Genomic DNA, 72089 nt, shown 5'->3' on the forward strand with positions numbered 1-72089 from the left:
ATTTTCTGCCAAAACTCTTAGGTGTTTTAATCTCTTAGCCTCTAGAAGAAACTCAGCCTATGCAAAACCCCAATAGCAACTTAATGATATGCTAAGGCAGACGATCTGATGACTTCAGAGGCAGACTTCTGACATCAAACAGTCATTTTTAAGTATGTGTCATTTTAAGCCTGTGAGCTCAGAGGTCCTTAATACTTTTTTTAAGATCATGCATGTCTGAAGCACATTCCATATGTTCCTCAAAGGATTTATTAGTTACTTTCCTCATTGCTATGACCCAATACTTGAGAAAAAGCAATTCAAGGGAGTCAAGATTTACTTTGGCTTATAGTTCACCAGAGTAACAGCAGGGTCTACTGTGTGATGTTCTCACTTAGGCAAATGAGACAGACAAAAGGAAATTCCAGAACTCAATTGGCTTTCTCCTTTCCTTTTTATATTTAGTCCAAGACACCAGCTCTAGAGAACAAAATTTATTTAGAAATAATTTATTAAAGATTGCTACAATAAAACAGGTAATAAAGGTAATGATTTTGAAGTGTGATAACTTAAAGCTAGACCTCAGAAACAATCATTTATAGATTAGAGATGGGGCATGAGAGAAAGAGACGTCACAAGGATGTTCACGGTGGGCCTTGGACTAAGCGAGAGTTTGGAAAGAATGAAGAGATAAAGTCAGGGAAATATAGTGGTGTTAATTAAAGTATCAAGGACACTAAAATTTGGGAAGTCTATCATATAGTGCAAGTAAAGTTGTACTACTTAAAACTTTGAGAGCAAAAAGGAATGTCTAAGGAATGAGTAAAGATAGAACCCACCTCCCAGAGACAGGAAAGAAAGAGGCAGTGTCTTGTTCTAGACTAAGACCAAGGTGGAACAGCCTGTGAATATATGTCCCATAAGCCAGGGAGGATGGATGTGAAGCAGAAGGATCTAACTAACTATAAGAATAGCATTGAAGAAGTCAAGTAAGATTAGGCATAAAAATCAGTTGTTGGATTGGACATAAACCACTGGTGACAAGAAAATCAGATTGGTCTGGTAATGGTGAAAATGTAACAGCAGTGTATCAAAGACCGACCCAAAGAGGCAATAAGGAGATAGAGAAAGAGCTGATTTTTCTCAGGTTGCTGCTTCCCATTGGTTCTCCTGGCAGATGAAGCAGAAACATAGATGTGAATGAAACTAGCCTGACTAGAGGAAAAGCCTGAGGCAGAGGCAGAGAAAGAGAAAATGTAGATGTTCACAAAGGGTGTGTGCGTTTCTGAGGTGATCAGTGCAGTAGGATTAACCTTCACAGTTACGGTTACTCCTCAACGGTTAATTTTGATGGCCAACTTCATTGGGAGAAAGAACATCTAATGAGGGGTAATTGATGAAGCATGCCATTGGGTGTGTCTATAAAGGCGTCTCTAGAAAGGATTAGTTGAAGGAAGAGGCACCTTCTGAAGGTGTTGGCCTCTATGGCTGGAGATGGAGGAGGCTCCAGGGAGTCTACAAATGTGACTCCAGCCGAGACTCCTAGCAATGGTGGATATGGAGCCAGAAGTGGCCACCTTCTGTAGCCAGGCAGGACTCCCAGTGGAGGCATAAGGACACCAATCCTCTCACAAAACCTTCTACCTAAATTTCTCCTGACTACAAGAAATGCAGGGACAAAGATGTCGCAGGGCCTGAGGGAATGGTCCACCAATGACTCGACCAATTTAAGAGCCATCTCATGGGCAAGCACCAATCCCAGACACTATTAATGATACACTGTTATGCTTGCAAACAGGAGCCTAGCATAACTGTCCTCTGAGAGGCTCCACCCAGCAGCTGTCTGAAACACAGGTAGAGACTCACAACCAAACATTAGACAGAGATCAGGAAGTCTTGGGGAAGAGTTAGGGGAAGAATTGAAGGACCTGGAGGGGATGGGGACTCTACAAGAAGACCAACAGAGCCAACTAACCTGGACCCTTGGGGGTTTCCAGAGAGTGAACCACTAACTAAAGAGTACACAAGGGCTGGACATAGATCCCCTGCACATATGTAGCAGATGTACAGCTTGGTCTTCATGTGGATCTCCAACAACCAGAGCAGGGTCTTACCCTGACTCTGTTGCCTGCCTGTGATCCTGCTCCCCTAACTGGGCTGTGGAGTGGGAGAGGTTGTACCTAGTTGTACAGTGAATTGAGGGTGGGTTTGTACCCAGGGGAACCTCTCCCTTCTTCCGTACGTTTTGTGGGTGGAGTTAAAGCCTACTCCCTTTGAGATGTTCTGTGAGACTATTGGTAAATCAACCTTCCTTTCTTTAAGTCCTCCAAGTCTTTTACCTCTTGCTACCATTACATACCCATTCCTCTCTGGGCTCTAAGCAAATCAAGCTTGTCCTGATTCAGGACTTCAACATCCACAGCTCTCCCAAGCTGAAATGGCTTTCTTCCCAATCACTGGCCACTTCTGGAATCTGAGTGTTGAGTTAAAGTTCACATTTCAGTCCTTCATGGGGGACCTCTGCGAAATACCACCCTTCTCTTCTACTTAAACTAGTCCTAAAGGACACAGCAGAAAAGCTGTGGTTTCCAAAGCTGTGCTGCAATTATTGTCAGACGTCTGTCACCTAGAGCTCTTACCATTTCAGCTCAGAGTTGGAGGGCGAGATGAAAGGTAGGAAGAAGAAAGAAATGGAGAGATCACAACAAAACTCATTCTCTCCAGGTGTAGATCAAAGAGCTATTTCAAAGAGAAGCAGAATTTACTTTTAGAACTGTCCTAAGCCCTTGATTAGTAAAGTACTATACTTCAGTAGTTAGTGTGAGACAGTGGAACCATATGTCTTTGTCCTGTATTTACTTATCTCTAGATGCTGAAAGCATTATTGAGGCTTTAGCTAGCCAAGAAGTAATATAATGCTGATATAATGTGGGAACTTTTTCAACAGCTTCAGACATCAAAGAGAACTGCAATCATCATGTGTATTGTTAGTAGAGGGATTAGTAAAAGAAATCATACAAAACAGTGAGCCCTGAGAGTTAGACCAGATATTTCCCCTGGGGATAGGAAATAGAACCCTTGGTGGGTATTTCTCCAAGGATGTGAAACATCTGGATTTGAATGACAATGACAGAGAAATCCATTCTTAGTACAGCTATATATTGGAGTTTCCCTAAATCAAATAAGACACTTTGAAAGACAGAGAGTACAGGTAAAGAAGGGCAGAAATGATGGCATGCTCAGTTTCACCCACCAGGAAAGGATCTGGTGCTTCACAAAAGATATTTAGACAAAAACACATATTAGATGGATAGTAAAGGTTCTGTAAAGAGGGCTAAGGCTTGAGGAATGGAGGCACTAATTTAAATTCAAAATAAAACCAATTTTACAAAGGAACTGTTGAAGAACCAACTCATACAATTCCATATAGTTCATGGGGAAATGAAGTTAGTAAACCCTCCCAGTCATGTCCAATCCCTTTCCAAGTTCAGCTTCCCAGTCATAATGTTTCTAGGTAAGCAAGGGGTTCTCAGATTCCTATGAATATTGCTGAGTAAGGAGTCATAGGTCGAGGACTGTGTTTCTAAAACAAGAATCATATCCTCCACCTGCACAGGAGAACATTCTTGGGAATCTGACAAATAGCACAAGCAATGCAAAATTCAATCCTTTCCCCAAGATGTTCATGTATTTGAACTGAGGAAGGCTTTCAGTTGGGGCTGGGTTCTGCTGTTTATTACGGTCCCCCATGAGATATGTAAACATAGGCAGTACTTAGAAGTATTTTTCTTGGTGATGGTTCCCTAAACTTAAAGCTTCAATTGTGAGAGAAACAGACTTTTGCCTTGGCTCAGCTACAGCCCAAATTCCTACATATTCTAGTCATGTTCAGACCCGAGTGCCTTTTGTGATGATACATTTCATTTAGGTGGATAGAGTTTTACATTTTTTATTTTCAAGGCTGGATGGATGGCTTAGCAGTTAAGAGCACTGACTGCTCTTCCAGAGGTTCTGAGTTCAGTTCTCAACAACCACATGGTGGCTCACAACCATCTGTAATGGGATTTGATACCCTCTTCTGGTGCGTCTGAAGACATCTATAGTGTACTCAGAATAAATAAATAAATAAATAAATAAATAAATAAATAAATAAATCTTAAACATTTTTAATTGCATTTTTGCTGAGTTATTTTGAGGCCTAAGTGTTTTGATCACCCCCGGATCATCTCCTTTTTCTGTCCAGCCTCCTCTGCTGGTGCAGGAGTCATTAGCCTCCTTGAGACTATCTCAGTATGACATTAGTAACTAACATATGCACTAATCTCCCCATGATCTCCATGAGTCCTATGATATGTCTTGCATTTTTTGGTTCACATCATTCAATGGCCAGAGAGTGTCCGCAGAACCTTTAAGTTCATTATGAATCTCTGCATCTTCAAGAAGACATGACAAGAACTTAGCACCTCTTTTTTTGGCCTATCAACTCTGGTCTTCACGTTTTCACAGCAAGCCAACTGGGATATATCCCCAGCTTCCATCTAGAAAGAAATGTTAAGATGGTCCTTTACTCGCAAGGTGTTTTTGTGACTATCTTCCTACCATAAACTCAACTATAGAACAACAACAACAACAACAATAACAACAACAACCACAAAAGCAGTTCCTATGGAAAGAAAGAGTTGGGTTAGGTTTACAACAAATAAGAAAAGAACTCTAGTTGTAAATGTACAAAATTTTTAATTAAATATTATATTTTTGATGTTATTATTACATGTTGTACATAATTACATGCCAGGTAATATTTGCCAGATATTAACACCGTAAAATATTAACATACTGAAAAGGAAGCCTATGGAACTTACAACTGATAAACAAGTACCTGAAACATTGCTCAACACTGTTAGTCATTACAGCAACCCAAATACAAGCACAAAAAAAAAAAAAAGATTTCATCAGGGGAATGCAATTTAAATCACAAGATGCTCGTGGCTGGAACTCTCAGTCCAGGAGAACAATGCTGAGAGGGACAGAGAAGAATTAGACTCCCTGATGGTGGTGCGGACTGGCTTATTTCTAATGAAGTCAAATGGAGCATCTGCCCTGTGGTTGGGTGGTTCTGATGATGGAGACATAAAAATAAAAGACAGAAATAGGACTTATGCACACAGAAGGAAATGTGTATAATGTTCATGGCTCAATACAACATGAAAAGAAAATGTTTAGCATCTTTTAACAAATTCATAAAATTTAATTCTGTGTACATGGAGAAGAATGAGCTGCTGACACACTTGGGTCTCAAACATATTATCTGACAAGAGCAGACATGATCACGCATGCCCATGGCAGGTGGTGAGCCTCTACGATGGTGTTCAGTAGTTTCTGCTGGTATTCACAGCCTTGTGTAACTGTCGTTTCCTGGATATGCTTTCCTGGATGAAGAATTGCCTAATGACTTCTAGTTAATAAAATTCATAGAAATGACAATCACTTCTGATACTGAGGTCAAAGTCAGTCGCTTCTGTTTCAGGTATCTTCCTTGCTTTTCTGAAGGAAGCATGGTAGATATACTGTTTGCTGCCTCAGAAAGGCTCCTCATGAGCTGTTCATTGTGATGATGCCTCTATTACTAGCACTCAGGAGGCGGAAGCAGGGAAATGAGTTTGAGACCAGCTTCAACTACTTGAGGAGACCCTGTCTCAAACAAACGAACGAACAAACAAACACACACATACACAGTCCACTGGGTCTCCGTCTGATGGGCATTAGGAGCCTGAGGCCAGCTGACACACTATTAAGCTTCAAGCCAGGATTACACTGAACCTTGAAATAATAGAAACTCTAGCTAAACACTGAATGAATCTTTGGTGGTGGTCCCCAGGGAGAGACAGATTATTAGGCCATGCACTGGTTCCTTAGGACCTATGGGATGGGAAGCCCTTGTTTAAGGCACTAAAGAATATAGAAGTGATTTCCGACAGATGAAAACAGAAGCATTAATAGATCACAGCTCCAGTGCAGGGCTCCCTTTATGAGGAACTCTAGGAAACTCAGTGACTGCGGGTGAAGGAAGAAGATGGTCACCCCAGGCTAGAGTTCGTGTTGGTGAGAAGGAAGAAACTGTCCCATTTATCATTGTGAGTGGTGACCCAAGTGCATACATTTGTCAGAATGGACTGAAGCCTACATTTAGGGCCTGAATTTTATTATATTCATTACAACTCATAAAGGGAAATGAATGGCTAGGAGTGTCATTCTTTGATCAACTGACAGAGATAACTTTGAATCTAATTTCGGTGTATTGATGACAATAATTGCATCAAATGGCAAAGAAAAAAAATCTTTCCCAGAGTTCTTTGCTCTTGTAATATGAAGCAGCCAGGGTTTTGACAAACATAGAGCCTAGCTTAAGGCAACTGTGACAAATGAATCAATGGGTGGATTAAAACTTCATTAAAGTAGCCAAATCCGGAAACCTGAGATTCGTAGCATTGGAGAAACATCTTCATTTTTTAGTATTCTGTGATTGCCAAAAAATCACCTTTAATCTTGTTCCAACAATAATCAAATACACAAAGGTATTGAGAACTTAAGAATGTTGTCCCCCTTTGCTCAAAACTAGAAGTCACCTAGGGGAGGAATAGGTCAGAGACACCTGGTACCCTTCTGGTTAACTGTCTTAACACAATTCTTCCTCTTGTGAATAGAAGTGTTTGAGAAGTTGCTAGTGGGTCGGTCAGAGGGCTGCTCTCATAGGATGACATTCTAGGAAGTTATTTACATTATAAGAAGGGAATGTGGAGGGGGAAAAGTACATTTAACTTGTCTGTGTAGTGAGACCACAGTGTCTTATCCCTTTCAAAAATCCTCCAGGAAGAGAGAGAGAGAGCCCAAGTAAGAAAAGATAAGAGGAGGAACTGAGACTGGTAGGCACTGGTGTCTGTTACCTTCAGAATGGTTCAGAAAGGTGGGTCACCATAAAGGACAAAAGAGGATGTGGTCATAGCTGAACACTTAGTCACCTAGTCCATTTGAAGGCAGCTAGGACAGGTGACAGTAGCCATGTGAATAAGAAAGCACTCTAACCCTGAACCTCAGTCCCAGCACTGTAACCATTCTAGCACTGAAGACTGGGGCAGATGCAGGCAGAGCACAGCATAGAAGTGAGATGCCCATCCCCAGAGGATTGAGAATCTGTCCAGATACTGTCCGACAAAAGCATAGGTCTGTCCAGAGCTGAAAGAAAGGCAGCTCTGGCTGATGTCAGTTTCTGAGTTCGGGATCGTTTATTGAGAGAATTATTTTAAATTACTATTGAAACAATGGAGGGCATAAATTAGTAGACTAAATACGACCTCCTGATTAAAGACTCTAAATTTAAAACAAGCATAACCAAGTATGAAGCTTTAATCTGATGTCCATCCATAGAAGAAGTTGGAAGTGGTGAGAAATAGTCGACTGTGCTGAATATATCAATGCCGAATTCTCACTGGAACGTGTGAACGGACATCCTTTCTGGTAAGCTCAAACACAGCTACTAGGAAGATTGCTCCCTCATTCCCCATATTTTGAAAACTCTTACTTATGTAGTTATTTCATGTATATTCGTGGTGGTCGTGTTCACCAAGTTTGTACCTGATGCCCACAGAAACCAGAAGAGAGAGTTGAATCTGAATCTGGAGTTCAGACAGTTGTGGATGCTGAGAACTGAACCCCTATCCTCTTCAAGAACAGTAAATACTTTTAACCATGAAGCCATCTCTCCATTGCCTCTCCTCTTTAAATTCTCATATAGCATCACAGGATTGGATTTATGAGGGAGTGGGAGTCTGTTGTATTCTTACACTGATGAAGTCGGGAACAGGATGTAGGGCGTGTCCCTGGAGAATCGGAGAGGAAGAGCAGGATGCAGGTCTGATCTAAACACACTGTATTCATCTATGAAATTGTCAGAGTATACTACAAAGATTTTACAATCTCAGCCAGTCTTGGTGGTACACACCTGAAACCCCAGTATTTGGAAGGCTAAGGGAAGAGAATCAGTGTGAGTTCAGTCATGAGATAAACAGTGAGTTGCAGACAAGCCTGGGCTGCCTAGTAAGGTTGTGCCTCTGAGGAAAACAGAGCCAAGCATCCCAGAGCAAATAGCACAGCAAAAAAGAATATGAACAAACAAAAAGGATTTAAAAAATCATGGATTTTTAAAATAAACCAATTTGCAATTTTTAATAAAGTCATGTACAATTAATTCTTAAATAAATCTTACCCACAATTTTTACTAAAGCAAAATATGAAGGGATGGATGTTAAAAAAAAAAAAAAGCATGGACTCCACATAGGAAACTTGTGGGAAGCGCCTTTTTCCTCCTGACCTAGGTGACAAGCCTCTGAGCTGGGGACTGTGCCACTGACCTAGGCAGATGTTGAGGGATGGTCCTCAGGTTCTGGGAAACTCGAGACTGATGGGGCAGTGATTCAAGCATGACGCCAGGATAATGACACATGAGATCTGGAAGTCAGCCTACTCACACCTTAACGTTCATGCTTGGGAAATACCCTATGTACAGGCAGAAGCTTACAGTGAGCTCCAAAGGACACTGAAGGGTCCAGAAAAAAATGGAGCGTCAACCAGTAACAGGATTCTTCCCTCTGAAAGAAATTTAGTGGGAGACTTAGAGGGCATCTCAAATGGGATTTTTACACTCATTACATGAGCTGGAAAGATGGTTTAGCCAGCAAAAGCACTTGCTGTGCAAACATGAGGACTTGACTTCAACCCTTCAGAACTCATGTAAAAATCCTTTGGGGTGTGTGTGTGTGTGTGTGTGTGTGTGTGTGTGTGTGTGTGTGTGTGTGTTTGTGGTGAGAGGGTGGCCTAACTCCAGGTTCAGTGAAAATTCTGTCTGTAGGGAATAAGGAAGAATTTGATAAAGTAGAATATCCAACATCTATCTTCTTCTGATCTTCATCATGCACAGCAGTAAATACACTACACACACACACACACACACACACACACACACACACACGCACCCCACTATCAGTTCCTCTTTGTACAAGCTTTTGCTCAAGGCTGTAAGACATCATCATTGACACAATGGGCTTTTGTTGTCTTAGTGGAAATTATCCTTCCTACCACACTAGTGGGAAGTCGCTAGGCCACTGCCCTGACTCCTTACAAGGACTGTTTGCTGAAGAGAGTAATTGTGAAGAGCCTCTGGACTCCACTGGAAGGAGAGAAAGAGGTCTTGACTCACATGTTAGTAAAGGGAGGCTGACAGAATTCCAAGCTTGGCACACCCTACATGAATTCATGAATTGGACTTACTGTCATCATTCCTGAGACTGCATGGTGGTGAATCTGGGCAATGAATAAGTGTCAGACTTTTGTGTGATGGTTGCTAATGCTATGGTGGAAGGGCAATACTCTTAATAGATGGGTTTTCTGTGGACAACAGTGGATAAAACTACTATTAATCACTCAGAAATGAATCCTAGGATAAGAAGTGAGACTTGCAGGTAGCCATAACTGATCTGAGTGTAGGAGAAACACCTCTGTTCTTAGGAGAGATGGCCATTTTGGTCTAGACCCGAGGTTCCCCGCGGGCTGCCTGGAACACTTCTGTGGAACAGAATAAAAGCTGGAAAATTAGGAAGGGAGGCAGACAAGGAGCTGTGGACGGCTCTTACACTGGGCAGAAGATCTTGAATGAAGATTCCATTTGGTACTAGCTTCTAGCAGCTTTTTGAGTGAATCCCCCAAGTCGAGCTTGTCATTTGTATGGTGTCCTGGGAGATTTGCAGATGTCCTCTAGTGACATTGCAACTTGCTATCCCAAAAAAGTGGTTGTAAGGTAAAATCCCACAGCAGAATTAATTTATTTTGTGTCACTGGAACGATTTTTCAAGGCTGTTATCTGCTTGCTCATCACCAAAACTGTTTCAACTTCTTGTTGACAGGTTTCTTTCAGGCATCGTGCTGCCCTGGTACAGCATTCTAGAGGTGTTTGAGGTGACCCACACTTGCTACATCTCTGACCACAGACACAGAGGTTGAGTGGGTGTGCTAGACTGGTTGGTGCTAGGTTGCAGAAGCGAGGCCAGATCAGTGGATCAAGGGTCAGCCTCTACCTCCTGAGATTGGTTACCCTTCGCCATTGCCAGAGGCTCTTCCCAGGCCCAGGCATCTTACCTGCTCCCTCTGATTCTTCACCCTCTTCCTCTTCGTGCTTTTGGCTTGAGATGCTAGGCTTTGGATAAGTAGTCTGTTTTGGGTGGGAACTTACTGTCCAGCCCATGGACATCTCAATGACACGGTATTCCTGTTACCTCTTCGGCATGCTGAGAATCTGGGTGTAAGTCACAGCGTTCAGTTCGGAAACTCCTCCGACGGTTTCAGGCTTGCTTTCTGTGGACTGTACTCTAATCCACCTGTGGACTGTACTCTAATCCACCTGTGGACTGTACTCTAATCCACCTGTGGACTGTACTCTAATCCACCTGTGGACTGTACTCCAATCCACCTGTGGACTGTACTCCAATCCACCTGTGGACTGTACTCCAATCCACCTGTGGACTGTACTCCAATCCACCTGTGGACTGTACTCTAATCCACCTGTGGACTGTACTCTAATCCACCTGTGGACTGTACTCCAATCCACCTGTGGACTGTACTCTAATCCACCTGTGGACTGTACTCCAATCCACCTGTGGACTGTACTCCAATCCACCTGTGGACTGTACTCCAATCCACCTGTGGACTGTACTCTAATCCACCTGTGGACTGTACTCTAATCCACCTGTGGACTGTACTCTAATCCACCTGTGGACTGTACTCTAATCCACCTGTGGACTGTACTCCAATCCACCTGTGGACTGTACTCTAATCCACCTGTGGACTGTACTCCAATCCACCTGTGGACTGTACTCTAATCCACCTGTGGACTGTACTCTAATCCACCTGTGGACTGTACTCTAATCCACCTGTGGACTGTACTCTAATCCACCTGTGAACTGTACTCCAATCCACCTGTGGACTGTAGTCTAATCCACCTGTGAACTTGTACTCTAATCAACCTGTGGACTGTACTCTAATCCACCTGTGGACTGTACTCTAATCCACCTGGACTGCTACAGCTTTGTGTGTTCAACTCAAACCTCTTCCCATGCTTGATTCTTCTTTGTTATTTTTCTTATCTTTAAAACTAAGAACGGGTAGGGGTAGTATTCACGTTCCCACTTGGCTCATTAGGCCTTTAGTAGTGATTTCCAAGTGATTTCCTCTTATGACGGTCAGAATAGTAAGAGACACATTAGAACACTGCTTCCTGCTTCCTCATGTCTCATGACGGTTTAAAGTTGATTTTTATTACAGATAATGCCCAATTCTAACTACATTCAAGCCAAAACTCATACTTTAAACAGACATTCCAAATATGTTTTAAAATAGAATTTATGTAAAAATGTATGCAGTTGAATGTATGGAAGGATGTTTCCCTGAATTACAAATGCACATTGCCTCTGGGTAGATATTAAGAGTAATGTGTGCATAGAATGGGGACTGCTAAGCTAATTACTAATGCGACATCCCGCCATCATGACGTCCTTACACGTGCTGCACATAAACTTTGACAGTGCAGGTTGGATGTATTGCTCACAAGCTTTCTTAGCATTTATGAAATAGACTTGAACCAGTGCTATTTTTTTAAGGAGGACACTAAAAGTAACTGTCCTATCGGTAGGTTTATCAACACTGAGTGCCAGACAGCCCAACAGCCTTGCTGAAGTTTTAGCCATCTCAGAGGCAGCCATAAGGGGGAAGACTCCAGTTAATCTGTGATCTAGTTGAGGTCATTAAAAATATAGGAACATTTACAATAGAGAAGAATGCATAAACAGGTTTTCTATGCACAGAAACACACATATTTCATAATGATTAAGGGGGAATCAGATAAAAGAATAGTTCCATGGAAAATGGTCCTGAGAGTCCTTTATAAGCCCTTTGTAGCCCCTTCTATTTATGCTGAAATTGAATGAATTGTCATTTCTTCTCAGACAAAGTCTAGCTTCTCCGTATGGCTTGTCATGAGACAGTCATCCTAGCCTGACTACCAGCCACAGGCCTTCCCACCCAGTTGTTCTGAGCCGATAGCCCATTTCTGTCTCCACCATGTAAGAAGCAAGCTAAGTCTCTCCAGTGCTTCTCACACCTTGGCCTTGCTGCCTTTGCTCTTTCCAGAGCACCCCTAACTCTCCACCTTCCTCTGTTCTTGTCTCAAGCGTCTTTGCTTCCTCATAGGACAGACAGCCCTGCTCTAAAGTGTCTGAACTCTTCAGCCCTTCAGCAGGATGAAGAATCCTGAGTGGGACAGCTCTGTGCTGGCCTGGCCTTCCTCCCTGTACAGCAGAAAAGCCAGTTCCACTCTGGATCAGACTGGCTGAGCTTGGGGAAGACAAGAAAGCTTTCCCTAAGGTTTTCCCACGTGAGGAGATTTGAGAACAGGAGCTGTAAATCTCCAGAGGGGAAGAGATTTAAAATGTCCCTAAGACCAGAAAGGCCTTCCACACAGACTTGAGCTGATGGTGTCTTCCACAGGTCAGGAAGGAGACTAAATTTTGGGCATGTCTGAGTCTTGAGAGCTCAGGGAAGCCTCACACGTTGGCAGAACATGTGGCTTAGATAAGGATACTCTCAGACTTAATCAAGTGAGGGTGAGTGAAGGAGTCACATGCCTTCCACATTACTGTGCACTGAGCCAGGCTTCTGACCAAGGATTTTGAATGGGCTTTGAAGATTTGCAACACATCTGACATTGATTTCTTCCTGAATTCTGCTAGCAGAGCTCTAAAGGCCCTTACTGTGATAAGCCAGTGGCCAAGGGTCTTCCCACCTAAACTCCAAGTCACTTTGGGCAGAAACTTTCTCCAGCCCTTAGACCTGATGACTTTGGACCCCTATAAATATCCGTTGAATGATGGTGAAACTGCAAACCCCATTTTACAGAACGCTGGGAGATTTTCCTGTGAGCATATTTGAAAGTTTTTATCTTAGTACAATCACACTGAAAAGGAAAAAGGGAAAAAGAAAAAGAAAAACCCAATTGACCAATAAGCGAACACGCAAAAACAAGTCTCTCCCCACCCCCTTCTCCCTCCTCCCACTCCCACCCCCACCCCCCGCCCCCTTCAAGGCCACAAATATTGTAATAAAGCACAAAGTTTTTGTTTTGTGTGTGGTTTGGGTGTGAATAAATGGTCAGGTAAGCACTCCTTTTCTCTGACACGGATAATTTATGGTATTCGGGACAATTTTCCTTTAGTGGTTTACTTTAAAATGTTAATGAGGTTTGGAGAGACTACCTGGGTTTTGTTTCAACGTGTGAAGAGGTTGCCCAGATTTTACACAGCAGTGGACTGGATGGGAGGATCCTATGATCAGATCAGGTGTGTGTTTCTGGCACTCAGGGCAGAGTCAGAACAGGCGGCTCCGGGTTCCGTAGTGGGGATGCTCAGCACAGTGTCAGCGAAAGGGACGCGGGTAGGGTTGGGCGGCAACCCCGCGGGGCAAAAAAGGGGTGTGGGAGAGCTGGCAAAGGGTGGACCAGGGACCGCTTTCCCGGGGAGTGAGCTCCCTGGCTGCCGCTGGGAGCTCAGGGCAGGCTCAGGCAGCTCCAAGGCGGCCCGGAGGTGATAAAACTTGAGAAATAACTAGGAGGGGCCACTGAGCGTCTCCTTAGTCCAATCCAGTTTCAGGCGAGAACATGCTTCTAGGCAAAGAAGCTTGAGAGAGGCCAGAACAACTTCTAGACAAGCTGCTGTGGAAAACCTCCTGGTCCCTGGCTCTTAGAGTCCTTACTTGGTGCCCGCCTGCGTCCTCCTGAGGCAGCACCGAACGATGGCGATGGCGGTCCCTGAGCTCCGGAGCCTGCTGTACAGGGCACCATTCACGAAGTTCCTGCTGACCCTCTGGGTGAGCTTCTCGCGGATGCAATAGAATGGGGACCTAGATGGGGAAGGGGAAAAGGTGGATCCTCCTTGGTCTCTGCCAGGGGCTCAGTATGGCTATAAGCAATGGGTTGAGTGTCTGTTCATTTCTTGCGTGGTTCAAGGTCGGTATGGAGGAATGAGAGGCAAAAAGTTATTTGAGGTGATTTCTGAATTAGGAGTTGTCCTCTAGCTTCTGCACACTGGTGTGAGTTGAAAGCAAGGAAGATCTCTCTCTCTCTCTCTCTCTCTCTCTCTCTCTCTCTCTGTGTGTGTGTGTGTGTGTGTGTGTGTGTGTGTGTGTGTGTGTGTTTTGGGGGAGGGTATTTAGGAGCCTCGACTTAGTACAGGGTTAATGTGGTGAAACTCAAGTGACTTCCTTTCCCTGGATGTGTATTGAGCCCAGCGCCAAAGCTGTGTCTCTGGATGTTGTCTTGGGGCTGTCGCTGAGAAATGGTGTTTTCAGCTATGCCCCTCTTAAAAGATTACTTTAAAGGCTGGCCAAGCTGCCATCCCCAGGCCTGCTTGCTCACCTATGCCCTGTGGGAAGGCTGCTGAAGGGTTGCACTGGAGGTCCATGAGGAGACAATGGGACTAGAGTCGCAGAATTGATAGGCTGACGGAAAGATGTGATTGGGGTTTTCAGCCGGGCCCTGTGGAGGCACTGCTCCTGTGTAGAACGTATCATCGAATCTCCTGTGTTCTCCAAACCCAGAGAAGAGCTTGTGATCTTCCTGGAAAAGACGTTAAGGACAGTTTTCTAGAGTCAGGAAGACCAGATGTGGAAAATTAGGAATTCTGACCACATGGCAACCTATAAAACTTCAGACCTGTCCAGGATAGCATGAGTGACACACACGAAGTGACTGAGGACATTACCACTTTGAGGCTCCAAAGACAGGCAAGAGGTTCAGGGAGCCAGAAGGTCCTATCTGACTAGGGAGTTGGTCCACTGTGCTATTCAGAACCTTATTTATTTGAAAGTAGCTCAGACTGACCTGGAACTAGCTATGTAGCTAAGGATGGCTTTGCCCCCCTGATCCTCTGGTCTCCACCTTCTCTGTCTGGCATTACACAGAGGAACCACCTTAGCTGGCTCTGGGTTAACTGGCAGGTGGTCCCAAGTTTATTCCCTCTTTAAATCAGACTGATATTCATGATCTGAAACACATCTGTGAGCCAGAAAAATTACAAATATGCCCGGTAATCTGCCCTGAAACACTAAGAGTTGGGGTTCTGAGTGACTGTAAATGAGACCCTCAAATGCTATATTCTTCCAGAATAGATATGTACAGATGAATTTCCAACATTTTCATTTAAAAATATGACGTTGGTATTTTACATTTTCATTGAGTAAGGAATTAGGAACTGAGAAGAGACTCTGTGTTTTGTTCTCAGGACTTAGGTTATTAGTTGGGAGGTCAAAGAAGACACAGCACTATTAGCAAGGGGACTGTGGATTGGGGTCCCTTTGTATCCAGGCTGGAAGGTGCATGCAAGTCAAAACAAGTGAATCAACGAAGCTCCATGGTGTGCTCCCTCAGAGTTATTAAAACGGGATGGCCGTGGATATGGGGGATGTTTCTGACTTTCGCCTGCTTTGGGAACCCTTTTCTTCCTATGGGGTTGTCTTCTTCAGCCTTATATGAGTTGCGTGCCTCGTCTTACTGTAACTTGATTGCTGTATTTGGTTGAGATCCCTGGGTGCCCTGCTCTTTTCTGAAGAGAAACAGGAGGGGATCTAAGGGAGAAGGGAGGTGAGGAGGGGGACAGAGAGGAGAGGAGGGAGGGGAAACTGTGTTCAGGTTGTAATATATGAACAAAAGAAACAAAGAAACAAAGGGATTGCCCAGAGTTTAAACTCAGACTGAAATCAGAGCCTGTACACAGATTGGTCGTTTGTCTCAAAAGAAGCTTCCAGCTTACAAAATTGTTAAATTTCGTGACTGCCATTTTTTTTTTTTTGACCCAGCGGCCTTTGAGCATAATATTAACAGGGGAATTTTAGAAACATCTTTAATTCCAGAAAGGGTAATCATGGAACTTTAACAACAGTGTGACCTGCTTTGAGGAGGACTTTTCAATGCAAGTCTAGCACAAGTCAAGACTGCACCTCTCCAGCAGTCCGTCTCCGCAGCTGTTGGCCTGTGGAGGAATCTTTCCAACTGTCAGGCTTCTGCATAGTTTCCCACCCAGACTCTGAACTACCCCCACCCCCACCCCAGTACAGCCAGGGAGGAGGAGGCAAATTAGGAAAACAAAACAAGAGAAAACCAACTGTCTCACTACTAATGAAGGTTCTTAAGCATTACTTTTAGAGTGTCTTCCCTTTCTAAAGTGACAAGAGATTATCAGGAAACAACATCAGATGAACTCTTTTCTGCATGTCTCAGGTAATGGGATCATTAACCCTTACGTCTCGGGCTGTTCTCCACATTGAGTCTGTGTTTGAAGCCTCATTAGCTTCTGTAATTGATAAGTGGTATGTGTGGAGATAGTCTGCCATTTTCCTTGAAGGACTCCTTTTTTAGCACACCCCTCTGATTCTCTTCTTTCCCTCCCTGGTGTGTATAAACGTATTTGCACCGGATGTTGGTAAACATGCTTTCCATCTCCTTAGGTTATTTATTGACTGGTGAATGAAAGACGATTAAAACAAAGTAAGTAAAGGAAACACAGTTTTAGTTTAAAGCCTCATTATATGGAAGCCAGAGTTTAAGTCAGGCATAGCGGCATGTGTCCTTAACGACAGCACCCTCTAGGCAGACTTGAGAAGGTGGCTAGTCTACAAAGCCTGGTCTACACAGCAAACTTTAGGCCTCTGAAGCTGCATAGTCAGATTCTACACTCCAATAAAAGAAAGAAAAGAAAAACCAGACTTTTAACATGTATGTAGACTGATTCATTTTCAGCTAGCCTTTTCCATGCTTTCCCAGTGAACCTCGGGCCTCATACTTGTTAATCGTCACGTTTTAAAAGAGATTGTTGATCGTCATCTTGAAATGACTGTGCTCAGAGCAACTTTTGACAATGGAATAAATACAAGGCTACGCACATTTCTTAAGCCTGTTGTATTCTTCATACCCGATGTCTTCCATATAAGGCATCCCTGGAGACCTGTGGTTAGTCACACTTCTCACTGAACCTGAATTCCCATCTTAAAAAGAGTTCTGTTGGAAGAAAACGTCTTAGAACCATCTAATTACTGTGAGTGCAGAGTGGTAGGTCACAGCATTTATCCTTGAGGCAGTAAGAATTCGAATGCTAGTGTTTCTGTTCTGTAGAGGAGCAGTGTCCACAGGAGAAAGGAAAGGTTTAAACTTCAGCGTCAATCACTCGGCTCAGACAAGGCGTCAGTCGCCATTTTCCTTCTGTGCCTCTGGCTAGGGAGCGCAGGCCTACGGAACACACGCTGTACAGCTGAGCCACACCCAATCCCATTTGGTAGCTGCTTTTGTCTTCGGTAGGGAAAGGTGTATCGACGAAGTCTATTTTCTGGGTTGCGCTCACAAAACGGAACTGTTCAAAAAAGAAACAATTGCAGACAGCTTCTTTAGTCTCTATCGATCTGACACTATATCTTTAAATCAGAATTTAATGATATTTCTGAGAGTTGGACAATCACTTCACAAGTAAAAAATATATACTGTAAAAAAAACAAACAAACAAAAAAAAAACCAAAAAACAAATGTTTTAAGGATATTTAAACTCTTTTCCCAAATCAGATATTTGAGGTTACTCTTGAGATTACCTCTTTTAAAGGTTTTTCTTTAAATTCAAGTTGTCAATCAATTAATCGATTTTATAAGTAACTTTTTTTGTATGTTGTATTTTAAAATGTATTACCTTCCTTCCCTCCCTCCCCTTTCTTCCTCTTTCCTTCCACCACATGTGCTCTGGACACTGAATTCCAGTAGTCCAGCTTGGAGGGACCCAAACGCTCTGTTCTCCTTCACTTTGGGCAGACTAGTTAGAATAGAGTTCTCTCAGAATTATACAGAATAGACACAGAACAGAATTCTGAGAAAAGACGTGGACTCTGCTTAGCCCTGTTAATGAGGACCCTGTGAAGAGAGAAAATAGTCTGACATCATCATAGACATCATGTATGGGAAACTATGAAATACATAGCAACCAGCAAAACCCACAGTGTAGCTAAAAGCTATGTCTTAAGGAGGATTGCCTCGCCCTAAAAGGCATTGTTAAGTTACTTGAGATCTTTGTGACTGTTTTCAACATAGATACTTATAGCTATTGGTTTCTTTCCTGCTATTGCTTTAATTTTATACAAACTATCTAGCATGTTGTATTTTTATTTTCATTCCATCTTAGAGATTTTAAATTTACCTTCTTAGTTCCTAATATGGCTAATTCCTTGCTCAGTAGAATGTTGTGCAGTCTCCATAAACCTCTGTGTGCTTCATGGATGCTCCACGGATGCTCTGCTGAGAAGAATGTGTGTTCTGAAGTGCTTGCGTACCGTGTTCTGTGGATGTCTGTTAGGACCATTTAATGTCATGCCATTCAACTCAGTTACTTCTGTTTATTTTCCAAGAGATGACTTTTCTATTGTTATACCAGTGTTTGATGCATCTATGTTTAGAATAAAATCTCCTCTTCATAGATGTTTTTTTTTTCAAAAACAAAAAAAAAGAGGATTGCCTCAGAAAAGGGGAAAATCAATCATTGCTCTTTAATGGGCTAATGATGTGCTGTTAGCAGAATAAAACTGTACCATTTCAAAATAAGCAGCCAGTTTATTATTATTTATTATTATTATTTAAAGGAATGCTTAACAATTTTGTTACATGAGAATGGGCTTTCTTAACTTAATGAAATTATACTTAATAAAAATGAATTGGGGTAGGAGAGATATGCTCGATGGTTAAAAGCATGTACTGCTGTTGCAGGGGATCCAAACAAGGTTTCTAGGGACCATTTTTCCTGGTTTACAATTAACTGTCTTGTTCTAGAAGATCTGATGACCTCTTCTGGGCTTCATGCGAATTAACACACACACACACACACACACACACACACACACACACACACACACACACACACACATTTATACAATTAATTTTAAAAAGTTTAAAAAGAAAATAGTGAATGATTGAATGTAGTGAATAAAAGTTAAAAAACCTCATAAGTTACAGTAAAATGGTGAACATTCTCTCTAGGCTTAGAAACAAAGACACTCGATTACTGAAGTTGTTTCTTTTGCATGTTCTACTGGAAGCCCAAATAAACATAAGATGTATAAAGAAAATGGTAGTAGGGGCACGGGAAGGAGTGAAAGGGAATAATCCCAATGGATGTTGCTCCAGACACAGGACCAGCTTTGCGGAGGATCAGGCAACCACACTACTGTCACTAAAGTCAGCAAGTTCCTTCCATATAGGTTGTCAACAGACAGATAATGCAGATGAAGAAGAATCCTATTTTTGGTGGGAGTGTCATTGATGTCTGTAAAATTATCCTAGCTAGATGACGTGGTGGTTCTCACCTGCAATCTCAGGACACTGGGTATAGAGAGGGAAGATCATTCTGGGTTACAAAGTGGATTCCAGGCTAATTGGAGCTACAAGAAACTCCATTTCAAAGGGCAAAAGGCAGTAAATAAAAACAACAGCAACAATAACAACAACCCCTACAAACCCTGAAAGAACTTCCCAGCAAACTCCGCATGCTTCTTCAAATGGCGTAGTATAACTCACAGACTAATGGGAGCACTGTGTCCATCGTGCTTAGGAGTCCTACCATGGGAAAATCTTTTAAAATTATAAGAGAAGTTTCATTTAAAGTTTGTGTAACATGGTCTGCTGATCCTAATGGTCCTTTGAAAGATTTGGAAGCTAAAACTGCTTTCTTTAAAGGAAGGTGATAAAGGTTCCGGGCCTTCCATCATAGACACCAAAGTTGGATATGAAGCTGTACTGACTAAAATGGTAGGGCAGTGGAGGGGAGATGGATGCGTGTGGAGAGAGCCCGGCAGAAAGCCGAGAAGGGTCTGCATGTAGAGTTAGTACACAGTTGGCTTAGTGTCATGTAACACCGTGAGCTGAGAAGGGAGAGTCATTGGGAAGGCGCCATCTGTGCCGGTCTCTACAGCAGGAGATGAGGATATACCCCACATAGATAGAGGCTTGTAAGTTAGAAGTGGTTTGTACAATTTTAGGAGAAAATGTTGTATACATGCTTATGACAGATTAGGAGCTTAATAGCTCCTAATAGCTAATGGTCATATTAAGCCTAAACCAGAAGGAATTATTAATGTAATTGTTTGCAAATGCAAGAGAAATAACAAAATTGTTTATCTTAGAACCGTAAGCATTTATATCAGAAAATGCCAAAAACTGTGTCAAATAGTACTCTGGCAGCTAAGAAAACCCACAATTAAAAAGCACTAAACCAAGCTGAGTGGTCTAGCACATGGCTTTAGTTCCAGCATTGTGGAAGCAGAGGCCGGTCCATCTCTGTGAGTGTGAAGAGAATCTTGACAACAGTGAATTCCAGGGCAGCCAGGGCTGCAAAGTAAACGCCTTGAGCAGTATTGAAGAGGAAGAGGAGGAGAACTGAGTGCTGCAATACAAGGCAAATGGCGCCCTAGGTGAAAAATAAAATTTAAGATGCAAATGAGGCAGTCATCAGATCAATATGTTAAAAGGGAACCAAAAGGATAGTAAGAGAGTCTGAGGCATGCACATCAGTGTTCCAGCTCCACAAACAGGAAGGCTTGGGAAGAATTTACCAATGGCCAGTGAGATGTAAGGGTGTTCTAAGAGCACAGTGCTTTGTCTGACAGGTTCATAGTATATGTTTTAATCCCTTACACCTTTAAGGGATGCTCAGCTTATTGTCTTAGAACAGAAAACTGAAACCAATATAAATAACCATGAATATAGAGGAATGATGAAATTATATTAAAAATGTCAATGTTAGACAATGCTCTTGATCTTTTATGTCTATATACACTGTTACATTAACACGAGTTAACTCTTAAATCTGTATACTGGCCTATTTGATTACATTAGGGCAGAAAAATTCTCCCTCATGGTTATTTCAATATTTTCTCTAGATTGTGTATACGAATTGGCTGATCTGAAAGAGGTAGAGATGGAAGTGTAGAAAGATGACAAGAACAACGGTGTAACTTGTTTTATTTCTAACAGACTTGCCGTGGTCTTGTCTGAAACAAAACTACTTTCTCAGAAGCTCACAATTTGGAGAATTTCAAGAAATGTAGAGTACACAGTGATGACCATGTTTTAGCTTTGGAGCATTTCCACAGCTTTGCCAAGAAGCCTTGAGCTCGTTTCTAGTCCTTCCCTTTCTTCCCGCTGTGTAGGCAATCAGCACTCTCTCAGTCTCTCTACATAGTTGCCTCTTGGGAATACTGCTTAGAATGAAATCATATATAAACACTGCCTCTACTGTATCTGATGGGTGTAATGTTGATGGGTTTATCCATGTTTTAGATCAAATCGAGTCTGTTTATTTAGATAGCAGAGGATGAAGAATCTTTGTGATCAGCAGAGCATGTTACATAAACTTTGAGTGAAACGTCACTTATTGCATGGGGGCCTTGTGGATCAAATCCTCCTTCACCATTATCAGGGTACCATAAAATTAACAGTTGTAGATATGATGGTGAATGAGCTCGGTTAAGGTTCCTTCCAACCAGATCTGTGGTTTTCAACCTTCCAAATGCTGTGACTTTTTAATACACTTCCTCATGTTGCGGTGACCCCAACCATAAAATTATTTTTGTTGTTACTCCATAGCTGTAGTTTGGTTACTGTTACTAATTGTAATGCAAATATATGTATTTTCTTATGGTTTTGGGTGACCCCTGTGAAAGGATATTTCAACCCTGCAACCCGGTCTGATCTTGTACTTTGACAAATGTATTCCAAAGTGTATTATCCTAAATGTGTTTTTTTAGGATCTTCTTCTTCTTCTCTCTCTCTCTCTCTCTCTCTCTCTCTCTCTCTCTCTCTCTCTCCTATTGCTAGTTTATAGGAATGCAATCTACTTACAATATTTGTTTATTTGGTGTGTGTGTGTGTGTGTGTGTGTGTGTGTGTGTACCATGGTATGTTTGTGAAGGTCAATGGAAATGCTGATGGGTGTCAGTTCTCTCCCCCGACTAAGTGTGTTGTGGGTATTGAACTCAGGTCATCGGCTTTGGTGGCCTGCATGTTGGTGGCTCGGGCACCCACTGGGCTGTCTTGGTGACCCAAACCACCCATTTTCGTATGTACATTTTATTTTCTACATTCTTTCTTAACTCATTTGCTTGTTTTGTTGCTAGAGCGAAAATTGTGTAATCCTTGTTTTTGTATATATACATGAATTTTGTATATATTTCTATGAATTCAGTTTTATTTCTTCTTTTCTAATCAATTCGTATATCTACATCAATTAATTTTTTGTGTAAGTGCCCAGGTTAGACGCTCTGATAGAAGTGGCAGGGGCAGGTATGATTGTCTTATTTCCAGTAACGGAGAAGAACGTTTAGTCTTTCTCACTTAAGCACAGAGTTAGTTGTCAGCTGAACACAGACACTCTTTGTTAAGCCCACGCTAGTCTGTCACCAAAACACTGGGGCCGTTTTTACAAATTGCAAGTAGGAACTTGTCAGTTGCCTGTTCTTCATGTACTGAAATGGTCCTGTAATTTCTTTCCTATTCTAAGATGAACTAATGTGACATTTAAAATTTTCTAGGTCTTCAGTTTTGTTGGTGAAGCCTGTAAAGATGTGACCTTTTATGTACCTTCAACACTAGAGGCAGACAAGATCATCGGAAGAGGTGAGAACTTCCTGAACATCCTCTTTGAGACAGACTTATAATGTTCTTAGTTTGCCAGGAGTGAACGTGGGGTGTCTCCGCACCCTGCAGCTGGTCCTGGGAATAGACACAATTCAGTAGTATTTCAAATATACATTTTGTCTTGTAGCTGTTGAATTAGGTGCTTAATTTTACTGTGAGTTTTCAAGCCCTGATTTTGTAGTCATTAATCATTTAACACTTTAAAAAATATCATACTTTTAGTATCCTGGGGTTTGGATATTGCAGAAGTATAGATGTGTATTAAAGAGAAACACATTGATATTCTTTTACTTTAAACCTAGGTTTAGTTTATGTTTGTGTGTTTTCACACTTGTGCTATGGTACGTGTGAGTGTGTGTGTGTGTGTGTGTGTGTGTGTGTGTGTGTGTAGATCGGAAGACAACCTGTGGAATTCTGTTATTTCCTTTCACTCGGTGAGCACCAGGGATCAAACTCATGGTGTCGGTCTTGGCTGCAAGCATCTTTACTCACTAAGCCATCTTGACTGCCCTGGAGAAGTATTATACCATTATCAGAAGCAAAACAATGCCTTCTCTTAGGAACTGTAAATAGTCAGCCATTTTAAATTGGAGACCTGAGAACCTGCCTGAATTTTACTTTCTTCTAGCAACTGAATAACTTTGCATATATATGGTGTGAAGAAATTAGAGGAAACCACTATGATTTTTTTTAAAAAAAAATACTTGTCCAAGATATACTAATTGTCTTTTCAATTTCTGACAAAACTGTCTCAGCTAATTTCATCAAGTTAATTTCACTTTTTCTACTGTGGGAAACAAGAAAAGAAAGAGATAAGGAAAGATATGGTGTTCCTGGGAGAATAAGCCAGAAGGAATCACTCAGTTGAAAATATAAAGAGGAGAGAAATATATTGTTAGAGCCCTTTAAATGTTCACTGCCTTCTGGTAAACCATTAATCATTTTGTTAAGCCCACCCACCCGTAACAGATTTTAGCTAAAGCAAAGACATGCAGAAAACAAAGGAGCTCTTAGGTGAGGTCATTGTTTGAGCATCATAAGTTTGGTTTCCATAAAGGCAAATGGAGAATGGGATGGGAAAAATTGATCTTTGATACTTAAATATCATTACCTTTTATTAAGAGGCAAAATTTCCAGATAGGGAAGATGCCACATATGTTCCTCTAGAGGGCCACAGAAGTTGTGTTTGTGGGAATGGAATGTTTGAAAAGCGCTATGGGAAGAATTCAGAGACCAGTTTTTCTTACTTGACTGTCAGCTCATATGTTCCTTTGTTCTCTATGCATCTTTGTGTATCCTCTGACTAAAAGGCAGGTGCATCTTGAGACATTCTCAGTGTATTGTTGAGGAAAGTTTCACTGTGTTTACTCAGGTGCATGTGAGGGCGTGTGTCTCACCTTTGTCATGAGAGTCATGTGTCCACCTCTTTAGTGGAAGATCATTTTCCTAAGCCTACTAGCAGCATACTAATTTTTAAAACAATTTGTTCAGTAGAAATATACAGTCAAGAACAATTTAATTAAAATAAAATTGCTATTTTTAAGAATGAAAGAGGACTATTAAGGCTTTCCTCAAGTGCAAAGTACTTGATTTTATGATGGTGAACATTATTTTAACATATATGTTTCCTTTATGCATACATCTCCACCTGCAACTGGAACATTTTTGCTGGCAGTTAGTTTGAAGGAGTGTCTCAGCTCGGCTGATGGTATCATGCCAAGCGATCCTGACTTCAGAGTTCTAGATGATGGGTCAGTTTATCCTACCAGAGCTGTTGTGTTGTCTGATGAGAAAAGATCATTTACCGTTCAGCTTTCTGATTCAAAGATGCGGAAACAGAAAGAGATCACTGTAATCCTGGAGCGCCAGAAGGAGGTATGCAAAGCACATTGGACATTCTCAAGCATGGGGAGTCGTTCCAGCAAAATTCTTATCTTAACAATAGCAAAGCGGAGCAGTAGAGAAATAGCATCTCTCTCTTCCCCTCTTCTCCCATCCCATCCTCTCCCCTTTTTGTCCCATCTCCTCCCCTTCCCCTCCCTCCTTTCCCTTTCTCTTCTCTTGTCCTATTTTGTTCCTATTATTTTTCTTCCCTTCTCTCTCCATTTTCTTGCTTCACTTGGTCTTTCATTTCTCAATCTTTCTCAATAGCAGTCAAATGCTGGCTTTGGTTTCTCTGGTGTCAAATGTAAATGAAATCCCCCATCTGCGAAGCTTTTGTCTGGTTTGGTTTCTAGCTAGTGACAGTTGTGTTCCTGTATGGGACCTATCTATCACAGCCTTTAGAATTTTTATTAGTGCAAACACACACTCATGAGAAACAGCATTGTGAATGTAGTCCCAAAATGGTGCAAGATTTCAATTGGCCTATACCTAATCTATGCAAATGAGCTAGTGGTAAGGCTAATTAAATGACTGCTTGACACTTTATTGAATGTTTAATAAAATAGTCATTAATAATGACCATGAAAATAAGTGTTTCCCTTTGCTACAACATGATATAAAATAGTCATTTCTGGAACATCTGGTAGAACTTTTTGCAGTGATAGAAACATTCTAGAGTGTTCTGTAATCTCTAGTGTCTGGTACACTGATGCAATGTTAATGGCTATGATGTTTAGCATATAGCTAGCGCAATAAAAGGATAGATGTTTCTATTTAAATTAATTTTAGTTAACATAAAAGATCAGATGCCTAGCTGTAGATAGTGGCTACTCTATAGGACAAAGTGTGTACATGGAAAACGAGGGATGTGCATTTTCTTCTGTGGTTCAGATGACTGTGTTGTTTTATTTTCTCCTTTAAATTCAGGTACTGACAAAAAGACACACTAATGAAACTGTCCTCAGGAGAGCCAAGAGGAGATGGGCACCCATTCCATGTTCGATGCAAGAAAATTCCTTGGGTCCCTTCCCATTGTTTCTTCAACAGGTAAGTTTTCTTCCTTCTGATTGTGGTCCTTCTGAGTAGAGAGTCTGTTTTATTCAGGTATAGTAAATATTTAAGCGTTGAGAAAATAAGAATACATGAGTAAAGTTATTCATGAAATATAAGTGAATAAGGTAAGAAAACAACTGAAGTGCTAATGGTGTAAGAAACCTACTGGCTTCACATGCTTCTATTCATTCATTTGGGAGATGGTTACCGGACATCTATATCATCTACTACATGGTGTGGTAGACAGTGCCATGTGCACTGGACCTAGAAAGAAATCAAGTCCTGGTTCTTGGTATAGCTACAATTCACTATAATTCTAGAAAGTACCAGCTTTAGCAAGGGGGATGCTCAGTCTTGCCCTGTGAAAGCACTTTCCAGGAAAGCAGGTCTAGTGTGTGAAGACAGCACCAGGAGCTCAAGGGGTATGAGGTTTCAATATGTATCCCAGGCTGGTCTTAACCACATGATCCTCCTTCCTGAGTTCCACATATGTGTGCACTGCCGGCTTAGCTTGACCACCTTTGTATAGTCAAAGTGGCTTATTCTTATGCTCAAAGTGTGAACGTGTGCTTCAACTTCTAGAGCACAACTTAATCTTCATGGATATTGATTATTTTGTTTACATAATGTATTACAACATAATGATTTATATTATTATTTTATTAGTATATTTGATTATTATATTATTTTTATTGTTCATATTATTTTTGTGTATATCCCATTGACTGGACCTCATGTAGCCATTCCTAGCTGCAAGTGAGAGAGAGCTGTACCCTTCTTCCCAGCATTTATGGGTTCAGCTATAAAGAAAAAGGCAGGATAGGGTCTGTAAGATGGATCAGTGGTAAAGGTGCTTGCCACGAACGAAGCCTGGTGTTTGAGTCCTATCCCTGGGATCCACATTGTGAAAGAAGAGTTAACTTCTGTGTGTTATTCTCCAGCTTCCATATGTGTTCCATAGCCTTACTCTTAACAACTCTAAGTTACATTGTTCTTTTCTACTGAAATGTTAAGATGAAACATGTAAAATACATACAAACATTCATTCATACGTACACATACCTGATACATACATATAAAACATTAAGTGTATACCTCTGTGTATTTCTCTTTCAGGTTCAGTCTGATTCAGCTCAGAAGTACAATATCTTCTACTCAATAAGCGGGCGTGGAGTTGACCAAGAACCACTGAATTTGTTTTTCATTGAGAGAGACACTGGGAATCTTTATTGTACTCGGCCTGTGGATCGTGAAGAATATGATGTTTTTGATGTAGGTGTTTGGCTGATAAATATGGCTCTACATTAATGAACTGTCTGTCTTCTGAGTCCTCGCCTCCTCTTTTCTTCCTGCATTCTGTTCTTCGAGGGCATCTTAAAGTCTAAGGAGAATAGCATGCACTGTGTGTTGGAATGCTTGACAGACCTTTATGTCAGCTTCAGTTAGGCAATTCTGAAATGAGACAAAGACGTTCAATTGTATTTGAACATAAAACTCAGAACAGTTTTAGGAGTTTGGGTTAACTTGCCAGACACTTTCTCTGGTCACTACACATTTTCAGTTCTTCAGGACGGGTCCACAGGTGATCTTCCTCCACTCCTCTAGCTCGATTTTTTTGCCTCCTCCCCCAACCCCCCGCATATGTCATTCTCTGATTATGCAGACAGATAATAGGAATAGGTAAATAATATTCCTAGATAAAGGAATAAACATGGAAGCCAAGACCACATAAGTGTACAGTTGGTGGGGGACCAGGTTTAGATGGTTTCCATTATAGAAGAGCATGTGCTCTGCTGTCCTGAGCCAAGCTTGAGGCTTGGCAAGAAGACTGCCCACTGGAAAGAAGGGGTCTGTTTCTAGAAGACGAAAGAGATGCTGAGGAACCAACCTGACTGGTGTCCTCACGTGACATTCTTTGCCTTTGCTTAAAGATTGTTCAACCTGGTGTGATTACACACTGAGCAGAAAGAAATTCTGTCTGGTGTTACATTTCCTTTGATTAATGAGCAGGGACGGTATTAGTAAATGTGTTTTGTAATAAGAACTATTTAAATGCACAGTCTATGAAGCATACAATAAAAGTCCCAAAATGACAAGACTGGGAGGTTTTACTTTATATATATTGTAGAAGGATTTTTTTCCTACGGCCATGGGATGACCATTCCCCAATGAAACTTACTGATGTCAGATACTAAAGACTATAATCTGAGTCCCAAGAACAACCAATGCCCCCCAATAATGCATAGGAAATTAATCTCCAACTTTCCTACATTCCAACCTGTTCTTTATCTCAAGTAGAGCGGTTTTCTCCCAGTACTAAACACCAGTTGCTGTAAGGCTCTCAGTGTGGAGCAGTGATGAGGTAGCTGACTGCTGAAGGACTTGAGGTAGCTGACTGCTGAAGGACTCGAGGTAGCTGACTGCTGAAGGACTTGAGGTAGCTGACTGCTGAAGGACTCGAGGTAGCTGACTGCTGAAGGACTTGAGGTAGCTGACTCCTGAAGGACTTGAGGTAGCTGACTCCTGAAGGACTTGAGGTAGCTGACTACTGAAGGACTTGAGGTAGCTGACTGCTGAAGGACTTGAGGTAGCTGACTGCTGAAGGACTTGAGGTAGCTGACTGCTGAAGGACTTGAGGTAGCTGACTGCTGAAGGGTTTGCGAGAAAGGTTATGGGGCATCTCCTCTCCTCTGTGCCGTGCTGTTGACTGATGTTGTTTTTCTCTCTCCCACAGTTGATTGCCTATGCATCCACTGCAGATGGCTACTCAGCAGATTTACCTCTCCCCCTGCCCATCAAGGTAGAGGATGAAAATGACAATTACCCTCTTTTTACAGAAGCGATTTACAATTTTGAAGTTCCAGAAAGCAGTAGACTTGGTAAGGTTGTTTCTATGTTTGTGTATAATTTTGAGACAATGGGAGTTTTATTGTTTGTTTGCATTTGTGTGTGTGTGTGTGTGTGTGTGTGTGTGTGTGTGTGTGTGTGTGTGTGTGTGTGTAGACTAGAGTACAATTTCCACTGTCATCTTCAAGTCCCAAGACTCTATCAACAAACCTCACTCACACAGTTGGGGATTTTGTGTTCATGGCCAGTCTATCATGAGGCACACAGATCCAGAATTTACTTATCAGAAGACATTAATCAATTCCCATCTATTGTAATCAACAAATCTCTTACAAGGGACTATAGGAACTTTTGCCATGTTTATTATGACACCAATTGCCCATCATGAGATGTAGCTATTAGTCGGGATTTGTACGCTGTTTGTAATTTGCATTTTACTTTATTTTCTCGTGGTGTGACTTTACCATATCCTGTTTCTCCAGAGAAGAATCACAAGGTAGAATGAACAGTAAAAACACATGTAATTTAGATATTTCAGCGGGGCTGTGGAGAAGTGTTACATGACACAGACTGAGGATATAGCTTTTAAGTTAGTTTTAAATTTCTATTTTTTGAACATCTCTACTACATACAATTTAGGATAATTTCAACAACACGGATCACACAGACTCCATCATAAGCACTCCCCTTCAATGTGGAAAGCAAATTATTTTATTTCTATGGATTGTCATAGCTTGTTTCTGAGGATTGAACATACATACATACATACATACATACATACATACATGCATGCATACATGTGTATACATATATGCATGTCCATGTGCATGTGCGCGCGAGCGTGCACACACACATACACACACACACACACCACCACCACCACCACCACCACCACCACCACCACCACCATCGCCACCATCACCACCACCAAGGTGAGATGGGGCTTTGGCATGAAAGATAGCTAATGTGTTTTTCTGCTAAGATTTCTGGTCATTGCTTATATCCCTACTGTGCTATACCTGCATTTCCTTATACTGCATTTTCTTATTAAGTCTCTCAGAGGGGCAGTGCCACTTGCTCTGAGTTCTCTCACTTGTCAGAGGAACCATTCTGTTCTCAGCTCCATGATTCTATGGCCCTGTCACACTTTTCTGGTTTCTAAGAGGGATAATTGGTTTCAGTTTCCCCTTGAGAACCAGGAGAAAACACTTAGATTTTTCATTAACTTGTTTGAAGCACAGCCTCCTACCTTAGGTTCAGATCTACTAATGTTGTGAGGATCTTAAAGGAAAATAAATCAAAAGAGATGAAGTCAGAGTAGACATAGCAAGGAAGTGAGGGAGAAGGAGACAAAAGAAGTGCAAATGAATGGGGGATGAAAGAAAGAGGGAACTAAAAAGAATCACCCTGGGGGCATACGCTAAAGCTCAGCAGACGAAGGGGCTTGCGGCTAAGCCTGATCACCTGAGTTGATTCCCAGGATCCATGTGGTAGAAGAACAAAGCTGATTCCTGAAAATCATCCTCTAGCTTGTACATGTGTGATTTGACAGGTCCCCCAATAAACAAATAAACTAAAATTTAAAAATCAATTTGATCATTTACATAACTATACAGAGTCTTAATGTATATATTAATTGAAAGCCTAATAAAAATTGAATTAATTTAAGAGACATGGTTTTTGCTTCTAGCTGGCTTACTATTGCCATATGTGAGAATACATATACATATATTATAATTTTAACTTCGTTTTTGAAGTGGGTCTTGCTGTACAGCCCAAGTTGATCTCAAATTCCTATTTCTCCTGCCTCAATCTTTTTTAGTGCTGGGAATATAACCACAGCCCACACCCTGTTCTGGAATTACTATTGATTGACATTTAGTTTTTCATAATTTACCAGCAAATATTTTAACCTGTGACTTTCAATGCCAGAGTGTTTGGATTCTTCCTAGGAGTCTTTTTCCTGAGTCCTGTCAAAGTTGTGATTTACTTGTCAAGAATCACATTTCAAGTTAGGCTCCTCCTGTCATGTGTCAGGTTGAAAAGTATACACAGCAAACCCATTGTGCTGTTCTGGACGTTCACGTTTGCTCTGTAAACGCATAGGTACCGTGGTGGGAACGGTGTGTGCTACGGACAAAGATGAACCCGATACGATGCACACGCGCCTCAAGTACAGCATCTTGGAGCAGAGTCCACCGTCCCCAGGGCTCTTTTCTGTACACCCTGACACCGGCGTCATCACCACTGTCTCTCACTACATGGACAGAGAGGTAGTGTGCATACTGCAGAAAGTCGTTTCACTGTGGGTTTAACCCCCTTCCCACTTACTGTAACTCGCTATTCTCTTATTCTATTTGAAGTACACGAGAATTAGAATTCCTGGGACGCTTCCGGTTTTTAAATATTTCTATTTCTGTATGAAAGAAACCCTACGGAATAGGAATACAGTTTAATTGGTGCTTGTAAGGAAGGGTACAATGTATTTCTTAGGAAAGTGACTGTGTGTTATTTCTTTCCCTTTTAGTGTGTAAGGCTAGTTGGTTCCAGAGTAGTAAAGGCTCAGTCGACATGAAGGACAAGAAGATTTAACTTTTTTGTTCTTACACCTATTCAGTTAGTCTAGCTGTGTGCAGTTTTTACAAAGGGAAGTATTAGTTGGGATAGAGTTAAATTAATTAGTAATAGTACACGGCCATGTGTGTGGTGATTGTACTCAGTTTCTTCATTTGAATGTTACTTGGTGTTTAATCTTATTTACTCAATTGATTAGGAAGGTTCAATACATATCCAACCTATACGTGAGAAGTATGATGGTTAGAGAAATTGATTGACTGGCCCAAGTCAAATTATTTTAAGAAGTCTTCGGTCTTTGGTTGTTAATATTTTGTTTGTTCGGTCAGCTTATTTAACTCAGAGTCAAGTATTATTAACTGAAGAAGATGAACCATATGTTCAAAGAAACTTCATTGGGACATTTCCACTACCCCCACTACAGCGAGAATAATGTACTTAGAGTGACTGCTATGACAAGGACAAATGCTATGGAAAAAAAATCAGTGGATTGCAACTCCAAAGGGAAGAAGAAAGAATGTGGGAATCTAGAGAAAGGGCTACAAATTAGTAGAAACGTTTTAGTTACCATTATTTAATTTTTTGTAGCATTGATAGAACATGGAAAATAATAACAGTATTAGTTGCTTTCCTATTCTTGTAACAAAATACCTGATAAAATCAGTGTAAGGAATAAAGGGTTTATTTTGGCCCTTATTCAAGGGTGTGTAGTCCATTGGGACAAGGAAACCATGATGGCAGGCCGACAGGCCACTGGTCACAATTGTACTCTCAGTGGGAAGAGAGGGATGAATTCCACTTGCTAGCTCATCTTCTCCTTGTTATAAATTCCAAAACCTAGCCTGTAGAGCTGCCCACATTTTGGTTGGCTCTTTCCATCTCAGTTACTGTCAGCCCCCTCACACACTGACTTGAATGATTGTTTCCATGGTGACTCTAAATCCCGTCAGGTTGACAATGGAGATTAATCATCACAGCCACAATGAGAAAGTGTAAGGAATAATATAGATTTTTTTATACCTTTCTAATATATAAAATGGATACGGTAATTAATTGAAAGCAAGGTTCTCCCCCATTCTGCAGATTAAGATAGATGATACTAACCAATATGAAATAATTAAAGATTACAAGATGTGGTTTTCTTTCTTTCTTTGTTTCTTCCTTCCTCATTCTGGGCTTCCAATGATGCCTGGTGGCAGCCTTGTCTACCTGCCTAGCTTGCCCCCGTACGTCATATTCAATCACATCTTATTTTCTTAAATGGATACTTGGTTATCGAGTCCTACCCTACTCTCACTGCTAAGTACATTTCATCTCCATTTCTCTTTTGCCTTTGTTTCTGCTGCTTAGGTTTGAACCACCTGTGTAGTGTGGGGGTTCACTACCTGTTAGTCAGGATGCCCAGTTTGCTTACTCTACAGCAGTCATTATCGACCTGTGGGTTGCAACCCCTTGACAAACCCAAAAATATTTCTATAATGACTCATAACAGTGGCAAAATTACAGTTATGAAGTAGCAATGAAAAAGGCTTTATGGTTGAGTATTACCACAACATAATGAGCTATATTAAAGGGTCAGAGCATTAAGAAGGTTGAGAACTACTGTCCTAGACGACGCTTACATTTGCTGAAGGCTATTACAAAACTTAAATGTCATTACTTCGTTGTCTATCTCTGGCTTTCCTGTTTCCTGTTTGGACATGTCTAAATTCTCAGTATGTCTTTTCCAAATTACCTTTACCTACAAAATTTTAAGAGTATACCTAAATATATAAATCAAATAAAAACAAGCAAAAGAATGTGAAGAACATGGTTGGAGAGATGGCCCAGTGGTTAGGAGCACTGACTCCTCTTCCAGAGGTTCTGAGTTCAATTCCCAGCAACCACATGGTGGCTCACGACCATCTGTAATGGGATCTGATGCCCTCTTTTGGTGTGTCTGAATACATAAAATAAATAAATCTAAAAATATCAGAATGTGAAAAGCACTCATTTATGAGTTTAAACAGGTGTCTGACCTGATTAAATACTTCTTTTACTCTCAGGTTGTAGACAAGTACAAACTGATCTTGAAAGTCCAGGACATGAATGGCCAATTCTTTGGACTCATCAGCACATCAACTTGTATCATAACAGTGCAAGATTCCAATGACAATGCGCCCACATTCAGACAAAATGCTGTAAGTTTAGAAAACCCTATTCTATCTTTTTTTCCCCAGCTATTTCTGTTTATTAATTTGGGCTTACAAAGATTTTGACATACTTTGAGTCATGTGCTCATTTATGAATAAAATGCAGTTCAAATATATAATATATGCATCTATACATAGCCTCTGTTTCCTAATTTAGTATTCATGTGACCTACCTCTTGTTGAAAGGTAATAACATTCGTCTACATTTGTAGAAATATTCTTTATCTTTAATTCTCATGAAACAAGACTATCTGTGACCGTGCTTTTAGGTAATTTATGTAAACCCTATGAAAACAGGTTCTTTTGGAAATTAAGAAACATTTTACTTGGTGAAAAGTTTTCTATTACAAGCATATTTTTAAGTGACTGCCTTTTCTTCCAGTATGAAACTTCTGTGGAGGAAAATACATACAATGTCGAGATCTTGCGCATACCTGTAGATGATAAGGACATGGTTAACAGTGCCAACTGGAAGGCAAATTTCACCATCTTAAAAGGAAATGAGAACGGCTGGTTCAAAATCACGACAGACCCAGCGACAAATGAGGGTGTTCTGTGTGTCGTGAAGGTAAATGGGTAACGAGTGAGAACCGCATGTCACTTAGTGGTTTTGTCAGTTTGACAGCTTCATCAGAATTCTACAGTAGCCAGCAAGAAAGAGAACGCATCAATGTGCCTGTGCCCACGTGACTGCCATCTTTCTTGTCTCCTAGTGTATGCCAGAATACTGGTGAACTAGGATGATTCCTGTATTTTCAGTGACATCCCTCCCAGCCTTAGTGAGCTTTACTTAAATTCTTAGTATAATTCTGTACAAGTCACTGTCTTTGCAACTTACATTCCTGAGCTTGGGTCTATGTTTATAAGGGATACATTATTTTAATGCTACTGTTTCCATTTGAGACTTACCTTCTCTTAGGCCTATTCTCAATGTAAATTAGAAGCCCCACATGTTTCTTGTTCTCTCTAGGTGATATGCCTATTTGAATTTTAACCCTAACAGACAGTACCTAGGGTGAACACAGTATTACATAAGACATCTCCGAATAGATCTATTTTTATAGTTCATATGGTTATTTGATGTATGCTGTATTCTTGGTCTCGAGGTTTAAGTGCAGGAAGGTCTTGGTTTGACAAGAACATTTGTTCTTATATTTCTATCCTAGAATAAAAAGGTAACTGTCCTGTGGGCAGGTAGTCATCTAGTCACTGAGTACGGGCCACTTAACTACTGATGAGAATACAATGCGAACCTTTCTGGGTTTAGTTGCTTTCTTCTGTGAGAGCTCTGAGGGATTGTCTATCAAGGCCTAGAACATTCTCTGCAAATGTGGATAGTCAGCTATGCCATCTCAGTATCAGACATCGATTTCAGCATGTTCCTGCTTCACTGGCTCACTTGCACTGAATTTCAGATATGTAGACTAAAAATTTTTCTCCCATTATTTTCTCCTATTTCTATTACTTATAACATGACGATTTCACTTATAATCTATAATCCTACATATAGTGAATACATTTAGTATTTAAAAATAACCAATAGGCATGAACTATTCTATACATACATCTAACATAATTATATTTCTATGTATAGTGAATAATTTGGTATTTAAAAATGATCAGTAGTTATGAACTGTGGCTAGTATATGTAACAGTCAGTGGAAGAGATTGTATACAATTTAACCTTAGATGTTTCTTCTTTTTTAGCATAAGGAATTAATGACCCCAACTTATATAAAAAGTGTCATTATATAAATAATGATAATAATAAGCAAATTGAGGGTGATAGAGGAAAATCTGTCCATGAAAGGTCAAAAGCAATCATCCTGGAATGAAAATCTGGCTTATAAAAGGTCACCGTGCCGGTGACCTTTCCATGACACCGTGCCTCAGGAGGCTCATTTTAGCAGTGTTTTCACATCCTGGCGACTGTTTGCAGTCTCTTCTTACAGAGCCGGGTTACAGGCTCATGTCTACACCCGCTAGCAAACCAACACTGGCAGTAAATTGTATTTGCCAAATACCAGGCATATCAAATGCTTACCTGAGAATAGACTGTTAATTACTTATAATCAATCAATGCATTCTTTACTTCAATTTGGTTGATTTTAATAATTAAACTATTCATAGCTTAGTTTAAAGCTAAAAGTAATTAGTGAAATGACCTGCTTCTTCCTTAGCAACTGGCTTCTTCCAAAGGAATCAGTAAGCACTGCCAGCATCTCATTTGACATTTCAAAGGCCGCTCTCGCTCTCGCTCTCGCTCTCGCTCTCGCTCTCGCTCTCGCTCTCGCTCTCGCTCTCGCTCTCGCTCTCGCTCTCGCTCTCGCTCTCGCTCTCGCTCTCGCTCTCGCTCTCCCACACACACCATAGGGTCATAAAATCTGTTTTAAAATGTTGAGGCAAGATGCATGCATCTATTTCTAAAGCGGACTTTAATATGTATTCAAGGAAGAAAATTAACACTATAATGTCAGAATGTAGCTGTGAAAATTCTGATTTAATGACTATGAAGTGAACCTTAGGAATCCGTGGAGATTCCCCACAATGCTTTGGAGTGCAGCCATCACCGGAAACCACTCACCTAGGCCACGCCCACCCTTGAACCTGGTTTATTACAGTAGTTCCCCTGAGTTTTGTTTCTCTAATTTGTGTCTAGGGTCTACGTTCCTATCTGCAACTGAGATTTGTCTACAGCTCCATTTTTTGGTACAGTTGCTGTTAAGACTCATTATTAATTTGATCCTTGTTTTGTAAAGTGTACAGGTGCTGCTCAGCTGGCTCAGTGAGTAAGATTGTTTGATTTTCAAGCATGAGGAACTGAGTCTGAATCCCCTGTGTAAAACCCTGGCATGACTGAGGCTGCCTACAGCAGCAGGACTGGGACATGGGGATGGGGAGAGCTTGCTGGTTAGCCAGCCTTGATACAACCGTGAACTTTGGTTCAGTTCGAGACCTTACCTCAAAACAATATGGAGAGTGATAGATGCAGACTCCAGAAGTCCAGCCGTCTCTGTTTCCAAACCTGCATGTGTGTGCACCTGAACATTTATATAATGCAACACATGCATGCACTCATACACATATACATGCACACACACACACAATTCATATTCCCACTTTCTTGTGTTTTAAAAGAGAGTAGAAAAAAAACAACAGCATTGAATTCGAGTATTTATTTGACTTTCATAACCCAGATGATTATGTCTAATATCACGTCCAGCTTTTCAATAAGGAGATTGAGTCAAAGGGAAGTAACATGCTGTGGCCCACATAAGTAAGACCTGTTGCTTGTGCTCCACATGAAACTGTAGCTGAATGTGTACCCTTCCTTCCCAGGGCAGGAAGCCCTGTCCTTTCGGCCAGAGCACTATCCACCCAATGCAGTGCCTTTACTGTCGCACACTGCCCTTCCAGCCTCATGTCCTGTGGCCATGCTCTTCTTATTTCAAATTTGACTTATCTGGCTTGATAAAGCACGTTTTCACTGATGAGGTGAGCCTTGGCCAAAGCTGGGTAGCACAGGATCACAGCTCCAGCAAGGGAGGGAAGTCATTGTTAATGAAGTGTGAGTGTGAATTTATTATGCAGTCCTGTCCATACGGATACATGCGACTGGTTACTTGAACTATCAAATGTGCTGTGTACTGAGCTGACATGTATATCCTCTATTTTAAAGCCACTGGATTATGAAGAAAATCGTCAAGTGACCCTAGAGATCGGTGTGAACAACGAAGCTCCATTCATTAGAGATGTTGCAAGCCGAATACCCACCATGAATCGGGCCATGGTTACAGTCCAAGTGAGGGATCAGAATGAGGGGCCGGAATGCAAGCCCCGTGAGCAGATTGTTCGGATCAAAGAGAACTCAGCAATTGGGTCTAAGATCAATGGCTACAAGGCCTATGACCCCGAAACCAAGAATAGCAATGGTTTAAGGTACATAAGTCTCTGTAGCCATGTGCTAATGCAGTTGTCATAATTGAAACAGGTAACAGAATTTGAGGAGTGTTATGATACCAAAGACTTATAAATTTTCATTTTATTAATAGGTACAAAAAATTGCAGGATCCTAAAGACTGGGTCAGCATTGAAGAAGTTTCAGGGTCACTCACCATATCAAAAATCCTGGACAGAGAAATCATGGCTCCAAGAAATGACCTATACAATATTACAGTCATGGCAATTGACCAAGGTAATTAATATAAAGTATTAATTTAGTATGTTATAATAGAATGGAAAAATAAATTGTAATTATTCTTATGGCAAATTAATATTATGGTAAATATACACAATTCTTGAAAATTACCTCAAGATTAGTATATCTCTCTTGTTGTCTGAGTAGATGACTTTGGTGAGAAGATACCAATTATTTCTGGCTTTGTTTTTGTTCTGTTGCTTTGGTTTGTTTGTGCAGCCAAAGCTGTTTTTAAATTCACCATATAGCCAAGGGTGAACTTGGTCATTCCTGATCCTCTTGCCTCAGCATACTGAGTGCTACAGGATTGCACTCCACATTCAGAAAGATGTTTTTGTTGTTGACATAGAGCCTTATTCTGTAGCCCAAGATGACTCAAGCCTACTACCTAACTCAGGCTGGTCTTTAAGTTGTGGCAATTCTCCTGCCTTAGACGTCCCTGTGTTGGGTTTATAAGTGTGAGCCATCACGTTCAGCTAAATAGCACGTATCCTACTTATGTTTCTAGTCCATCTGCAGGAACTTCATTCTTGCACAGCTTTGTGGTAAAGGACAATGATCAAACATAACCATGAGACTAGATGCAGTGGTCTCCTCAGACTCTTCATGAAAGTTTGTGTTACTTTACCTGGAGGCTTCCCCCATTAATTAATTAATTTTCAACCAAGCAATTAATTTTAGTTAATTAATTTTTACTTAATTTACTTTACATGCTGATCACAGCTTCCTCTCCCTCATCTCCTCCTTGACCCTCCCTCTCACATCCCCTCCTCCCCATTCATTTCCCCCTTCCTCAGGGAAGGCATGGCTTTCCAAGGATATCAACCTGCCTCGGTGTATCAAGTTGAAGTGTGACTAGGCAGGACAATACAGTCCACTTAAGGAAAGGGACCCCAAGGCTGATAAAAGTTATTAGGGTTCCCACATGAGGACCAAGCTGCAGTCTGTAACATGTGTGGGGAGACTAGGTCTGTCTCATAAATGCTCTTTGGTTGATGGATCATCTTCTGTGAGCTATGGGTGCAGGCTAATTGATTCATTGATTCTGTAGATTTTTTTTTTTTGGTAGAGTCCCTGACCTCTCTGGCTCCTTCAGTATTTTCTCCCTCTTTCCCTTATAATTCCCAGAGTTCTGCCTAATGTTTGGCTGTGGGTCTCTGCATCTGTTTCCATCAGCTGCTGGGTGAAACCTTTCAGACGACAGTTATGCTAGGCTCCTGTCTGCAAGTATATCAGAATATCAAATAGTGTCAGGGGCTGACTCTTTTTCATGGGATAGATATCAAGTTGGGTCAGTCATTGCTTCATCATTCCCTCAATTTCTGTCCCATCTTTATTCCTACACATCTTGTAGGCAGGAAAAGTTTTAGGTGGAAGGTTTTGTGAGTAGGTTAGTATCCCCATCTCTCTCTGACTCATTCAGCTGATTACTAAGTTCTTCTAAACTTGGATTCGAGTTTTTAAAGTAAATTTCCTTTCCTCTGGCTTTATTTTAACTAGCAATAATTTCAATGTGTTATATTACCTTGTACTCACTGAATTAGAATCTTTGGTTGTGGAGAGTTTATGTAATATATTAAAACCTCCCTATGGGTTTGAATGCAACTTGGGACTAGAATAATATTTCTATAACCACTTCATTATGACTCATTAACATCCACGAGCCCAAGGAAAAAGAGCATTCAATTCAGCATTTATTTCTATTATTTACAGTAATTCTGACAAAGGGCTTGTTGAGACTTGGCTATGATATTATCATCAGCAGGAACCATCTTCAACAATCTGTAGCTTTTACTCATGTATATTCTTATTCCCCATTCATCTAATAACCGGAGATTATATTTTAGGAAATATTGATTCTATCTGTACCACTCAGCAACCCATGTCCCCATGTGACAATCTGCGGTAGTCACAAGAGCTGGGAAAAAGACCTAGCTTAGATGGCCATCATGGATAAAGAAAACGTGCTACATACGTACGATGGAATTTCATGTCTCTGCAAAGAAAAGTAAATAGTAACATTTGCAGGAAGTGGGCACAACTGGAATTCACTATGTTGAGAGAAAAAAAGCTAGACTCAGCAAGACAAATGCGACATGTTTTTTCATGTGTAGGACCTAGATTTAAAACTATGTATTTGCGTGTGTGTCAACATAGAGATTAAGACCTTTTTACTTTGGAGAGATGACTCTAAGACAAGAATCTGAGACCAGCACTGAGCCTTGTCCCTTTCCCTTCTCAGAGGGTAGATCATGCACAGGGACGCTTGCAGTGAACATTGAGGATATGAATGACAACGCACCAGAGATAATTCAAGATGACATTGTCATCTGCAAGCCAAGGATGGGTTATACAGACATTTCAGCTGTGGATCCTGACGAACCTATTCACGGCCCTCCCTTCCAGTTCGCCTTGGCAAGCTCGTCTCCAGAAGTCAACAGAATCTGGACCCTCAACCAAGTTAATGGTATTCCAGAAAGATCACAACTCGCGTGATTTGAAACAGCAGAATAACTATCGGAGGGTTTACATATTAATTTACACGAAGTCCGATGCAAAAGTTTAGGATGTTAAATTAGCTTTTTTCCAATGCATGTATCTCTGTGTATGTGTGTGTGTGAGTTGTATATGCATGTGTATGCGTCTCTCTGTAGTATGTTTATGTTTGCCTGTGTGTGTGTGTGTGTGTGTGTGTGTGTGTGTGTGCATGTTCATAGATGCTAGAAGACGGTGTGAGATTCCCTGAAACTGGAGTTACAGGCTTTTATGAACCGTCCAGTGTGGGTGCTGGGAACTGAGCCCTGCCCTCAGGAAGAACAGTGTTTTCAACAACAGAGCTATCTTTCCAGCTCCTAATACCATGTTCTTTCATCCTACTAAACTTTGTGCAAGCTGTTATTTCTGCCTAGAAAAATTACCTTCACTGTGTGTATGTTTCACGCTAACATAAAATGGATGTATTGCTTACTACTGGTCAATTAAGTTGCAGGCCCTGAGTCTATGTATAAGGATGAGTCAGGCAGGCAGCACCTCAGCTCAGATGCTTACCCTGAAGTAACTGCTCACCTTCCACAGGCCATCCTCCCCCGTGGCTGGTCTCCACCTGCTGATTGCCCAGTGTCATAATGGCCACCTGGTCTCACCCAGCTCCCTTTAGCCCCATGAGAGGAAAACACTGGAGACTTTAATATTTTGAAACTGACCAGATAACTCAAAGGCTGGGCAAAGAATATCTTACCCCATCCTCCTTGGCCTCTGCAGGCACAGCTGTGGAGATGAAGAACTATCTGTGCCCTGAGAAACCTGTATGTCTGCAGCTCCCAGTCTGCCTGTTCCTTGGTCTGACTCCCCCCTTCTCTTGTCGTGCCCAGAAATCCTGTCTTCTCTTTTACCCAGAAATTAGCTTCTGCCATCTTTATTTAGACAATCAACACTTAAGGAAACAATTAAGAAAGCTCGCCCTACAGCTTACAGCATGAAAACTGAAAACATTCTCTGTGTATCTGCAAGTATTGATTCCTTAACAGCATATGAGCTGGAATTAAAGAAAAATTTGACCCAGACATTGAGAGCCAGTTCTCATTCTGTATAGATCATGGGGGAAAAGATATTGCTAGAATGCTACTAGGTCATTTCAATACCAGATTAGTAATGTTTATTATTATTATTATTATTATTATTATTATTATTATTATTATTATTATTTTGGCCTTTTGAAATAGGGTCTCACTAAGTAGCTCAGGCTAGCTCCAAATTCACTGTCCTATAGCTCTCTTAGTCTCAAGTACTAGGAACTTAGGTGTGCATTCCTTACCTGGATCCAGATTTACTTTTTTAAGGCTTTCTTTCATAGAATTACAAGGAGAAATATGTCTAAGGAAATGTGAATTTCTGGAAAGGGTTGAGGGCATCAAAGACAGCTCCCTTTGCATTTTTTGAATTTGGTAGTTTTGTTTGTTTGTTTCCTGGCAAGAGTGGTGGAATAGATTCCGAGGAAAGAATAAGCACTCGTTACAAATAGCATTGGGCTAGCGAGAGCTCAGTCAATAAAATGCTGTCTGTGCAAGCATGAGTTCCGTCCTCATGAACCCACATGAAAACATCAGGATAGAGTAGTACCTGTTTGTAATCCTAGTACTGGTGGTTGGACCTGTCTCAGAGGACAGGTGGATCTCTGGGCTTGGTGGCAGGCAGATTAGCTTAATCTTCAAGTTCTAGGCAATGAGAGACCCAAAAATCAAGGTGGTCAGTTCCTGAGGCACGATGTCTAAGGTTCTTATGGGACCTCTATGTTTAACCACACTAGTGTGTACACATGTCCATACAAAATCAATCAATCAATTAAAATAATTTTTTTTTATTTTCTTCAAAGATACAGCTGCCCGCCTGTCCTATCAGAAAACCGTGGATGTTCAGATATACTCCATTCCTGTAACTGTAACAGACAGAGCAGGCCAATCTGCGACCAAGATCTTGAGAGTTAACCTGTGCGATTGTACTCACCCCAGCCAGTGTCTGCTCAGATCAAGGAGAGCGGGGATCACCCTGGGGAAGTGGGCAATCCTCGCCATCTTGCTGGGCATCGCTCTGCTATTCTGTAAGTATTCTCATTCGCTTGAAGATAAAATGAGGAATAAAAGACCAGAGTATCAAAAAGGATCTTGGGAAGCGAATACAGACAAGCGCTCATTAGCAGTTCGTGCCTTTTACAGGCCACATCTGTGTTCGGTGGTAGCTGAGTTCTACTTGAAGAGTCAAGGTCCTTATATGAGGGAACACAATCCTTTCTGAAACAGGTTGCGTGCTTGGACAGAATTGTTTATTTATTTATTTTTTATTAACTTGAGTATTTCTTATATACATTTAGTGTTATTCCTTTCCCCGGTTTCGGGCCACATCCCCTAATCCCTCCCTCCCTTCTTTATGGGTGTTCCCCTCCCGTCCCTCCCCCCATTACCGCCCTCCCCAACAATCTAGTTCACTGGGGGTTCAGTCTTAGCAGGACCCAGGGCTTCCCCTTCCACTGGTGATCTTACTAGGATATTCATTGCTACCTATGAGGTCAGAGTCCAGGGTCAGTCCATGTATAGTCTTTAGGTAGTGGCTTAGTCCCTGGAAGCTCTGGTTGCTTGGCATTGTTGTACATATGGGGTCTTGAGCCCCTTCAAGCTCTTCCAGTTCTTTCTCTGATTTGGACAGAATTGTTAAAGTCTCTCACTTACTTATTTCTGTCCCCCTTTTTTTTCATTTATCGAGACAAGCTGCTCTTTGGGGGGTGCAACTGAGTTAATCGACGTGGAATTCTTAGACTAGTACATTCTAAGTTTCTAATACTCATTTATCATTTTTCACCGGCCCAACAAAATACACTTATCTTTAACACCCACTGAAACTCAGAAAATGGTACTAGATGGGATTCATTGTAGAACAAAATAGAGAAATAAAAAGAAAAAACCCAAACAAACAACAAAATAGAACCAAAAAACCTCAACGATCACCAAAATGTTTTATTTTGACAGGAGAGTGAAGTTGGCTTGTAGTAAGTAGAGTGACCAAGTTGCTGTGCCTGTGTTAGAGCATCAGTGTTGGCCACACATTCTAACACATGGCTAGATCACTAGGTCATGCCTACGTGAGATGATTTAAGGAGTCAGCCATGTGGCATACCCAAGGAGACAGGCTTTATATGGTAAGATTAGGTCTGAAGAAGTCAAACAATGGTGTGGAGACACAGGTGTCTAGACGGAGTGATTGAAGGGAGAAGGTTCAGGAAATGAAGCCAGAAGAGGAGAGGTGGGGAGAGGAGGCACAGTGATCTCAAGGGACAGGTGTTATGCATATCAGAGCCATTTGGGTGGCCTGAAGTCCGAGACATCTGTAACAGGGCCATCACTAAGCATATCTGAATGAGATATGAAAGAGCAGTGTCACCTCAGCCTGTCAAATCTGCATGCTAAACATTGAATGTCCTGTACTTTTTATTCTTGTTTTCCTGTTTGTTTGTTTGTTTGTTTGGTTGGTTGTTTTGGTCGTTGTTTTGTTTTTTGAAACAAAGTCTCACCGTGTAGTCCTGACTGTTTTGGAATGCACTGTGTAGACCAGGACCAAGCTGTAATTTATATAATTTATGTAATATCATGAATTATTCATAATTATTTTCTTTCAACAACTTAAGGGCTTAGAAATCTTAGGTCATGGGTCACACAAAAGCATGTGTTGGGCTGGAATTGGAGCCATGGTTTGTCAGTGCACTAGAGGGTCTGCTGGACCACAGTAAATAGCTGTTATTACTGTTGCTTTGGTGATCATATTATCTTAAACCTCCTATTCTTATGATGTAGGATGGAAATCTAGATAAGATACAAGATTTGCTTAATTTTGTTTATTGAAGACAATCTGATCTAAGGGGAAAAAAGGGATTTTAAAAATTTATTTATTTTTTATAAATAAATTTATAAAAATTCCCCAGCAAAATGATATGCTGGGGAATCAGTAAATATCATTAATGTTTGACTTAAATAAACACTAGTGACTTTTAAGATCTTCAATTGAACTCATGATATAAAGACTTTCACAGGAAGGGGATGATTTCTTCTGTTAGAAATATTTTCAAAATTCAGTTTTGATTACTGCATATTTCAAATTATGCCTGTGAGTTTTGAATGACCAGGATAATTCAAGAGAAATCATAGTTAATGTTCTTACTCTCCTTCTTTGGCCCAAGGAATAAGTAATAAAGGATGGTTGCTTTATTGTATGTTTGGTAAATTAAGTATGATCTTTTAAAAGTGCATTTCTTCTTATTTTCATTTAGCGGTACTGCTAACTTTAGTATGTGGGGTTGTTACTGCTCAAAAAGGAAAACATTTTCCTGAAGATTTAGCACAGCAAAACTTAATTATATCAAATACCGAAGCACCCGGGGACGACAGAGTGGTAAGTCATTTCTCTGGTGAATAATTATCTCTCTAGTTTTAAAATTCATCCCTGTGAAGTTGGTAGGAGGGAATTTACATTTGTAAAGGGCTGCAATTTTATAAATGATGTCTTCAGTCTGTTCTTAGAGAACTTCATAGAACAGATTAACTCTCAGGTCTAATGTTTCTGCCTTTTTGGTAGCATTAACTCAATCAGGCTTTTGTGAATGTTTTACAGCACTGGTCACTCTGATTGCTTTCTGTAACGTCTGAGCTTCTTTGACCCCCACTGAGGTCTTGTTTTGTTATAATGCAGTGCTCTGCCAATGGATTCACCACCCACACTGCCAACAACTCCAGCCAAGGCTTCTGTGGCACAATGGGGTCAGGAATGAGGAACGGTGGGCAGGAGACCATCGAGATGATGAAAGGCCACCAGACCTTGGACTCCTGCCGTGTGGCTGGGCATCACCACACCCTGGACTCCTGCAGGGGAGGACACACGGAGACCGACAACTGCAGATACACGTACTCAGAGTGGCACAGCTTCACTCAGCCCCGGCTCGGCGAAGTGAGTTCCCTTCGGTGTCAGATATTAACGTGCATTCCCAGAAACTGCTTTGCCACGCTGTGTTATGTGTCTTCTCTTGTTAGGCATTTAAAAACATGCTCTGGTTTCCTCACAGTCTTTAAGTTTTAAATATTTTTATTCCTCTGTCTCGTTCATTTGGTTTCTAGATCCTTATGAGATCCAGAGGCTTCTAATATCTGCCCTGAATGGTCGTTTTTAGGTGTATGTCTACCATAAAAACTCCATTGATAAGAAAAGAATGTGAAGAACAGTTCTAGTTCCTCAGAAACACGCATTTCCCAAGTCAAATTTGTATTTTGTTATGAAAACTTAAACCTCTGAGTGCAGCTTTGGGTTGAAGACTGGCGCACTTACTGAGTACAGCTTCAGTTCAGAGATCTGCACCCTTTACTTAAGCCATGCATTCATTCGTTTATTCGGTTTAATTTTCTACTTTGCTTTAAGTGGATGAGTGCACACATTTATAGGGTATGGTATGGGATCACCTATGTGTGCAATGTGGAACAGCAAAACGACCCAGTTCACAGGGACATTTGAAATTTATTCTTAGTAATTTTGAAATATACAGCTCACCATCATGTGGATTGTTTTCAATACATAAGGCATACTGTGCAGCTATGCGGGGTCTCATAGAGAGAGAGGCTCATATAGAGAGAGGCTCATATAGAGAGAGGCTCATATAGAGACACTCATATAGAGAAAGGTTCATATAGAGAGAGGCACTCGTATAGAGAGAGACTCATATAGAGAGAGGCTCATATAGAGAGAGGCTCATATAGAGAGAGGCTCATATAGAGAGAGGCTCATATAGAGAGAGGCATTGCTGTGGAAGAAAGGATTCAGTAAGTGGGTCTCAGTCTAAATCAACAGTGTTGGAAAGCTTTTAAAAATACAAATGCCTTTGTTTCATTCTAGAAGACTCTAATTCCACTGGTGTGTGTGTGTGTGTGTGTGTGTGTGTGTGTGTGTGTGTGTGTGTGTGTGTGTGTAAATAGAATCTCATATGTGATTTGTATGTCAGGCAGGGTAAGGTATTGGTCCTGTTTAAACATTTTTACTCAATGATTCATGTGTGAATCAGAGGGAACTGATGGATTCTAGCAAATATTCTACCAGACACAGTTAGTTCTGTGAAGGACAGAACATGAGTAATATTCTAGAAGAGGGCTCCTAGTCACTGCATGCCCATATTATTATCTTTTTTATTTATATATTGTGACACTCAAGTGTTTACATGTTTTATATTTGAAGATGGCATTCATGTGAGATTATGAGAATTAATTCTGCTCCAGGCTCTCACTTAGGAACGTCCTCCAGTGTCATAACTGGTAATGGGAGGAGAAGCCAGCACAGTCATAGTTATAACAGTTGGTAGCAGCTGGCCATGAGCTGAGGGTTAGGGAAAGTCTGTGCAGGTCAGCATAGGGAACCGTGAAGATTGGAAGACAGGCCAGCAGGACATAGCACTGAGGGTAAGGAAGACAGGCCAGGGTAAGGCAGAGGCAGCTTCGGAGCACAAGTACAGTTTCAGCATTGTGAGTTAAATGATGCTTTTAATTTTATTGATTTTGGGGGGTGTATCTCTGGCTTTCGGCTACATTGGGATGCATTTTTATATGTACTTCTTTGCTGCACACAATAGAGGATTAGCTCATGGTCATTGTACCCTTACGAATGGCGGTCATAAACAGTATATTTCCATGCATTGCTCTATCCATCTTTAGTTTCCCAAAATAACAAAGCGATATTGGAGGAGAGGTTGACTTAAAGTAGCACACGCTAGTAAACTAAAGTTACTTCAAACTAGGACCATTTGGTATCCACCTTCAAATTCCAACCACTTGGCATATTGTCTTCATTTTGTGAACTGACCTCAACTATAGACATAACATTTGGGGATATTTAATGATGACTGAAATGTACTTAAATATAACATCTGTAGATCTATTTTTATTTTGATGAATTATTAAAAATGCAAACTATACTGATTTATGATATGGCTGTAATATAGACCAATCATGTGCATTTTTTGTGTGTAGGACTCCTAGAGGACACACTGGTTAAAAAATTAAACATAAAAGGTAAATAAAATAAATTTTCTGTTCATATATTGAAGTTGTTTTAAAAAAAATAATACAATCCTCTTTTTTGGACTTTACAGAAATTGCATGCGTATAATCAGAACGAAGACCACATCCCATCCCAAGACTATGTCCTCACCTATAGCTACGAAGGCAGGGGATCTCCAGCCGGTTCTGTAGGTTGCTGCAGTGAAAAGCAGGAAGAAGAGGGACTCGACTTTTTAAACAATTTGGAGCCCAAATTTCTTACATTGGCAGAAACATGTACAAAGAGATAATGCCACCAGGTTGGATTAGACATGGCCTTAACAGACATTCCAGAAGTTTGAAACCATGATACTGTAAAACAGACTCACTACTTACACAAAATGGTCTTGAGTTATGCTGGCTTGACATGCGATATTCTGACTGTAGTCTAGTATGAAATTGTTACGTATTTGGGAGAAACCATCTGTGAAATTCTGATCTTTTCTGGGGGGTATGTGCTGTGCAAAGTGGGGCAGGAGCAGTGTGCTTCAGTTCCTAGTCTGTCACAGGGTCATGACCCTTGCAGTGTGCAAGACCTGACGCTTATGCACATATAATGAACTTGTCTCCATTTTACAATCTTCCCCCTACCAATTTGTATTGTTAAAGCAATTTGTTGCAGGCCACTTTTCAAAGAGCACAACTGTTAAAGGAGAGGACCAGAAGAGCTCAAGCTATAGTACTGGAGTGAACTAGGGTCTGTAAAGGAAACACCTTGACGTGAAGATATTTTCCTAACAAAAGACTATCAGTCTGAAAACAGTTAAGTTGTATCAACATCATTTCCTTCTAAGCACGGTTTAAGAACCAACAGAACACTAAGGACGAATGTTTCAGAACAGAACAAACGTACCATAGATTCCATTAAAGCTTTTGCAAAGCTGAGGAACTAGGACCGCCTCCTTCTGATTTCAGTATCAAATCCTTTAATGGAATTTGGAAACACAATTTCGAAACTGTATACAATGTGTAGCAATTTTCTGTTTCAGCACCTTCTGACACTAGTGTTTATTTGTAACCAAAGTACACATCAGAGTGACATTTACAATGCAATGGAAACAAAGAGGAAAATGGCAAGGATTGAGAGTAAGGCTGGTGTGGCTTGTCCTGTAACAGGAAATCCGGCTCTTAAAGGAGCAGATTCCCTTCTGCCAGGTTACTGTGCAACACCTAAACATGACAGCTCCTGTCTGCTGGAGTAATTTGTTTAACTTTACAAATACATATTACAGTTTTAGTGGAGGAAGATAGAGAGAACCACATGGAAGAGTAGATTTACTTTGCAGGATATAGAAAAATTTGTACATCCAAACATCAGAAGTCAACTACCAGATTCAGTCCTCTACCCACTATACCTCTGGGGTCTACAGCTTCCTGGACTGCAGTTTACAGAAAGGATGTGGTTTTCTCGAACCTAGTGTTGACAGCCACTGAAATTGCATGCTCCACCACTCTTCTACTTTTCTCTCTTCTTCTTTTCTTTTCCTTTCTTTTATTTTATTTTGGGGGATGTGATTACCTCCACATACTATACGGCTTCAAACTCACAGTCCTCCTGTTGCAGTCTCTGGATATTAGAATTATAGGCAGATGCCACCATTCTTGTTACCAATTGGTCTTGTCCTTTAAATTCAGAGCCTTTGTGGTGCTGGGAGACTGTGGGGAAAGTATTGTTATCTTCAGAGTGATTGTCTCAGAATCGAAGCTTCGTTTCCAGAACCCACTCACATTTTACGTGAACATAGCTCTGGCAGTGGTCCAGAAACCCAGCCCTCCTTTTTGTGTCTGCCAAAGCTGCTTGGAAGCCCAGCAGCAGATTCACTGAGCTGGCAAACCTTCCAGAAACTCAATCATCCTTCAGCATGACTTGGTTTTTATTTTTATTTTTATCAGTTTGTTTTGTGAGCTGAGACTTATCACATCAGAAGAAACAGAAATTTCAGATCTAGGCAGGCAAGACATTTTTCAGAACTCTTCTTATTTGGAATATGAAATCAGGAAAGGGGGCTGCAAGGGAGCTGCAACTCAGCCTGGTATAGACAAAGTAAAGGATTTGAGTCCAAGCTCTGCATGGTGACAACATGCTGCAGCCTCAGCACTTGAGAGGCAGGGAGCAGAGGCTCGAGGGACTTCAAGGTTCTCCATAGTTAAGTGAGAAGCTTGAGGCCAGTTTAGGTTACTTGTGGAGAGTCTTTGGATGGGGCAGAATTGTTGTACTGGGCAAACTACATGTATATCTAAGATTCTGATTCGATTTTTAAACTTTTCCTGTTTTTATTTTACCCTGAGGGTTATTTTCTTGATAGACTTTTGAAATTGTCAATTTTATTTTTTGTTCACAGCATCATATATTCTTCTCTTCTCACATGTATAGGTGAAAATTGTGCTATTTTAGTGTGTAAGAAAAACAGCTCTCCTCTTCAACACTTTCCTCCCCTCCCCTGGGTTTTTATGTAAATGTACAGACCATCTTTTTCTTACATTTATAAGGAAGCTGTTAACTGTCTACAGAGCAATTGGAGTTTATTTTCCAATGTTATAAACAACTTTAATTAGACAATTAAATTGCTTTTGAAACTTGTCAAATAAAAACAAACAATCGTCGAATGTGTGAAATAGCACTTCTTGATGAGGAATGTAAGGCAGCAATGCCAAGCTGGTTTCCCGTCTTTGCTGGGGGTAAAGAGTAAAGGATCAAAGGTGAGAGAACACTGCAAACTTGAAACACTGAGTTGCATGGAAACTAAAATAATCCACAGTACCTTTGTTTTTTTTGTTTTTTGTTTTTGTTTTTTTTTGTTGTTGTTGTTTTTTTTTTTTTTTTTTTTTTTTTTTTTTTTTGATGGGAAAAGGATTTATTTAGCTTACACTTCCACAGCGTTGTTCCTTACCAAAGGAAGGCAGGATTGGAACTCAAGCAGGTCAGGAAGCAGGAGTTGATGCAGAGGCCATGGAGGAATGTTACTGGCTTGCTCATCTTGCTTTCTTATAGAACCCAAGACTACCAGCCCAGAGATGACACTACCCACAATGTGTCCTCCCACCCTTGATCACTGAGAAAATGCCTTATAAGTGGATCTCTCATGGAGGCCTTTCCTCAAGAGAGGCTCCTTTCTCTGTGATAACTCCAGCCTGTGTCAAGTTGACACACTTGACAGCCAGTGCACTGGTGCTCATGACTTCACACCCAAGAGGAATTAAGTCTGCAAACTTAAGACTTCAGTACATGAATCCTAGATTTACTAGAAAAGTGCTGAGTGCCTTATCTCCTCCTGTTGGTGAACCCATCCGTTCCACCTAATGACCCTATCAAAAAGGGGGCTAGCAAAAGGGATCAGCAATTAAAAGCACTTGTGGATCTTGCAGAGAACCCAAATTCAGTTCCCAGCACCCACATGACCACTGACAACTGCCTATAACTCCATTTCCAATGGATCTCCACAGTACCTTTGTATAGCGGTGACTGTGCTACAGAACAGGTCACTGGACAATTGTCAACACCATCATATGTACTGGGACCAGGAATTTTTAAGGCAAGCTTTCCAGATGAGGACCGCCTAGAAAAACTTACAATGTGGTCTGACTGCAGTGATGACCGGTCAAAACCTGAACTGGATGAGGAGTTATTGTTCTTCATGGCTGAGCATAGCTCCAGCCCCCTTTATCTCTGGTGTAGGGATTTACTAATAGGAGAAGAAAGGGGCTGCATTTTTGTGACACGGAATAAACTGGCATTCTTCCTTCTCCACACAAAGCCATTAGGAACTAGGGATGTGAGAGGTAAGGCGCTTCCCCGTGTGTTTTCTGGTTTGCTTTCTGGTGAGCCTAGTTCCTCTTGAGTTCTCCAGTCAGGAGAGACTGGTGTGCTGTCTTTACTTGGCTTCCTCTTCCCCACAGCTTCTTAACAAGTATCTGCAAGGGAGTGTGGGACACACCCTTCAATGACTCAGGTCTCCCCTAGTCTCAAGAACCAGACAGGATGAGCACATTGACGTCACTCACACACTGGTGTGGTTACACATGCTTTCTCAAGCAGAAGCACCTATATCTACTTTGGGACCCCAAATATTGAACTTTAGCAGAGAAACCTGAATCCTCTCTCGTTTACAATCCTTGTCTCCTGTGAGGAACACAACCTTTGTGGGGAGAAAGCATTTCCATGTATGGTTTACTTTGTGTGTGTGTGTGTGTGTGTGTGTGTGTGTGTGTGTGTGTGTGTGTGTACACTCATATAAATACAGATGCCTTCAGAGACCAGAAGGGTTCACCAGACCCCTGGAGCTGGAGTGAGTTGTGAAGTGGTGGTGAACCACTCAGCATGGATACTGGGAACTGAACTCTGGTCCTCTGTAAGAATTGCAAGCACTCTTACCTACTGAGCCATCTTTCTAGCCCTAGAAGAAAGCATCTGTCAGGTCTCTGAGGCAATATTTTCATCAGCCTATGTTCCATAGGGAACATTTTGTCCTTAGATTCTGACGCTCTTTACATAGATGTTTTACTACTTTTCTTTCATTATGCTAAATGTGCTGTGTGATATAAATACAGGCGCACTAATTTTGGTAAAAGATAGATTTCAATTTCACCCTTAATGATTCAGATGCCTTTATGTATGTAATCTGTAACTCTAAAGTGATACAGAGTTACTGGTTAGAGAGCTATGTTACAGCTGAAATTATCCTGCTGAATCACACAGGCTTTCTGATATGATGCGATGTGCTGGAAGCTAAAGACAGTCTTAAAAATTACTCCTGTTCTGCTGGGTTGCTTTTTAAAAAATCTGAATCATCATAGACAAGTTGAAACAGACTTATAATAACATAAGTTTACCGGAGGAAATGCCGAGCATAAAAGGCCCAAGAAAGAGAGAGCACAGGGACAATGATACATTTTTTCCTGTTTTAGTAACACTTCTGCCTTGCGCTTCTAACTTAGTGAAGTGCACAGTACATCTCTGACCAAAGTCAGAAGCCCGTTTCAGGGATTGAATGTGACTATGTATAAGTTCAGACGGTCAAAGCCATGTTACTCTCCAAAAGAGGACCTTGTCTGCTTGGTCTTGTCAAACCTGAAAAGTCTTGTCATTCAGGAGATCTGGGCTTTATTTTATTTATTTTAAAATTATTTCCTTTTCTCTGTATGTGAGCCCAAGTGTATTTCTGTGTGCCAGGTGCATGCAAGAGTCTATGGAAACCAGAAGAGGGCACAAGATTCCTGGAACTGGAGTCGTAGATGGTTATGAGCTGCTGTGTGGATGCTGAGAACAGGATTAGGGTCTTCTGTGAGAGTAGGGAATACTTACTGGGCATGCTCTGCAGCTCCAGGACCTAGATCTCATATGTTAACCTGGGCTTCAAATCATGTCTCCAATGACAACCCATGATGTCAAATACACCTTTACTTTCCCAACTTACTTTGTCTCTATACTCAAAAATATTTAGGCAAAAGGGAAATAGGAACGTAATCCCATTACAGTAAATTGGTATGCTTATATTTTTAAGAGTGCACATCTCCACAAAATTGGATAAATTCTTACTTCTGTCACTGTCAATCCAATACTTTAACCAGTTTTAATTTTTGTAGAGGACTTTTTAACTCCTGTGGGTGGAATACAGATATGCCTTTAGTATACGCACACCTTTAATGCCAAACAATGTAGGTAAGTTTAGTTCGTAGAAGGAGCAGTGCTTGATAGTGATGTCTAATTGAGGGGCAGACAAAGTGACAAATCAGAGAAAGATTAGACAACGTGAGTCAGAAATAAGATGTCTCATGGGGACAGATAGGAAAGAGACACTTCTTAAGAGCAGCACAGGGTGGGGGGGGGAAGAGAGAGAGAGAGAGAGAGAGAGAGACAGAGAGAGACAGAGAGAGACAGAGAGAGACAGAGAGACAGAGACAGAGAGACAGAGAGACAGAGAGACAGAGTTGGGAGTTGAGGCAGTTGGAAGTCAGTGCTGGGAGTCCGTTCATGAGTTCATGCCGTTCAGCGCAGATCAGCAGAGGCAGCTGAAGCCAGAGAATAAGAAGGAGCCGGATGAGAACCGATGGCCAGAGTTCGTTTGAGGCCAAGCAGAGCAATTCCGTGAGGAGCTAGATTGAAACAGTCAGCTCTGGAGTTTAAGTCAGAACAGCTGAGTTGAACCAGCCAGCAGAGTTCAGAAAGAGCTAGAAAGAGTGAGCTTGTTCAGCAGGAAGGCTCCAAAATGACAATCACACCAGGCGAATAAAAGTTACTTTTACAAACTTTCACTCATTTTACAAATGCTTAAAAGTCGAATCTGCAATCAACTTGTATTCATATTTTTAAAAAAATAACAATTAAACCAATTATTATTTCTAACTGCTGATTAGATTAACTTCCACTCCATAACTGAGCATGCACAGCAATCATGTAACAGCAGGTTAAAGCCACTGTCTTCAGGAGACTTTAAGACAGCATAAAAATAAAGACCCAGAGAGAGGGACAAGAAAGCACACACAGACGCACCTGTAGGGGCTGGAGAGATGGCACAGTGGTTAAGAGCACTTAGTGCTCTTCTAAAGAACCTGAATTTAATTGCTAGACCCCTAGTGGGTACCTCACGATAGCCTATTCAGATCCAGTGTTATTGTGTTCTTATGTACTGCATAGGCATCTGCAGTCACATAGTATATATATATATATATAAAAATAAAATAATCCTAACACACACACATGGTGTGTGTGTGTGTGTGTGTGTGTGTGTGTGTGTGTGTATGTGTGTGTGTTGTTGTAAGACTTGAGAAAAGCCCACCGAGTCCTGTGTACAGGATGTCCCACCCACAGAGACACAGAGACGGAGATCGATATAATAAACAAGAGGTTTACTAGTCTAGTGCACTAGGGTCATTCTGCAATCGGGGCAGAGGTGACCCCCAGGAACAAAGGCAAACACTTTTTATACTGTTTTAGGAGTACACATTACATCAGCAAGGGTACAGTCTAAACTTATTGGCTAAGCACATTGACCTTTGAATCTATTGGCTAGTAAGTATGTCACACATTCAAGCTCTGGCAGGGAGGTATCTTTGGCCCTGTAGAGGGGACAGTGTGGGGGGGGTCCCACCCCTATTGTGGTTGTGACACTTATAGAATGGAGTGTTTACTCAGCAAATTCTTGTGGAGCTCCCTGGCAGGAAGACACCTGATGTTTTCTAAGAGAGCTTTTGTCTGCTTGGTCCCCAAATTCCCGTGTGTGTGTGTGTGTGTGTGTGTGTGTGTGTGTGTGTGTGTGTGTGTGTGTGTGTGTGTGTGTATACTTAGGCCAAGCCAAGAGCAAGGTTCAAGTTTGAGTACAAATAATGCTCTGATTTTTTTTGTCTCCATGTGTGGAAATACTTTGTAACTTGTCAGGTGACCTATGTAAGTACTAGATCTACCTACGTAGTCTCTTGTTTAAAATATGACTATTTATTAATTTATTCATTCAGTTAGTGGTAATTCTTGGTCAGTTACCACATGCTAAGGATAGTTTTCAATGCTAAAGATATAGCAGGGAGGAGAGTAACTAAAGCCAGTTTTAAATTTTAAGTTCCGTTCCTGGAAGGGAGAGGAAATGCTTTGCTTGGTGTGTCCCTATTTCTAAAGGCAGCATATGTGAGCTGGAATGGGGTGGGGGTGGGGATCCCACTGGGATGTCTGGGCTTGTATCCTGTGGCCACACAGCGTCTGGGATCTTGCTTTGGTTCAGTAAGGGGTGCCTGCTCTCTTGTATTTTCTCCTTCCGTTCTTTTTTTTCATCTTCTTGCTTTCCCATTGTCTCACTGTTTTTTCTTTAGCCCCCTGGTCTACTGCATTTCTTCTAATTTTCTCTCTGCTCCTTCCCTCCTCTGATTTTCTGTGCTTTCATGAGCTAGAGCTTGAGCTCGAAGCTGGGCTTTGATGACTGCCAGAGGTGCGCATCGCAGGGAGGCTCCTTTGTAACTGACTATACAAGAAGGCATGTGCCAGCAAGTGCTTTAGAGAACCTCACTGCCAATACCAACATTTGGCATCTTGCTCATCTTCCAATAGTGGGGCTCTAGCTTGTCCTTCAACATGTCTCTACAGCCTGGATCTGTAGAGCCATTTGCCCTCCAGCTGGCCTATGTTACCTTTCAGTGTTTTGTCTCTACCCTGAGCCAATGTCTTACACTGACACTTGGCGCCCCTCTCTGGAAGCTAAGACCACATGTTTCTTCTTGTTTTATATTCTAAGATTCTATGCACTTCTGAATCCATAGATCTACAGTCTTCTCTGTGGTAAGAAAGGTAAGAGATAGAAATACTTGTGCTTGCAGTAATTTGTCAGTTGCATACGTTAACAACAGGATTTCAAGAAGGCAGAAGCCTGCAGCCTATGAGACTTCTCTTAAAATTCTTCATGGTTGTGTGAGAGACATTCATTACGATGAGCGATAATGATGATGTGTGTCCATTGTTTCTTAATTAGAGAACATGGCTGATTATTATGCCATTATTAGATCAGTTTATCTATTGATCATGTCAGCTGCTTCTTAGTTCATGGTTAATATAGTTACCCCCTTCTTCATTTAATGAGGTGTTTGCTCATATGCCAGGATATCTTGGTGTATGTGTGATAGAGGTCTCTTCACATATGAACTCTTTAAGTTCTACATAGCAAATGTGAGCTTTCCCTGGAAGAAAATGTTTCCGTTGTCACACTCTGAGGTATCAGCCTTTGTGACTTAGTGTTTCTCTCGTTACTTTGTCATTTCTGTTACATTTCCTTGTGTAAATTGTGTTATCTGAGGAGGAATCTTCTATGACCCTTTTCTATTGATGTCTTACAAATGGCTGAGAACTTTATGGATTTAAGGAGCCCAGATTTATAATCAGGATTCTATGACCCTCCCACCTCCCACCCCACAAAATGCAGCTGGGGATACCAGGAAGCTGCCATACTGCACTGCACTCTCACCCGGAGGCCTGAAGAAGAAAGATTCACTCAGGTTGCTGGCAGACTTCATTTCCTTGTAGATTTCCCAGTTCTAGCTTCTTGTTGTTTTAGAGACATGGTCCAAGTTAGCCTTGAACTTGTGATCCTCCTTTTTACAGCCTCCCACATGCTGGGACTTCGGATGCTGTCACCACACCCAGTGGTGCCTGTTTTTGTTGCCTGTTGTCATGGTGGTGGGCTGCCCTCATGTTTCACAAGCCACATAGAGGCTTTGACATGCTACTTTCCTCAGTGTAACTCCTGCTGTCTCTACTCTGCCATATGGAGTGTTAGCCAAAGGAGAGACATCTCAGCCACATGCTTTTATTTTTCATATACTTAGAAGGTATTTTATTATTGCTCTTTTAGTTATGTGTGTGTGTGTGTGTGTGTGTGTGTGTGTGTGTGTGTGATATGCTTGGGTGAGGGCATGTGTGTTACTGAGTATGTATGGAGGTCAGAGGACAGCTCTGTGAAATAGGTTCTCGCCTTCCACCTGCAGGGATGGAGCTCAGGTCCTTGGGCTTATGCCACTGGCCTTTGGTCCATCTCATCGACTCTCTTCACCAAAGTTTAATGATTAGAGGCAAATTACATTTCCTACTTCAAAGAACAAGTTGGACACCCAGGCCTGAGTAGAAAGTTGAGATGTTGTCAGGGATCACTTAGGCTCTGTCACATGTTGGAGATTGGTTCTAATGATTTGATTCAATCAGGAATCTGCTCGTCCAAATGCTAAAGGTTCTTGTCCCCAATTGGTTTTTGATAGATCAATAAAGATGCCAGTGGGCCAATAGCTGGGCAAAGGGAGGCAGGGCGTGGCCCTTAGAGTTATGTGGGCTAGAATTCAAGGGTGGGGGGGGGAAGATCTCAATGATGTGATGGGAGAGGGTTGAATGAAGGAGCTCCAGGAGATAGTCAACCAGCCACATGAAAGTGGTCACTTCCCCAATTAGGCCCAGGGAATTGGACAGAGGATTAAAACTGCCCAGCCTGCTGAGTAGTAGCCAAGGCATTTCAAAAATAAGCCTGTGGGGTGTGTGTGTGTGTGTGTGTGTGTGTGTGTGTGTGTGTGTGTGTGTGTGTTCCATTGAGAATCCTAAGAGTTCCTGAACAGGTGACTGGCTGGGAGCACAAAGTGGTGTAGTGAAAACTTGACACTACGGTCACCACAGTCTCTTCCTCTATTTCTGAGAGCATGGAGTTTTAAGAGCTTGTTTCTTCTTGCGCTCCGTTGAATCCAGGCTTACTCATGTGCTAGCAGGTGTTTACTAAGCTATGTCCTGTCCCTGCTTGTTCAATTTATTTTAAAACTGTTATCTGAAGGCAGAAGAGGAGAGAAAAAGTCTCACCTTTCATATGTGAAATCCGTCATGGAAATAACTCACCGAGACAGCGACTGTTTCTTTCAGACATACAATACATTTATGCTATGAGTTTATCATGTTCTTGTTTTAACTGCTTTATCTAAGGGAGACGTCACATAAAAATGGAGTCTGTATTGCTTGGAACATGAATGGCAGATGGGATACCAGAATTATTTGGCACATGTTGGATAGTTAATTATTGAATTCCCCTCTACGTCTGTATTTATTTTGCAGATTAAATTTGGTTGCTCAGAGTGGGCACTGAGGGAGGGTGGGCAGAAGAAATCCCATACCAGGCCTCAATCTACCTTTCTGGAAAGATTCTTTGATTTGCACTATAACTTCTGTTCAATAAATAAGTTACCCTTTATCAATAAACAATGGTTATATAATGCCTGCAAATCAGTGATGTTAATAGTCACCATTATAACGGTACTTTCTGAAGTTGCTCTAGGAAGTAGTTTTACATAGACCCCTACCTTCAATTTGGCTAATTAAGTTGTTCAAACATTAGGCTTTTTTTTTTTCACCAAATATTTTGTTCCCTCAGTTACACACAGGTACAGAGAAAGAAAATGTGGGATATTTATGCTCACAAGAAAAGCCACAAGAGCACAAAATCCTGCCACCTGCTGATGGAATTAGAGATTGCCAGGCTGCTTCTCTCACTGAATTACAGAAACCAAGACATCAAACTGTGGAAGAATGCTGGTTCCCAGTGACTTGGGAGGGTGCGTGGGCAGAGAGAAGGTCAACCGGAAGTACGGGAGGAATCACCTGATTCAGTTCTTGCTTAGCAAACACAGTTGGCTGTCGGTTACAATCCATGCTGGGATGTTTTCAGTTGACTAGAAAGAAGGCCAGCCCCTCCATCCCCTGCAGCACATCAAGATGGCTGGTGGAGAGGGGCAGACACGCGTAGCAACTTCCTTTTGTTGCTGCTAATTATGTTCCCGTGCTGGGTTACCATGGGTGAAGGAGCAAAAGATGAAGTAAAAACTCCATACTGATTATAAATTTACCGCCTCAAATTTTGGAAAATTTCGTACAAAATTGGAATTTTCTTATCTTTGCTTTTATTTGAAAATTTTATTTTCACGAAATCTCTTTGTGTGGCATGTTTTATATTAGATTCTCATTTGCTCGATAACATCAGATTTCTTTTGCTGGATGTTTGTGTGGTACCCTTCTTGCCCTTTATCCCAGTTTTCTCTTGCATAGAGCAGATGGCTAAAGTATAAACATTTATGTTTTAATAGTGTATTTACATTCACTATTGCAAAGTAATTATTGACATACCTGGCTTTTGTTTTATTATATTGCTATGTTATTTCTTTTAGTCCCATCTTTGAGCCTTCATTTCTCATTCTTCATTTACATCAACACATGAGAGCATTTTATTACTGGTCATGAGCACAGTTCTAACATTTATGCACCAATGAATGTGTATGTGTAACAGGCACAGTGACACGCTTCCCACATCCATACAAATCATCTGTATGTAATGTGTAAAGGACAGTCTTCATTATAGTCAAAAGATAGTACAGCTGTTTCTTATTATTAACACTTTTATTATTGTGCAAAGAAAATCCATGCCCTTTCGTTACAGGCTCTGTTACTGACAGCAGCCAGCTCACTTTATGCCAAGACCCATCAAGCCATACTCAACCTTCATGCAGTATATACTCCTCTGGAACTGCTTCCTCATCTGTGGCTCTCTCTACGTGTAATACTTCCAGTGCTTATTAATGGTAATGGATGCCTGTCTGCCTGCAATTTGTTGTCTGTTTTCTCTTTCTTTCTCTCTCTCTTCCCCCGTCTTTCTTTGTAATTGCTCTGTGGACAAGGATGATTTATAACTCCGGAATGTGCCTTTGGCTTCACCTTCCAAATTCTTCATTCTCTCTGTGAGCATTTGTATATACAATTCATGTGGCCATATGTGATATGACAAGCCTGACTATTATCCGAAGAATTGTAAAGTGTTTACCAGAGCATGAATCTCACATTTGTAGATTGTTTTTTTTGATAGAATTGAATTCATAAAGTCCTTTTCATATTGTTAATTGTGAGCCCATAGGATTACAGTATATTGGTCTTCTTTTCATGGTTTTTATAATTTTGTCTTTGGTTTTTACTTATTTATTCTCTCTTTTATTTAATACAATTTTCATTTATTTGCAAGTGTGCGAGTGTGTGTGTGTGTGTGTGTGTGTGTGTGTGTGTGTGTAAGTCAGAGGACGATTCTTGGGAGTTGGTATTCCTCTTTTACTCTGTGGACATCAGGTACAGACCTTAGGTGGTCAGCTTTGGTGGTAGCATCTTTACCCATGCAGTCATCTGTCCTCTCTCAAGCTCTTTATTTTGAGAATATTGAGTCACAGAATATTTGAGGTTCACAGAGAAGCAAAAGGTGAGGTTTCTACCATGGGACTAACTTGCTCCTAGTGAATATTCACGAACTTATGAATAATGTACCTAAGTTCCTGCTCCAGATTCTAATCAAGAACTACATTAGGTACCTTGGATTGCCATGACAACTCACTGCAGACTGAGTAACCAGTGATAATAATTGTCCTCACTGCTTTGCAGGCCACTAGTGTGGCTTCGTGTGGCTTATTCCGGGGTACCTACAAGTCCTTCAGAACTAAGACCCTACATTTATAATGGGACTTAATACTACTTTTCCCCCTAAGCCCCCTGTTTTCAAACATAGTCACTTAGGAGCTAAAACAGAGACATACCAGAGCAAGTGGAGCCACAGTTCAGCCATGATGACATCCATTCCTGGAACTGGAGAATGACGTATCTTTAACACGTTACTAGGAAGTCAATAGTCTAAGCAAGAAAAAGAAAGAGATCATGCTCTCAGCTTACAAATTCAATTCATCAGTCTTTAGGTTCTTATGTTCTCTTTTTACTTAACCCTGACCCAATTGAACCTTTCTCCGGAATTTTTTATTTCACTTGTAGTTTTAGGTTCTAAAAATTGTATTATCTAAAAAAAACCCTTCTGTTTCTTTGTAATATTCTGAATTGATTCAGATATCGTTTTCTCAAAATTTTCTTTTATCAATTTATTTATTCTCAGTATTTTGTGTGTATGTAGGTCAATCTTTCAAAAGTCTTTGATGAATTTATTCTGCTTTTTCGAGTGGGTCTTATTTTCCTATTCTTTATATGGCTTGTGTTATGGTTGTTATTGTTGTTAGAAGTTGGATATTTGATAATCATAACATGGCTATGATAATCAGATTTTTCCCTGTTCTGAAGCAATGTCATATTTTTGTTTTTAAAAGTCACAAGTAGTAGAACGTCTATTTTGAGACTTCTCAACTTAGGAGATGATTATTGTTTCTGTATTACTCATTGCTGTCTGTTGCTGTAATTAATTTCTTTTATGTTGCTGTGATAAATACCTTATAGAAACAACTCTAGAGATAAAAGATTCATTTTGGCTTACAGATCCAAGAAAATGGAGTCCATAATGGTTGGGAAGGCATGAAGGCTAGAACAAGAAGCTGGCTGTTCACATTGTACCCTCACTCAGGAGGTAGACAGCAAGCAGCAGTGAGACCAGGTTATAAGATATCAAAGTCTTCGAGCTTCCTCTGTAATCTCTCCAAATATCACCCACAGTTGGGGACTGAGTATTTAAACACTGAGTATATGGGAGCATTTTATACTCAAACCACAATAGTAGCTTCAGCTTACACTCATCAACTGCTTGGACAGAGATTTTCTTGATGGCCTGGAATCAGACAGACAGACTGACAAACAGACACAAGACACACACACACACACACACACACACACACTTAATTCAAATGAGGTATTTGTATTCATTAGCTTTTCTCATTACCATGAACAAATTCTAGCAGAACAATTTAATGGAGGGGGTGGTCTTTTTTGGCTTTTGTGTTTTCAGAAGACCCAGTGTATGGTTGCTTGGCCCCACCCTTGGACAGAGCTGCATTACAGTGGAGCCACGTGGAGAAATTATTTACCTCACAGCCCATATGAAAGAGAAGGCACAGGGCTGAGGGGCAACCATCCTGGGCATAGTTGCAGTAATTTAGTTCTTCCAGATAAGTCCCATGGTTGAAGTCTGCACCAACCTTCCCAAAATAGCACCTTGTAGCCTGGAGGCCACAAGGCCAACACAAGAGCTTGCAAAGGACTGTTTATGTTTAAGCTATAACAATATGTTTTGTTCTATTGACTCCCAGGAAAAAGAGAACTGGACTGGCATTGTGGAAAGCCAAGAAAGTAACTGGACAGGGGAGGGCTTGAGGCAAGTTAAATACCACCTCGCACCGCTATCATTTTGGAGATGGTTTCTTCTTGGTTTGGGGTTTCCCTGAGTTCTGTAAATCTTTGTTTCTGAAGCTCCCAGTAAATTGTTTAGAAGCATCGGCCTTCTCAGTGTTTCTGAAGGAGGGACCATTTGCAGTTCTGTAGTTTACTACTTTGCTGACAGATTCCACAGAATTCTTAACTACTCAAACAATTCATTTTCCAAGCTTTTACCCATCTTCTGGCATTTTATGTTAGAAAAGATATGCTAGGAAATGAAAAACATCAAACATTTGCATTGTTTAATCCAAAAGTCTAGTATTTTTTCTTTGACTCACAGGTAAGATTAAATCCTAAAGATTCAGCATCAATAGTAGCATTTGCTTTTGGAAACTATTTATACAATGCTTCTTGCTGTAGCAATATTTCTATAGAAACTCTTATGAGGTTAGAGTCAACTTCCCTGTGGAATCTGTTAATGGCTTTGTCTATCTAAAGCTCTATCAGCTATCTGATTTGTCACTCTTCTTCCTTCAAGTCGAAAGTTACTTGCTTTCAATTAGGCACATGATACTCTTTCTCTGTTTCTTATAGACAATATAAAATAATTTGTCTTCATTAAAAGCATTAATTTTAGGGATTTCTTATATTTTTCACTTAAAAGAAATGACATCATTTCTTCTGATTAACTGCAATGTGTGGACATCGAAGCTGTCTTTGTGAAGGTAATTTTCAAAATCATGTTGATTTAATTAACTCAATCTTGTAATTATAAAATATCCTCAGAATAGGTCTGAAAGGTTGGGTTTTACTTCCAACTCCCTTTTCAATTAACTAAGAAGTGCTTAGTTAATTTGTAGTAAAAATTTGTAGTAATAGGGTTGCTGAGAAGAAACAGGTCATTTTGAGAGAATGTTACCCTTCTGGTCTGAACTTGTGCCATTAGCAGATTGGCGCTGGTCCCGCACCTATTCCCACAACACCCAGAGGAAGCCGGTCACCCAGGTGCTCTAACTTACCCAGGATCACAGGAGCACAGGAGCACAGAGGAAGCTCAACTCCAGAAGCTTGGACACACCCATGAGCATTGGGGCTCTGGCACACTCAAGGTCACAGTTGAGGCCACAACATCTTCCCCAACACCAAGCATAACTGGGACCCGCATAGGAACCAGTGAAACACAAACCCCTGCCCACCCAGAGGAGCGGATTCCTTCCAGCTTGTATCTGTTCCCAGAGCAAACCCAAGGCTCTGGCCTCCTAACACTACCCACTTCTGCAGCACCATGAGAAAACTTGACTCCTAGGAACTCGGATACAACAGGACCTCAGGAGTTTGGTCACAACAGGAATTCAGTATCTCAGAGGCAGCGCGACTCCCAGGAGCTCTGACACACTCAGGATCCCAGAATAATAGGGTCACAAAGACACCTGGACTCTGAGGAGTTCTGACACAACCAGGATCACAAGAAAGACAGGCTCCAGACAGAGACTAGAGCAGGCACTAGAGATAACCAGATGGTGAGAGGAAAGCACAAGCATATAATCAACAGAAACCGGGGCTACTTGGCATCATCAGAACCCAGTTCGCCCACTACAGCAAGTCCTGGATACCCTATCATACCTAAAAAGCAAGATTCAGAGTTAAAATCATATCTCATGATAATGATAGAGGACTTTAAGAAGGAGATGAATAATCCCCTAAAAAAAATACAGGAAAACACAACCAAACAGGTAAAGGAAAATCACCCAGGATCTAAAAATAGAAATAGAAACAATAAAGAAATCACGAAGGGAGACAACCCTGGAGATAGAAAACCTAGGAAGAGATCAAGAATCATAGATGTAAGCATCGCCAATAGAATACAAGAGATAGAAGAAAATCTCAGGTGCAGAAGATACCATAAAAAACATTGACAAAACAAGTCAAAGAAAATTCAAAATGCAAAAAGCTCCTAATCCCAAGTATCCAGGAAATTCAGGACACAATGAGAAGACTAAACCTAAGGATAATAGGTATAGAAGAGAGCAAAGATTCCCAACTTAAAGGGCTAATAAATATCTTCAATAAAATTATAGAAGAAAACTTCCCTAACCTAAAGAAAGAGATGCCCATAAACATACAAGAAGCCTACAGAACTCCAAATAGACTGGACCAGAAAAGAAATTCCTCCCGTCACATAATAGTCAAAACACCAAATGCACAAAACAAAGAAAGAACATTAAAAGCAGTAAGGGGAAAAGGCCAAGTAACGTATAAAGGCAGACCTATCAGAATTATACCAGATTTTTCAACAGAGACCATGAAAAATAGAAAATCCTAGACAGATGTCATTCAGACCCTAAGAGAACACAAATGCCAGCCCAGGCTACTATACCCAGCAAAACTCTCAATTCCCATAGATGGAGAAACCAAAATATTACCAGACAAAACAAAATTTACATAATATCTTTCCATAAATCCAGCCCTACAAAGGATAATAGATGGTAATCTCCAACACAAGGAGGGAAACTATACCCTAGGAAAAGCAAGAAAGTAATCTCCTTGCAACAAACCCAAAAGAAGATAGCCACAGAAACATAATTCTACCCCAACAACAAAAATAACAGGAAACAACAATCACTACTCCTTAATATCTCTTAATATCAGTGGACTTAATTCCCTAATAAAAAGACATAGACTAACAGACTGGAAAAGTAAAGAGGACCTAGCATTTTGCTGCTTACAGGAAGCACACTTCAGTGACAAAAACAGACACTATCTCACGTTAAAGGCTGGAATAAAATGTTCCAAGCAAATGGTTCCAAGAGACAAGCAGGAGTAGCCGTTCTAATGTAGAATAAAATTGACTTTCAACCAAAAATTATCAAAAAGGATAATGAAGGACACTTCATATTCATCAAAGGAAAAATCCACGAAGATGAACTCTCAATCCTAAATATCTATGCTCCAAATGTACGGGCACCTACATTCATAAAAGAAACCTTACTAAAGCTCAAAGCATACATTGCACCTCAAACAGTAATAGTGAAAGACTTCAACACCCCACTCTCATCAATGGACAGATCATGGAAACAGAAACTGAATAGAGACACAGTGAAACTAACAGAAGTTATGAACCAAATGGACTTAACAGATATTTATAGAACATTCCATCCTAAAACAATAGGATATACCTTCTTTCCAGCACCTCATGATACCTTCTCCAAAACTGACCATATAAAATAGGCCTCAACAGATACAAGAAGATTGAAATAATTTCATAGATTCTATTAGATCTCCATGGACTATGGCTGGTCTTCAATAACAACAAAAACAACACAGAGAGAGAATGTCAACTGGAAACTTTTAAGGGACTTTTAAAAATAATGAAACAAGGTTAGTCATTAGAGAGAAATGAACTTCTTTGGGTCTTAACTGCCTAGAATATTGTACCAGAATGTCAATAGCCAAGCCAATCAATAACTATAAGTAATAATAATATGACACCATTAGGCATGTATTTAATAAATATTTACAGTTCTGAGCTTATATTTAAATATCATTATAATAAAATACCTGCTTACTATTAAGTACATGATGTAAAGAAAAGTATAGTGAAAAAATACATGGCATAAGTGTAAGGATCAGGGGACTTTCCATTCTTGTGGGTGCAGATGCTGTGCTTAGCTCAGTGCTGGGGAAGGTCAAAGGTTGTGTGTTATCCTTCTCAAGCTGAACCCAGGGACCTAGAGCTCTCAATGTTTTTTTAAATTATTATTATTCTCAGAGTCTTTGCCCTTACGCAACCCCTTGCACACATGTTGCTAGCATTTTGTCTAAGTTACCTGGCAACAGGCAGGTGTGTCTGACTCACTATAAAAGGGGCTGCTTGACCCCGCCATTCTCTCTTGCTCTTGCCTTCCTGCTCCTGATCTGTCCTCTTGTCCCTTTCCCCTCTCTCACCATTCCTCTCCCCCTTTCTCCACGTGCTCATGGCTGGCCTCTACTTCTCCACTACTCTGTTCTCTGCTCTTTCTCTCTGCCTTTCTCTGGTTCTACTAACTTCTCAACTCCCCTCCATATACCCTAAATAAACTCTATTCTTTACTATATTGTCCTGTGGCTGGTCCCTCTGGGGGAAGGGAAACCTCAACATAGGTCTGTGGAGGCACTTCCCTTACCCCACACCTCACCACACATCCATCAGACGTATTCCTTCTCTCATCTTTTTATAAACACAAGTCAGTTGGTTTCTGAATTGAAAAGTATTAGTAAGACTTCTCAGAACTTTAAGGACAACTTTATTCCTTGCTCAGTGCTCTCTCTTTAGATAGGATAGGAGTCAAAATTTGCGGTACATATAAATATATAAATCTTTTGATTCTCTGTTATGGTTATTTATTAGTTTTCCAGTTTTCTTCTTAGAATAGATTTTTTTCCATTGCTTTAAAGTGTACGTGGGTGGTTTTTTTTTTTTTTTTGTGTGTGTGTGTGTGTGTGTGTGTGTGTGTGTGTGTGTGTGTAGGTATTGGCATGTCCATATGGGTGAACGTGCTTTTGGAAGCCAGTGCTATCAGATCTCTGTAGAGCTGGACTTATAGCCAGTTGCTGTAAGATTCAAACTTAAGGACAAAGGCTGCCTTAGGCAAACACCAGGTAGAATTTAGGATAACACCCTGTTCCAGGAAATGAGCTAACTGCCCTTAGCAGGGACCCTTTACCACCCCCTCTGTCAACACCCACTCTGTGTGCCAAAGGGCCTCCAATGAATTCAAAGAACAATAGGCAGCCACCAATGAATTCAAAAGGTGGAAGGCCCACCAATGAGAAACAATCAGCTCATGCTGTAACCTAAAGCCTATACCCTGAAACAATATAAAGGGTGTGGGTCTTGTAATCGGGGTTGCCTCTGTCCTGGTTACAGGGTCACCCCAATGTACTGGATTATTAAACCTCTTGCTTGTTGCATCGATCACTGCATCACAGAGACAGTCGCTGTGTCTCTGTGAGTGGGACATCCCGAACGTAGGGCTCAGAGGGCTTTTCTCGAGTCTTACATTTCGAGCTGTCCACTGTGGGTACTGGGAAACCAAGTTGTCTTCTCTCTAAGTTTCCAAGTTCCCCTCCAACAAAACCTGAGCCTAGCTCCAGTTCCTAGGCTAAGACTTGGGTCTCCAGGTTAATCTCCTCCAACAAACCTGTATCTAGCACCAGTATCCAGGTTACAAGCCCACTACTGCCTAACAACCGCAAATTAGGAAGAAATTAGAAGTTTACCGTTTGGCTCCCAGAACCAGCCAATTATGCTAAAGACCACAGTAGCTCTCCAATATATGCGTGTGCTTGTCAGATAGAAACACTCACCTCTCCCTTGCTGCTTTCTATAAAACCTTGCCCGTGAGTGTTTGGGACTCTTGTCCACCATACTGTCCTGCGGCCCGGAGGCGAGGAGCCCAAGCTTGGGCTGGGAATACAGACCCTTACGCGATTGCGTCCATTTGGTTCCTGACTGTTTTTTTGGGGTTCATGAACGTGTTTCATGGCAGAGCAATGTTTACTACTCTTCAAGGATTTGGGAACATGGAGCAAAGTTTAATCCTTTGTTAGATTAAAAATTGAGAATTAATTTCAACTGTATTAGAAGTAACTATACTGTGCTGACTTGCTGGACAGCCAGTGTAACTAATCAGGAAGTTCCTGTGAGAGACCTTGTCTGAAGCACATCAACCCTTGGCTTACACACATCGCCTTCATCATCACCTCCTCCATCACTGCTACCACCACCACCAGGGGCAACAGAAACAAAACATTTACTAATATCAGGCCAAGATTCTAGATATTTTCTATAATAAGCTTTAGACATGATCAGCTCTAAGTCCCTGAAACAATGTGTGTGAGAAGTGTTTATTCCTCCACACTTGTTTTCGTAAGTCAGCAGGGTTTGGTGATTTAGCTTATTTTCTCTCTCACTTGTGCTGTGTTACTGATGTTCTAGATGGAAAATGCCAACAACCTTGGTATTTTAAAACAATTTTCTGTGCTTTAAAATGTGGGGTGACAGGCTATGAAAGGTACCCTGATTCCTGGTTGAGATAGGTTGAGTCCCTGGAGATCCTAAAAGGGATGGCAGTCGCATTCCCAGTCGCCCAGGAGATCAAGGCTGCATGTAGCTGCACCCCGCCCCCCACAAACCTCTGAAGAGAGGTTTGAGTCATGTAGGGCAATGCCCCAAACCCCTCCTTCACACAGGGGAGGATGTGACCACATATCATGGAGGCTCAAGACAGATCAGTTGTAGAAACGGGACCACGCCCCTGAATATGTAGATGAGGTCCTCTCAAGCTCTCAGGCCAAACCAATAGGAAGAACCTGCTGTCAGACACTGACCCATCCAAAAACTGTATTTAAGAATCACGTTCAGGATTAAAAGTGTGCAGGAATTATTTATCGTTTGAGGGCTTCTGTCATGAGCTATAACACCACCACTTGGGGAAGAGATCTGCTCTCCTCAAATCACTGCCAGGATCCCTCCTGCACCCCTTGCCGTCAGTCCCCTGCTGGCTCAGCCCTGCCCAAACAACTGAAGTGGTAGAAAGGAGAAGGACCAGCAGCAGGGGTGGTGAAAGCTATTCCCCCTTCCTGCCTGAGTTCTCTTCCCCCTCATCCAAACCCACGCAACTAGTGAGGCCAGAGATGGCCACGGAAAACCTCCGGCATGAAGGTCCACATTAAAATATTATACTCATGCTCTTTCCAAACAGACTTTAGACAAGTGGTTCTCAACGTCCCTAATGCTGCGACCCTTTAATACAGTTCCTTACATTGTGGTGACCCTTAATTATAATTTTTGTTTCTACTTTATAATTATAACTTTGTCAGTTATGAATCATAATGTAAATGTTTTTCGAGATGGTGGTTTGCCAAAAGGGGTTGTAGCCAACATGTTCAAGTTGAAAACTTCTGATTTAGACAGGTAGTTTTCATTAAAGTAGGTTCTGGAGAACAGGTTTTTTCCCTTACCTTTTATTAATCATTTTATTTGTTTACATTTCCAATAATATCCCCCTTTCCTCCACTCCCCCCCCCCAATTCTCTCTCCCCTTCCCTTTGCCTCTATGAGGGTGCTCTAATCCCGTGTCACTGCTCTAGCATCCCCCGACACTGGGGCATCAAGCCTCCATAGGACCAAAGGCCTCTCCTCCCATTGATGTCAGATAAGGCCAGCTCCCTCCATGTATACTCTTTGGTTGGTGGTTTAGTCCCTGGGCGCTCTGGGTGGCCCAGTTAGTTGATATTATTCTTTCTATGGGGTTGCAGTCTCCTTCAGCTCCTTCAGTCCTTCTCCTAGCTCTTCCCTTGGGGTCCTGGCCTCAATCTGATAGTTGGCTGTGAGTATTTGCATCTGTATTGGTCAGGTGCTGGTAGAACCTCTCAGGGAACCAGGCTCTGGAGAACAGGTTTTAGTAGCATAAATAATTGCAAATTGTTCTCAACTATGTTACAAGATAAACATGGGCTTAAATGTGTGGGCTTTTAATCTGTATGTGAGGATGCTAAGGAGGGAAAACATATTTAAACCACTGTGTAGCAAACCCTAGCATCTTACAATTATCAATACTTTTTTCTTTAGATATAGATTCTAGATATTTCTTGGTCATTATTTGTGAAAAGGTTCCAGGCTTTCGAAGCTCCTGGAGCTTAGCACAAATGACTCCATGGTGGAAGGACCATTCAGGCCATAAATCTCCGCATGTAGACAGCACCACCTGCCAAAGTGAAAACACAGACCTGATCCATCAAATTCCACAGTTCTGGGAACATCTCTAAACATATCAACCTTGCATTTCGACCTCTGTAGTTCCACTTCTGGCTAACTGTTCTTGTTAAGTGAAGTATGTCAACAAGTCTTCTTGTGCTTAAAAGCTGCCTCCTAAGAAAGGCTCAGTACCTCACTTGGATCCCAAACACCCAGGCTTGTCCCTGATTGGCTTATAGAGACTTTCTATTGGCTTAAACCCATGTCTGGATAGTCTGTTGCGGGTAAGAACCCCCAAACATTTCTAGAGGTCCCACCAAGATCTGAGAGAGCAGGCCTCAAGTCACCAGAGATCTTTGAGCTTCTTGGATTGAGGAAGAAGAAGAGTGCAGTGGTTAGGGGACTCCTAGGGGGTACTTGGCTTGAGATGGTCCAGGCCCCCTTGGTTCCTTCTAATCAATTGCTACTTAATGTTTCAGCTTCAAAGGGGTTACACCTCACCTCCAAAGAAAGCAAATCCAAAAGTCACCTGTTCCTCACCTCGGTAAGTCTGGTTAAGACGTCTTCTGTTTGTACATATAGGAGAGGTTTAATGCAACCACTGATTCGGTGTCTGGGAGACATGTATTTCCCCAATGAATTTCCTTTGTTGAATTTCTGTTGAGGTATATGAATATTTGGTGGCCACCCCTTGTTGAAATTATTTAGTCCTGACCCAGGGTTTCTATCCCATCTTTGACCCTTTCGTTCCCAGATAAAAGACACATGGCCTTTATATTTACAATAAGCCCTAAACAGCCCAAGATCTGGGCTAGTACCTGCTCTACATGCTATTAGAATGCACTTTCGTATCCACAGCCCCGAGTTATTAATTACTACTTACCATGTTTCATCTGGCTGCTCTTCACTCCAATAGGGCAGCCCTCAGGGCCATGTTTTTATGTCTTGCCTAACCCATAATGGCTTCACTTTCCTCCTCCTTACCTTCTTCCTTTCCTCCCACCCCAAGCCCTTGAAACTTAAACCCCACCTATGTCTCTTCCTCCAAACGCTTAGCTGCTGGCATCTTCATTTACTAATCAGAAATAACCTGGAGACAGAGTCACTTAGTGGCTATGTGTGGACTCTCTCATCTCTGAAACAACCAGTCTTGGGGGTCCAGTGTTCGCATTAGAATACGAGAGCAGCATCAGGCCAACCCACTACAACCTCTGGTTGTGCTTCCTCTCTCCTTCCCTCCCTGTCCCTCTCTCCTTCTCTCTGTGCATCTGTCTCTATCAGTCAGTCTCTCTATCTATCATCTATCTATCTATCTATCTATCTATCTATCTATCTATCTATCTATCTATCTATCTATCTATCCTGTTTCCCTGTATTAACCAGTGCTTTCTCTGGTGTGAGGATTCCCTAGCTTAAGACCTTTTTATCTTCTTCTGTTGGGGACCCAAACCCTTTTGTCTCTAATCAGTTTGCCCAGAGAACCTAAACAAGCAAACACACAAATAAACCAGCATGTGTCCCACTCTGGAAGCAGGAGTGCTTGCTTATTTTGTTGTTTGACTCCATTCATGGTCAGGGTTGGTCCTTGCATGAAGGTGAGGGCTGAGTCTCTCAACCAAGGTTCATAACATCTAAGTGGAATGCAGACAGTTCTCCCAGGGGAACCTCTCCATTGTTCTGTGCCTGCTCTAATTAGCTCCAGAGAAGGGGAATGTTCCCCTGGCCTGAGCCCAAAGAAAAGGAGAGAGCACCGCATGATTTGCATCTCTTTTTAAACTAATGATCTAAATAATTGGAAAACTCAAAACCAACCACTCTCTGACAAAAGCAAAGAAACAAACAAAACCCCAAACACCCCTAAGCTAGGCAGGATATACCTGCCAAACAATGTAGCCTAAACAGAACAAAACTTTCCTTCTATCCAACACTGACCAATGAAACTTTCCCTCTATCCAACACTGACCAATGAAACTTTCCTTCTATCCAACACTGACCAATGAAACGTTCCCTCTATCCAACACTGACCAATGAAACTTTCCTTTTATCTGACACTGACCAAGGAAACTTTCCTTCTATCCAACACTGACCAATGAAACTTTCCTTCTATCCAACACTGACCAATGAAACTTTCCCTCTATCCAACACTGACCAATGAAACTTTCCTTCTATCCGACACTGACCAATGAAACTTTCCTTCTATCCAACACTGACCAATGAAACTTTAAACAATTTTTTTTCTAGCTCCTTTTAAAGAGGAATAGAGACAGTTGCTAAAAAGATTTTCTTTGTCAGCCAGTCAGCCCCAGATATTAGAATAAAGTTATAAAAGTTAGAAAAATGTAAAGGTATAAATAGGTCTTAGTTGCTGGGTGTATCTCAAAGGATGTTTAACAGCAGAGAACAGATGAGGAAAGGACCTTTCGCATAAACGGAAAGCCTTATCATCTTTCCGATAATGAGACACAGACTTATAGATACCCAGCAAAATTTTGGTGTCTTACTCTCTGTCAGAAGAATATCTCTTAGCGAAAGTTCTGCCTCCAATCAAAAGACACAGTTGGACTATATCTC

General features: G+C 41.2%; 1 protein-coding gene across 1 annotated transcript; it reads left to right on the forward strand.

Annotated features, from left to right (window-relative positions):
• The first annotated feature begins 13694 nt into the window (after nt 1–13694).
• LOC116884633 (desmocollin-3) lies at nt 13695–47408 on the forward strand. Its single transcript, XM_032885773.1, has 16 exons — nt 13695–13944; nt 22687–22771; nt 24468–24667; nt 25604–25723; nt 26846–27001; nt 28464–28608; nt 30683–30849; nt 33196–33330; nt 33725–33910; nt 37022–37281; nt 37395–37537; nt 39783–40007; nt 41913–42137; nt 44355–44476; nt 44774–45028; nt 47211–47408. The coding sequence occupies exons 1-16, from the start codon at nt 13870–13872 to the stop codon at nt 47406–47408; spliced, it is 2697 nt and encodes an 898-aa protein (XP_032741664.1). The 5' UTR covers nt 13695–13869.
• The last annotated feature ends 24681 nt before the right edge of the window (nt 47409–72089 follow it).

The sequence above is a fragment of the Rattus rattus genome, chromosome 15 (assembly GCF_011064425.1).
Source record: "Rattus rattus isolate New Zealand chromosome 15, Rrattus_CSIRO_v1, whole genome shotgun sequence".
Lineage (NCBI taxonomy): Eukaryota > Metazoa > Chordata > Mammalia > Rodentia > Muridae > Rattus > Rattus rattus.

What these genes read in the sequence shown, in the direction of transcription:
- LOC116884633 (XM_032885773.1), top strand. Translation starts at nt 13,870, where the DNA reads ATGGCGATGGCGGTCCCTGAGCTCCGGAGCCTGCTGTACAGGGCACCA. An exon ending in AAGAATATGATGTTTTTGAT is followed by an intron (nt 27,002 to 28,463) that starts GTAGGTGTTTGG and finishes TCTCTCCCACAG; the next exon opens with TTGATTGCCTATGCATCCAC. An exon ending in CTCAGCCCCGGCTCGGCGAA is followed by an intron (nt 45,029 to 47,210) that starts GTGAGTTCCCTT and finishes TGGACTTTACAG; the next exon opens with AAATTGCATGCGTATAATCA.